At 45.9% G+C, this 71,459-nt stretch overlaps 2 long non-coding RNA genes across 3 annotated transcripts; both read left to right on the top strand.

Annotated features, from left to right (window-relative positions):
* The first annotated feature begins 20,438 nt into the window (after positions 1–20,438).
* LOC128081130 (uncharacterized) lies at positions 20,439–43,554 on the top strand. Its single transcript, XR_008207010.1, has 7 exons — positions 20,439–21,244; positions 25,854–25,987; positions 30,532–32,051; positions 32,126–32,279; positions 33,519–33,699; positions 38,028–38,129; positions 42,875–43,554. It is a non-coding gene; the product is annotated as an uncharacterized LOC128081130 (long non-coding RNA).
* Positions 43,555–44,340: 786 nt separating this feature from the next.
* Positions 44,341–56,495, top strand: LOC128081131 (uncharacterized). Of its 2 annotated transcripts, none has more exons than XR_008207012.1 (3): positions 44,341–44,453; positions 52,194–52,293; positions 54,850–56,495. It is a non-coding gene; the product is annotated as an uncharacterized LOC128081131 (long non-coding RNA). The 2 variants fall into 2 exon arrangements; XR_008207011.1 differs by lacking the exon at positions 44,341–44,453 and adding an exon at positions 47,779–47,981.
* Positions 56,496–71,459: the final 14,964 nt, after the last annotated feature.

Raw genomic sequence — 71,459 nt, 5'->3', positions numbered from 1 at the left:
GGGGCTGCTGTCTGTGTGCTGCGGGCACACCTCACCTGCTCTGACTTCAGTATGGCACTCCATGGTGCCATTTAAGCCCTCTGCCCCCCTGGTGTGTGCTGCCACGCAGTCACAGAGCTGGGGCTCTCAGGGTTCTGGAAGTCAACGGCTGGTTTCTCCAGCCGACCTCTTCCTGGTTCCCCATCCCTGTTTTGCACTGGGATTCCAGGCTTACGGTTTAGCTTCCCGAAAGAACTGGACGCAACAACTGCTCATTTGAGGGTGTGTGGATGTTTATTGGAATGTTTATGCCCAGATCCCCCCGCGTCCTCTCTGTGGCCTCCAGGAGGGCCATCGCAGCGCCGTCCTCGTAGCGGAGATGTGTTCTTCCACCACCGGGCCGCCGTTGGCTGGGCTCCGTGCAGTGCCTGGGTGGCTGGTAGCGGCAGCCCCAGCCCGGGCACTGTGGGCTGATGGAGGCCGATCAGCGGGGGATGGAAGGATGAGCTGGATCAGCCGGTGGTCGTCTCCAGCTGGGCAGGGAAGTGATGGTCAGAAGTGTTGGTCCGTCCCCGTGCCGTTCCGTGCGGCTGAGGTTGGGCCGCCCGCTCACAAGGGGGGCCCGTCGGGGTGCCGCGCGGGCTCTCCGGCGCCCATTGCCGCTCCCGTGCCGCCCGCCGCAGCCACTCGCGGTCCTGGTTCTGCGGCGGCAGCTCCTCGAAGCGACTGCGCTGGTTGAGCTCCCCGTGCCAGGAGGAGCTGCGCGCCAGCCGGCGGGGGGACCTGGAGCGGCTGCGCGGCGGCTGCGCGGTGGGGCGCTGCGGGAGCGCCGGGCAGATCTTGCCTCCCGCCGCTCCCTGGTGCGCTGCAGCTTCCCCTGCGGTGAGCAGGTCGGGGGCCGAGCCGAGGGGCGCCAGTCCAGGCGCTGCTGGGCGAGGATCCTCTGGCGGCACAGGGGGCAGCTGGGGCTGTTGGCCGTCCACTGCTCAGTGCACTCCCTGCAGAAGATGTGCCTGCAGGGCAGAGCGCGGACGGTGTCGCTGACCCGGTCCAGGCAGATGGGGCACCGGTCCTCGCGGGCCTCCACCGGCCAGGCCCACGGCTTGCGCCTGCGGTTGGGAGCCGCCTCCTGGCTCATGGCTGCGGCTGCCCTGGCGCTGTGGGGCTCCAAGGATGGATTTGGAGCCCCAAGGATGGATTCGCTGGAGGCTGCCTCTTGCGGAGCAGTCGGCAGCCTCTGCGCCTCCACTGGCAATCCACTCGCAAGACTCCTGTCTCACACACTGGCCAAGTCTCAGTGTCTCGTGCTCCCAGAGGAAGACGCTCAGGCCTCGAGAGTCGCCAGCAGGACTCAAGGCGGGCTGGGCCCGCTGGGTATTTAGAGGCACCCGGCCCGTTGTGAGCGCATGGGCTGACTGTGACTCTGCGATGCCGTCGCCAAGGGCGCGCATAGGGGGAGCTTTGCTGTGCGCTTGTTGTGGCGTTGCTGTTGTTGGCATTTGCCTGCCCGAGTCCAGCCAAGGACTTTCTGTGGGACATTTTCCCAAGCGGTGAGAAATAAACGATTGGTTGGAATGGATTTGGTGTTGCCATTGACCAGTGCCGTAGCTGTGAACCGTGCTGGTGTTTGATAGCGGTGCTAGCAAAGCAAATGCTATCCTGGGTATTGTTCACCAAGAAGGGAAGGGAAGGGAAGGGGCAGAGCTTAGCAAGAAGGGCTCCCTGTCTTGGTGGGGAAGGAGCAGCGCGGCTTCCCTGTTTTTCTTGTCTCCTTAGAATCATAGAATCCTAGAATTACTCAGGTTGGAAGGGACCTCAAGGATCATCAGGTCCAACCGCAGCCTAACTATAGTAACCTAACTCTAGTAACCCTCTGCTAAATCATATCACATGTCATATCATATCTACCACATTGAAACGGCTCTTAAACGCATCCAGGGACGGTGACTCAACCACCTCCCTGGAGAGCCTATTGCAGTGCTTAACCACCCTTTCTGCAAAGAAGTGTTTCCTAACGTCCAACCTAAACTTACCTTGGCGCAACTTGAGGCCATTTCCCCTCGTCTTGTCACCTGTCAGCAGTGAGAAGAGACCTACCCCGCTCTCACTGTAAGCAGCTTTCAGGTACTTCATCTCTCTTCCTGCTATTGCTCTGCACCCTCCAGGACTTTCCCTCACATCCTAGCCTAATCTGTTTCCCTTTGGGGTGACTCTTAACATGTCTTTGGTGGAGAGTCATGAACATCATTGTATGTTCTTACTGGAGTGTGTAACCCTCCTTAGGGCTATGAATTTTAATATTAACTTCAGCCTCCTCCACGTCAGTTGTTAGTCATTAGCTCTTCCTGTCTTATTTATTGGTTGGTTGGGGCCATACGTTGTCTTTCCCTTTTCTGGCCAATGCACTTGCGGAAGGAAGCCTTTGTTAGTCTTCATGTCCCTTGCCAAAGCCGCCTCCAAGCGTGCTTTGCAGAGCGTTGGCGGCCAAGGGGCTTTTCTGCAGGGCTGCTTTCCATCTGGTCAGTCCTCACGTGCCCTGGTGCCCCGGGTTGTTCCTCGCCGAGGGCAGGACTTTGCACTTGCCCTTGTGCAGTCCTTGGGATTCCCCTCAAGCCGTTTCTCCAGCCCGCCCGGATCCCTGTGGATGGCTGCACGGCCTTCTGCTGCATCAGCCGCTCCTCCAGTTTGGGATCCTGCGCGGCCCTGTGCGGGTACGCTGCGTTCCGTCACTCCAGATCGTCCTGGAGGCTCTTCTGTGGGACTGGAACCGCTTTTGGCCCCTGCCAAGAGCCTGCAAATTCTTCCAAATTCAGGCAGGGCAGCAGATCTGTAGAGGTGCCAAGGGGCACAGGTATCTCAGCTTGGCATTGATTGCAGACGGCTCCGAGTCATTTTCCAGGGGCAGGTGAAGTTGTTTCATGGCACAGTTACAACTGTATCCCGAAGGCTTCACTTGCTGATGGCCCTGCTAGCACGTAAGCATCTCATGCTGCCATCTGCATGTGGTCATTCAGCTTGCAGCCCTGACTCTTAGCTTCATTTCCCTACCTCAGGTCCCTCCCTCATGTCACAAACTTGCATTTCACTCCTGTAGCCTGATCTCTGCAGTGAATCACTGCACATTAACGGTCTGAAACTTTCAGATTTCCCTCCCCGGCAGACTTCCCTGGGAGCGATTCTAAGCACCGCTGCATCTCTCTGTATGCTTAGACTCACGTAATGGCTTCGGTTGGGAAGGGCCTTCAGGCCCGCTCAGTTCCAGCCCTTTGCCATGGCCAGGGTTTCCACGCGGCAGCTCAGGCATCGCAGGCTCCATCCCACGTGGCCGTGAATGCCTGTGGGGATGGGGCAGCCACACTTCTCTGGGCAGCAGCGCCAGGGCCTCAGCGCCCTCTGAGTGAAGAGATTTCTCTTTGCGTGGAACCTCAATCTCCCTCTGTTTTGCTTAAAACTGTCCCCCCTGGTCCTGTCTCTGTCTGACAGTGTGAGCAGTTGCTCTCCGTCCTGTTAAGCTCCCTTTAAGTGCTGGAAGACTTGGAATCCAGGCGCAAGAGGCACGAGATTTGCTTGTCAGCGTAGCTGGGCACAGACTGAATGCCTGCACGGGCAGGTGAGCCCCACAAGCAGTAATGAGCCGCTTGGTGGGGCAGAGTCAGCGCCATGATGGCAGGGGATGGCTGCAGGATGGGCTGGGCTGTGTGCCGGCGGGCTGGAATGCCAAGGCTCAGCTGCTTACAGCCGTGATGGGAATTAGTGTCACTGAACGTAGCGTGAGAGGTTGGTCGAGAGGAGAGGTTGGTGTTTCTTGTTGGAATAAAACCCAGGGAGGCTTGCTTAGTCTAAAGAGTGTGTAGGGTGGCCCTCACGTTGTGCATCTTGCAAGTGCTGTAGCAACAGCAGATCAGATTTAGGCAAGGGAAGGGAACTTTTCTTACTTTCTGGAGGCAGAAATTGAGGGGAGGTGTTTGGAAATGCTGTGACACATGGATGATTCAAAAGTGTTTCCTAATGTCGAAGTGCCGCTTTCTTGAAAGTGCCTCACTTATTAAGTGCCGTGTGACAGTCTTTATAGTCAGCCTTTTATACAGTGGAAGCTAATGGGTCGTTTCTCTTTGCATATTTCTTTTTAATAAAATACGATTGTTGGCTCTGCTGCCCTCTAAAGATGTTAGGATCTTACTGAATAAGATCGCAAATCTTTAAATATCTTTGTGTAAATTCTTTAAATTTTTGTTGGCAAAGAGTAGCAATGTTTCAGGACTTGCCTTATCTCTAGAACTGGTATCTCATTCTGGGTTATGAAAATGCTCTCAGGAGTTACCAGAAAATACCTTTTTTTTTCAGTTTACCATAGAGATTGTTTTTCGTAGGAACTTATTTTACAAGTCTGTGCATTTTATCAGCAGTTTTGGAGATTTCAGATTTGGTTTGGCTCATAGCTCTATTAGGTACTACATGAAGCTTTTTCTAGAATGAGGATTGCATTCCGTTATTTATGTATGGTCATGATCGAAAACTATTTAATCTTCAGTAGTGGTAAATTCTTTTTTATGATTGTATGGGAACTGCTGAGTCACAGCCTGAACCTCTGATTGATCGCCTGAGGTGAGCCTTGAGTCAGCCAGAGGAGCAGAGCTGAAGGCAATTCAGCTGTGCTGCTGGAAGGGGTGGAGCCAGGCTGCACCCCTCTTGGACCCATTGAAGAGCTGGCTGCCAGAGGGGAAGGATCTCTTCTGGAGATCTCCTCTCTTGGTATCTTCTGGTGAGCTCAACTCAAGGGTAAGCTCTTCCACTTATTCTCTTTTTGTGATCATTGTCTACTTTGCCTTACTCTCTTGATTATATTGCAATTATAACATCTTGATATCTATTGATTATACACAATTATATTGTGACTATAACATCTTGGTTATACACTTGGCGAGCCAGGCAGGCTGAATATACTGAAATTAACATCATGTCTTTTCTGTGGAATTTCTATAAATGGGTCAAGGGGGAGAACAAGACTCCTCTAGAGAAAACGATTCCAGGGCAGATCCCAGGATTTGAGGGATCGCCCTATTACGAGTTAGCTGCTATCATTGAAAAATGGGGTCCCTTGCGCGTTATGGGCAATATCTCCCCATATCGCATGGCGGACTATTTTCAAGGACTTGGCAAGGATGTCCTCACTACCAAAGGAAGACAGCTGGCTGCCTCCATGGTGGCATGGCCATTATTAAGTGCCTTAAATCTTGCGGACTTAAGAAATAATACTTTAGAAACTGAAAATCAGCTTTTGAAAGACCGCATTGAAAAGCTGGAGCATGAACTTGGCGTTTTAACAGGGAAGAAGCCAATTCTACATCTTCCCATAGGGCAAATTTGTAACATTTCAATAAATGATGACCAGACTCCTGAATCAACCGACTTCTTTGGTCAGGAGAACAAGAAATCCAAATCAGACCTTGAATGTCCAATTCTGACGGATCCACTGGAAGTCCGTCCTGTCGTAACCCAAAAAACAAAAAAAGTACAGGACAGACCGGCAGGGGTGCCGCCTGATCAATGGCCCCCTGCCCAGACTCATTGACATGTTACATCTCGGCCATACACGGCAACAGAATTGATGGACTCCGTACAGCGATTTCGGCAGAAGCCTAGAGAAAGTGTGCCAGCTTGGTTATTGAGATTGTGGGATTCTGGGGCAGAAAGTGTCTTGGTGAATGGCCCAGAAATAGATAAGTTGGCCACCATGACTGTCCATCCTGCCCTCAGACAGAGGTTATACGTGGGTAATCAATATCGTGATGAAAACCATTCTATACTAGAGTGGTTAATGGCAGCCTGCCGTATGGTATGGCCGAATAAATCAGACATACCGTTACATACAGGTATGTGGTCCTCCATGGAGGACCTTCAAAACTATATCCGTGAACTGGGTGTAAGAGAGGCCATCTGTGAAGATACATTTGATGGCCCTGATATGGTTGAATTTTCAGCAGGGATGAGAGATTTAATTCCACAGCAAGCTCCCTCCCATCTGTACGGCACCTTAGTTTCCATATTAAATCCCCTTATAGCATCAGAAGCCGTAGTCCAGCAGGCTGCCCAGTTAGTTGCCGACCTGGGAGAAACAGAACGCCTGTGGACTAGGCGCAATATTCGGTTTTGGGGGGAAGCAGAGGTCCTGCTGGTAAATAAAACCAACATGCCGGCTACTCGAGCTCCTCCATCGGGACCCATAAGGGTATCCCGGAAACAAATGTTTAATGATTTAATTTGGGCTGGGGTCCAATTTGCTAAGATTGATGGGCAGCCCAACCATGTCCTTCTCCAGCTCTGGAGACAACTAAAAGACAATCAAAAATTCCAGAGCTACCCTAAGAAATCAAAGGTAAGAGCTATAGAGAGGGTTCCAGCAACAACATGGAACCTAGAAGATTTTATTATTCCAAATAGAAAAAAGAAGCCACCTCAGGTGTCTCGGGCCACAATGCCTGAGCCGTCAGAAGCAAAAGAATTGGCCCTAGCACAATTCATGGAGTGACAAGGGATGTCAGTCCCCATAGGGCCTCCAGACGGGACCGGAGGCCCTGTGTAGAATCAACGATTTATTGGTCCCGAAAAAATATTCAGAGAGTGATGGCATTGGTAGACACAGGAGCAGAAACATCAATTATCTATGGAGATCCGGGAAAATTTGATGGCGACAGAGTGATGATTGGTGGTTTTGGGGGACAGACTATTCCTGTCACCCAAACACGGTTAAAATTGGGAGTTGGGCGTCTCCCACCCCGGGAGTACAAGGTGTCTATTGCCCCAGTCCAAGAATACATCCTGGGCATAGATATTCTATGGGGTCTGGCTCTCCAAACAACTGTGGGAGAGTTCAGACTTCAACTGAGATGTATCAGTATCCGGGCAGTGCAGGCAATATTAAGAGGCCATGCGAAACATGAGCCTGTTTGCCTGCTGAAACCGCGCTGGATTACTAACGTTAGACAGTATGGACTCCTGGGTGGGCAAGATGAAATATCGAGAACGGTGCAGGAATTAGAAAAAGTGGGCATTATAAGATCTGCACACAGCCCATATAACTCCCCCATATGGCCATTGTGAAAGTCGGATGGCACATGGAGGATGACAGTAGATTACAGAGAATTAAATAAGGTCACGCCGCCTATTCATGCGTCTGTACCCAATATTGCCTCCCTAATGGACACATTGAGTAGGGAGATAAAAACTTATCACTGTGTCCTAGATCTAGCAAATGCATTCTTCAGTATCCCAATTGCTGAGGAATCGCAAGATCAGTTTGCGTTTACGTGGGGAGGCAGGCAGTGGACCTTTCAGGTCCTGCCACAGGGGTGCGTGCATTCACCAACGTATTGTCACAATCTAGTGGCGCGTGACCTGGCTGACTGGAGAAAACCTGATGATGTTAACCTATATCATTATATTGATGATCTCCTGTTGACATCCGACTCACTGGAGGCAGTAGGACAGGCAGCAGATTCATTAACCGCCTATTTACAACAGAGGGGATGGGCTATAAATCCCCAAAAGGTGCAAGGTCCAGGCCTGTCCATAAAATTCCTGGGGGTGGTTTGGTCAGGAAAGACCAAAGTGCTTCCCAGTGCTGTCATAGATAAGGTTCAGGCGTTCCCAGTCCCTACAACATCAAAGCAGCTGCAAGAGTTTCTAGGTATATTGGGTTACTGGCGTTCCTTTATACCTCACCTAGCACAGCTGCTAAGGCCACTGTACAGACTCACAAAAAAGGGGCAGCTACGGGACTGGGGGAAAACCGAACAGGATGCCTTCCAACAAGCAAAACTGGCAGTTAAACAAGCCCAGGCATTGGGTGTATTCGATCCTACCCTCACAGCCGAGTTGGACGTTCATGTTACTCAAGACGGCTTCGGTTGGGGCCTGTGGCAACGCCAGAGCTCTGTTCGGACCCCCATTGGTTTCTGGTCTCAGGTTTGGCACGGAGCAGAAGAAAGATACAGTATGATTGAAGAACAGTTATTGGCTGCCTATTCGGCATTACAGGCAGTAGAGCCAGTAACTCAAACAGCTGCAGTTATAGTCAAGACCACTCTGCCAATTCAGGGGTGGGTGAAAGATCTGACCCACCTTCCTAAGACAGGGGTGGCCCAAGCACAAACAGTGGCACGATGGGTCGCCTATCTCAGCCAAAGGAGCAGTCTGTCTTCATCATCCTTGAAAGAAGAACTCCGGAAGATCCTAGGCCCAGTTACGTATCACAGTGATGCACCAAAAGAAATACTGGTTGCTCCACCAGAGAAGAGTTTCGTTCAGGAGGGAAAATATCCTATCCCTGAAGATGCCTGGTGCACAGATGGGTCCAGCAAGGGCAACCCGAGCAAGTGGAGAGCAATAGCATACCATCCTTCCACCGAGACAGTCTGGTTCGATGAGGGGGATGGTCAGAGCAGCCAATGGGCAGAACTGCGAGCCGTGTGGATGGTTATAACCAAGGAACCCAGTGATGGTATCCTGAACATCTGCACAGATAGCTGGGCTGTGTACCGGGGGCTCACTCTTTGGATTGCACAGTGGGCCACCCAGGAATGGACTATCCACGCCCGACCGATCTGGGGCAAAGATGTGTGGTTAGATATATGGAATACGGTCAAACACAGGACTGTATGTGTGTACCATGTTTCTGGTCATCAGCCCCTACAGTCACTGGGAAACGATGAAGCCGACACACTGGCCTGAGTTCGATGGATTGAGAATTCACCATCTGAGAACATCACCCGCTGGTTACATCAGAAGCTATGGCATGCTGGACAAAAGACAATGTGGACAGCTGCTAAAGCATGGGGACTGCCCATACAACTATTTGATATCATCCAGGCATGCCAGAATTGCGACGCTTGCTCCAAGATGAGACCGAGATCGTTGCCTGAAACAACAGCCCATCTTGCTAGGGGACACAATCCTCTCCAGCGATGGCAGGTCGATTACATCGGGCTCGTTGCAAAGGGGCAAGATACACCCTGACCTGTGTCGACACTGCAAGTGGGCTACTGCAGGCCTATCCAGTACCGAAAGCAAACCAGGCATATACCATCAAGGCACTCACTAAACTGATGTCTGCCTACGGGACACCTCAAGTCATGGAGAGCGACCAAGGGACTCATTTTACTGGTGCAACGATACAGCGCTGGGCAGAAGAAAATAACATCGAATGGCGATTCCACCTGCCATATAATCCAACGGGGGCAGGCCTCATCAAACGTTATAATGGTATTCTTAAGGCTGCCCTGAAGACAGACTCCCAGTCCTTGCAGGGGTGGACGAAAAGACTGTATGAAACCCTGCGGGACCTCGAAAGACCTCGAGACGGCAGACCCAGTGCCCTGAGAATGTTGCAGACGACATGGGCCACCCCGCTCAGGATCCAAATTACGGGCACTGATCATCAGGGAAGACCCCAGATTGGTAACGAAAATAATCTTCTGCTCCCTGCCCCTGAAAATTTAGAGCCGGGTACCCATAAAATAAAATGGCCCTGGAAGGTGCAGGTAGGTCCCAAGTGGTGTGGCCTACTTGCACCTTGGGGGAGACTATTGGAGGTGGGAGGCTCAGTAGTCCCTCCAGTAACAGGTACATGGCCTACTGATATTGTGGTCAACACTCTGATCTTTATAGCTAAAGAGATCCCCATCGTGTCCCTGTGGCAGATCAGGACACCTCCTTTGGTGCCTGATATCGTAATGCAGCCGCAGATATCCGGCCAGAAGGTGTGGTACAGGCGGCCAGGATGTGCCCCAGTACGGGCGGAAGTGTTGACCCAGGATAGAAATAGGGCCTGTATCTTGCCCTGGAGAGCAGACCTTCCCCTCCTGGTACCTGTAAAACATCTGTATTGCTCCCCGTGAGTCTGTGAGCCTTCAGGACCACCGGAAGGAACAAAACGCCATCAAGTGTTCCAGTGTTGCTGCCAGATCGCGTACAACACCCGGTGATGGTCTGCATGGGACTGATGGAACATAGAACGGACCTGCGCCTCAGGACCTCATGCCTCCAGTCACATCATCGAGCACTGGCCCATAGAAGAATATGGACATCCACTAATCATCACTCGTCTTGAACTGTACCAACATACGTCGCGATAAAATTGTATAAGCGTCGCGATATAGCGGATCTCTGTATTAGGGAAAGCTTACCCTTTTGTTAACCTGATCATTGGTTCACGCCGTGAAGGGGTGGAGTGTATGGGAACTGCGGAGTCACAGCCTGAACCTCTGATTGATCACCTGAGGCGAGCCGTGAGTCAGCCAGAGGAGCAGAGCTGAAGGCAATTCAGCTGTGCTGCTGGAAGGGGTGGAGCCAGGCTGCACCCCTCCTGGACCCATTGAAGAGCTGGCTGCCAGAGGGGAAGGATCTCTTCTGGAGATCACCTCTCTTGGTGTCTTCTGGTGAGCTCAGCCGAAGGGTAAGCTCTTCCACCTATTCTCTTTTTGTGATCGTTGTCTACTTTGCCTAACTCTCTTGATTATATTGTGATTATAACATCTTGATATCTATTGATTATACACAATTATATTGTGACTATAACATCTTGGTTATACAATGATATATAAAAATATGTCCTTTGTCTTGGGTCTGAATAAGTTCATGTGGTGAATTACTGTTAGGATTGAAATGAAATCAATTTATTTTCAATTTAAAGTGAAGTTAATATTTCAGTCATAGTTTTTAGGTGTAGTGGACATTGTTGTTATAACCTGTGCAAACCTTGTATAGCACAAGTCACAGTCTTTCACCCAGTGAGGTATCTGTCCCTGGTTGGCCAAGGACAAAAATACGTGTGTATCTATAGAAAATTCAGTCTTCACTGAAAGAAATGAAGTGATGGGAAATCTACTGCATCCCTTGGCAGTCTGTTCCAGAAAATAAAATAAATTCTCCTAATTCTTTAGACTTTCATTCAAATAATGTTGGAGTCATTTGAACCACTCATCACTCCTTTGCCTTGAAATGTTTTGCAGTTGCCAGCGTTTCCAGCTGCTGCTCAGGTTGCTCTTATCCTTGATTTTAAAAGTTCATTGGAATGTCTACAGCCCCTGGGGTTTTGTTGAATTTGAAAAATCAGTGTATTTGATTGGATTCACTAACAAAAAGCACGTAAGAAAAGCCGCAGAAGAAAACAGACTGCTTCTCAGCAACTATCTGAAGGTAGAAAAATGACAGCTAACCCTAAATGCTGCTGTGCAAATAAATCTTGCTAGAAGTCTTGCTTGTGAATTTGATTTTTCATATGAAAATAACACAGTGACTTCGGAATCCACAACTGTGGCCCCTGCACTGCTGCCTAGAGAATTTGGGTGTCCCATTCCTGGAGATGCCCAAGGCCAGGCTGGATGGGGCCCTGGGTAGCCTGAGCTGGTTGGGAGCACCCAGCCCACAGCAGGTAGTTGGATTTGGGTGATCTTGAAGGTTGCTTCCAACCCAAGCCATTCAGTGATTCTATGATCAGTCCCAGGATCCCAGGCTGTACCTCATAGATTTAGATCCCTGTGTGGATGAGCAAGGAGCTCATGGGCAAACTCAAAGAAGAAGGCCCGTGAAATGTGAAAAAAGGGTCTGACTACTTGGGAAGAATATAGGAATGTTGTCAGGGCCTGCAGGAAAGCCTGAAGGACGAGGAAGGCTAAAGCCCACCTGGAATTAAATCTGGCAAAGGGGATAAAGGATAATAAGAAAGGCTTTTTTAAGTACATTAGCAGTAAAAGGAAGACTAGGGAGAATGTGGCTCCCCTGCTAAGTGACAGGGGTGTTCTGGTAACGGGGGATGCTGAGAAGGCGGAGATACTGAATGCCTTCTTTGCTTCTGTCTTCAGTGAAAAAGCTCCCCCTTGGGAATCCGAGACCCTGGAAGTTAGTGAGAGGATCTGGGGAATGGAAGACCTCCCTTCTGTCAGGGAAGAGGTGGTTCAGGAGTGCCTAGGCAGCACCAGTGTTCACAGATCCATGGGACCTGATGGGATGCATCCACGGGAGCTGAGGGAGCTGGCAGAGGTGATTGCTGAGCCGCTGTCTGTCATCTTTGAAAGGTTTTGGAGGACGGGGGAGGTGCCTGAAGACTGGAGGATAGCCAATGACACTCCGGTCTTCAAAAAGGGCAAGAAGGAAGACCCAGGCAATTATAGGCCAGTCAGCCTCACCTCTGTCCCTGGAAAGGTGATGGAACAGCTTGTACTGGATGTCATCTCCAGACAACTGGAAGAAGAGGAGGTTATCAGGAGTAGTCAGCACGGGTTCACCAGGGGGAGGTTGTGCTTGACCAACCTGGTAGCCTTCTATGATGTTGTCTCTGGCTGGGTGGATGGGGGGAGAGCAGTTGATGTAGTCTACCTTGATTTCAGCAAGGCATTTGATACTGTCCCCCATGACATCCTTATAACAAAGCTGAGGAAGCGTGGGATAGATGAGTGAACAGTGAGGTGGGTTAAGAACTGGCTGACTGGCAGAGCACAGAGGGTCGTTGTTGGTGGTGCAGAGTCCGGTTGGAGGCCTGTAACTAGTTGTTTTCCTCAGGGGTCGGTGCTGGGTCCGGTCTTGTTCAGTATCTTCATCAGTGACCTTGATGAGGGGATGGTGGCCACCCTCAGCAAGTTTGCTGATGATACGAAGTTGGGAGGATTGGCTGACACGCCTGAAGGCCGTGCTGCCATTCAGCGAGATCTGGACAGGCTGGAGAGCTGGGCAGAAAAAAAACAGATGAGGTTTAACAAAAGCAAGTGCAGAGTCTTGCATCTGGGGAGGAATAATTGCATGCACCAGTACAGGTTGGGGGATGAGCTGCTGGAGGGGAGCTCTGCGGAAAGGGACCTGGGTGTCCTGGTGGATGACAGGTTGCCATGAGCCAGCAGTGTGCCCTTGTGGCCAAGAGGGCCAATGGCTTACTGGGGTGCATTGAAAAGAGCTTGGCCAGCAGGTCAAGGGAGGTGATCCTCCCCCTCTACTCTGCCCTGGTAAGGCCCCATCTGGAGCACTGTGTCCAGTTCTGGGCTCCCCAGTACAAAAAAGACAGGGATCTCTTGGAAAGAGTCCAGCGCAGGGCCACCAAGATGGTGAGGGGCCTGGAGCATCTCTGCTATGGGGAAAGGCTGAGTGAACTGGGTCTGTTCAGCCTTGAGAAAAGGAGACTGAGAGGGGACCTGATCCAGGTCTATAAATATCTAAGGTGTGGGGGGCAGAATGGCGAGGCCAGACTGTTTTCAGTGGTGAATGGAGACAGGACAAGGGGAAACGGCTGGAAACTGCAGCATAGGAAGTTCTGCACAAATGTGCGCAAGAACTTCTTTACAGTGAGGTGACGGAGCACTGGAACAGGCTGCCCAGGGAGGTGGTGGAGTCTTCTTCTCTGGAGATGTTCAAGACCTGCCTGGATGCCGACCTGTGCGACCTGCTGTAGGGAACCTGCTTTGGCAGGGGGGTTGGACTCGATGATCTCTGGAGGTCCCTTCCAACCCCTACAATTCTGTGATTCTGTGATTCTGTGATTTGCTGCTTGGTGGCTCCACCAAGGAGGCTGACCTGATTCCTGACTGCTTGCAGCTTGCCCTTTGCATCAATCTACTCCCTGGAGTCAGTAAGGGAAACAGTCGGGATTTAGCTGCTGATATTCCTTGAGTTGCATTGCACTGACCTAGATGGCACACATCCAAAGGTTCTGGTGCTACCTTCAAACATATCCTGAAACTGATCCCACCAACGTTAGTTCCATGCATTCAAAGTGCAGTGGTGTCAGCATGCCTGCCTTTAGTTTACTTTTAGGTAACTTCATTTTATCGTGCATTTCATTTTGCACTTTTCACTTCCTTCTCCCAGTTTTTCATCTTAGCTTTGCTTCCAGGCCCTCCCCCTCCAGCCCTACACTTCCACTTGGCCTCTTGCTCATGCCAGCTGTCCTCTGCCTTATTTTTTTTCTCACAGTTCAGTGCTTTTTTGTGAATCTGAATCAGGTGGTCTGTGCCTGCCTTATGCCTCCAGGCATTTCTGCCAGTGCAGTTTCTGAAAATGTTGTTGATGCTTCCATCGAGTTACACAGCTGATCTGCAAGCTCACTACGTGAATTTCCTCTGCCTTTTCTTAGCTGGTCACATCACTTCCCAAAACATGGAGGGGAAGCAAATGACTGCTCCATGGCACAAGGGTCAGTCTATTTAGTTAGTCCTCTTGTACCCAGCATTATCAGTCTCACATTGTTGGTCAGTGGACATGGCAACAACATCTGCCTCATTCTAAAGCTGAGCAAATTATGACCTGAAAGTCTGGATATATTGTTTAATAGCTACGTTTTAAAATGCTATTTTTGTGTGTGTGAAGCAAAATGTTATTTCTTTTCCTTGAGCACTACAATTCTAGAGCTAGAATAACCCATCAGTAAGGTATTTAAACCCATATATTATATTGTGACCAAAATTGGTAGCCACTGCCACCGCACCCAGATGAATTGCAGAACAGGAATGCTTACATTAGCAGATGCAAGACCTGCCCAGTACCACATCTGCCAAAACATTAACAAGGTTTTTATTTAACAATTTGGTACAAAGGATGCTCTGATGAAATGTGCAGGCCACTGTGTGGGCTCTGCATAATGTGGCTCTGGTCTGATGCACTCTCAAAGTGCCAGATGTGCTGCAGAGGCTCCACAGCCCTCAGCTGACAATTGCTGGGGGGGGTGCTACCTTCGTTTGCAGTGTCCTGATGCCCACAAGATCCACGTGCCTAAATGCAGTTCTGGAGAGGAGCCGGGTGTTGGTTTTCAGCCTTCACTGCTGAAGCTGATGGCATCCCTTACTCTTCAGTATTTAAATGTTTTCTTTTTAGTGTACTTCTCTGTATTTCAGTAAAATAGACCTGAGATTCTGGCTTTCTTGAAGATCTCTGCTTTTTGCTATGCAGCCCTGGAGTGCTCTCCTGCTGATGGGAATCAACAACAATAATGTTAGAGAATTCAGCGGGGACGCAGTTGCTGTAAATGTGTAAGGGAGGCCAGTGTGGGATAAAGATTTAAGGAGAACTTGCTCATTTCCGTGCAAATGATAGACTGCAGCATCTCTGGGATCATGCCATGCCAGGGTACAGGGTACAGTAATGACTGATTCTGCAGAAGAACCCATGATAGATGATAATGAATGCTTCTTTGCATAAGATTTTCATTTTCTGGAGAGAAACATTTATTATTGGTGAGTAATTGTGCAGTCTTCGATTTTTCATCTGTTATTTCCTAATCCACTGACAGATCTTAAAGATGTGAATTCCAGCTTTTCATAATCAACTAAAAGATCCTTTTCAAAGATGACTGGCATTTGGACAGGCTGGACATTCTGAGCTTCCAGGTTTGCTGCAAGTCTGGTTCAAACAGAAAAGCAAAAGCAAAAAGAGAGGAGAGCAGGACCCGGTGCAACCTGACAGCTCTTGGAAGGAACTCCAGCTTGTAAGTGACTTGGAGAGTTGCTTTCTTTGGGCCTTGATGCCAATGCATGATACCTCTGCTTCTGTTGTTCCAGTCACCTGAGGCTGGCTGGTCCTGCGGAGTTCAGCACAGTTCCTGCAAGACCAGAGTTAAGCCAAGGCAGATTCTTGCTGCTTGACTGAGGGAATTGGGCTTTACCTTTGTCTAAACCCATCTGTTTTTCAAAGAGACTTTGGTTGCTGCTTTAAAGCTACAGTGCTGCAGGTCAGGAATTGATAGCATAGACCTAAATGGGGAAAAAAACCCAACAGCCCGCCACCACTGAATCATAATCTTTGAATCAAACAAACAAAATGTGATGAAGAATTTTTACGCTGTCTTTTGACTTTTAATCTTCTTACTCTCATGTGGAGATTATTCCTCCATCTGAAATTAACCTTAACCGCACGCTCTTCTAATGCAGAGATAATCCTTTCTGAGGGAAGTTACTGTGCATTAATTGCTTGACTCTTTTTCTTCCTTTTTTTTTCTCCACTTCCACCCCTCTTGTCTGTGGTGCAAAGACCTGCGCTGGAGCTGCAAACTGTGTCTGCAGAAATGCCAGAAAAACAGAATATTACTACTTCCCACCACATGTTTTCTGATTAGTATTCAATAAAAAATTATCTAAGCTGCAAAGATCTTATGCAAGAGTGCAATTACATCATCAACCACTTTCTAATTGCTAGAAAAAAAACCATCAGCCAAAACAGAGCGTTTTGCAACTGTGTGCTACAATTAGACTTAGAATCTTTCAATACATGTTAGAAAATATTTCTCACTTTCGAAGGATTTAAAATAATTATAAGTCATTCTAATTTGTCTATACAGTTTCTATCAACTGCGTGGTGATTTAAGTAATCCATTAATTACAATAAATATGAATTTAATACACATATATATGTCATTGTAATTATCCAAATCACTAGAGGTAATATATTTTTTTGCTTTAATTCTCGTTTGGTTTCATGGCTTTAAGAGCTGCTCTTTGCTTTAGACCTTACATCCACCCCATAGCTTATCCCTATCAGTAGGCAGTACTTAATTTATACACTCTTAATTAACACTGTGAGGAGTTTCCTCTCTGGTTGTGATAGGAGCTTGGCTCCTTCACATGCACAGTCAGCCAGTTTTGCTTGAATTGGGCTGCTGCTGGCAGATCTGCAGCCCTTAAATCCAGGTGTCTTCACTGTGGACAAGACCCACTGGGTATGATGCATTCCTTCCCCACCAGTGCTGGGTTCTTGGGCTTTGTCTAAAGATGGGCGTTGTTAAAAAGAGAGAGTGAAAGGAGAAAGCACTCAATTTCTGGCCTGGATGCAGGCAACCCAGGAGTTCCTGTGAATGGGAAAAACTGGAGAGCTGATGGCAAAAAACAGTAAGATGAAGGCCTCCATCAGGGAACCCAAAAAAGGGCAATGAGACAACATTGCACAAGGAAATTGGTTTCTCCATCCCTTTACTGGTTTGGGCTGCAGCATGCAGCACATCTGAGATGGGCCGTATCTGCATCAACTTCACTTGGTCTGTCACATCCATAAAGCTTAGAGTATTTTTATTTTTAACCTTGGAGTGGGTATGCTCACACCTCTTCCTCCCAGCATCTCCTACGTCTAAATAGAGATTGGGAATCAGAATGCTGATATGCTCTTTGGTTTAAATGCCTTTAAACTAGGAGGGACAATAACTGAACGGGGGCAAGACTAACCACTCTGTTCTTGCTGTCAGCAAAGGTCAGCTGGCACCTGCTTGAGCAAAATGCCTCGGGAGCTTTGTGGTGCATGAGGAATATCTTAGCCCAAAGCTGTTCATGCTCCACTTCAGTGCCAGTGCCCAAGCAGTCTGGGCTGTCTGTGAGAAGGAACAAAGCAGGAGCTGGAGAGATTCAGGATCTGGGAGAGCAGAGGGTTGATGCTGGAACAGCATGAGTTCAAAACACAAAGCAAAGCAGTAACGATATATCAGAAGAACAATGGCATTTTTAAATCCATCCAAAGCTGCTGGTATATATGTATTTTTTAGTTAGATGGAAAGGGGAAGGAGAGGGGGCTCCTGATACTTTTATTCAGGTGACTAAAGAGCTCATGTTAACATTCACTTTTTAAAACACAGCGACGGCCTGCGTGTAAAATGAGCTTTGAAGTGCAGAGCTGACAAACCCCAGGGGAAAGCATGTCTTTTATTAACAACTGCTGGTACACTTCAGGAACCTTATTTTAATGTTTAGTGAAAACGTTTGCTGTGAGAGAAAAAAGAATCGCTGGGCTGAGGAATTCCTTGGAAGGGGCAGCAGGGTCTGGTGACAATTTGCCCTCATGCTTCCTTCTTCATCAGGGCTTGGAGTGGGAGGAGGACCAGCCCATGAGGGCAGTTGTTGAGTTGCCATCAATGAGTCATGGTGTGATGCAGCTCCTTGTGTTGTAGGCTGGTGACGTGGCAGATGTTCAGGGGAGTATTTTCTTAATGTTTTTAGTTGCAGAGCTGACTTAAGGCCCAAGGCTGCTTTTGGATTTCAGTGGCGTGCTTGGTTCTGGTTCTTCAAAAGAGACTTGGTTGCTTCTGGAAAATGTTTTAGCAAAGAAGCAATGTTATTTATGCATATCTGTGGCTTTATTTTTAACGTATTTTGATAATGCAGCAAGTAGACCCAAATAGGAGATGCAGACCTTCTTGTCTTCTAAGATGATCTCTTGAATAAACCATAGTTTCAGCTGTTGGAGTCCTCGGATCAAATGCTGAGGTTTCCACCCCACACCCTGCACCTCCCACTAGCTAACCGCTCACCTTGCAGGCGTCTCATCTCCAAAAATTATGCAGGACCTCACAAGGGTTTATTAGAGAGATTCTTGTATTAAGGTCACGACAGAGTAAATGACTTGTCTAAGGCTGCAGAATGAGGTAGGTATCAATGATGTGATTAGACATCTGCAGTTCTTGGCTTTGAGATTTGGGGAGCAGAGAGTGGCTGATAGAGACTGAAATACGAGCGTTGTGAATTTTTTATGTTCGGTTCAAGTATATTTGGGCTATGATTCATCAAAGGAATAACCGGGAGAGATATTTTTCCTTTGTAGAATCTTAATGAATACATGACACTCGTTATTCATTATTTATCTGCTTTCAGATGTTAATTAATAGTTCTGCTGGTCATTTATGATTTTTCCTATATTTATAGAAAGCCGTCACTTCAAAAGTATTTAATTGTGCTGCTGTTTGTTACCTTTTGTAAAACTGCCTCAATATTAGGGAGGACTCAATATTGCTATAGCTTTTAAGCACATAACCAAAGGAAGAAAATTTCGTATTTTTCTGTTCCTTTGAGTCATGTCATAAGTTTGTGGTTTTCCTTCCCCCAAATGCTTTTTACAGTGCAGCTGACATAAATTAGCCAAAGAAACTGTGTTTCCTGTATGGGTAGGAACCACTAGAGGACACCACCAGGAGACTCGTGAAGCAATCAGGCACTGCTATCAACAGAGAAACTGAAAAAAAAGGGTGGGAATGGGGAAGTGCTGTTCCTACCATCCCCTGGGAATGGATAGAGCTAATCCATCATCTTATTGCCAGCCAGCAGATATGGGCTGGAAATGCACAGCTCCTTGCAACACCTCATCATCCTTACATCTTGTGATGCCAGAGCAGATCTGCTTGGAGGAGCAATTTGCTGCTGAGAAGGAGAAGGTCACTGAGCCTTTTCTGGCCGCAGCACTTTCAGCTAGCTCAGAACCCGCAGTTGTAGGAGATTCACCTGGCTTTCTTTTGAGGTTTCCCAGAGCATTAGTAGGCTTAAATGAAGTAATTCAGAAGAGGATCATGATGGTGACATCTGACTTGGTCATAGGCTGAGTCTGCATTAGCCTGGGGTGAAGCTGCAAACGTATGTGAGAGCCTGCTGGAACACGTGACGGACTCAGAACGTGGGCAAATCGTGGCAAATGTAAAACCAACAACAAAATCTCTCCTTCATTGAGCTGTGGAGCCATGGGACAGGCTTCATGGGAAGGTGCAGAGCTTCTATCACACACTGAGAGAAGCTCTGGGAGGTTTATAGCCCTGCCTCCTCCCAAAGCTCTGTCCGCAGCCAGAGCGCCCAAATGGAGAGGCACGGACTGGTTTTGCTTGCTTAACAAATTACTTTTAAATTGTTTATGGCCCAGTGTTGAAACAACAGTCCCAATGGAGCAACTGGAATGGACCTTCATGCTGCACTTCAGCCCTTCTTCCCATCCAAACCAAAATCCTCCGCTTCCCCAAAGGAACAGCCGCCTCTGTAGCTTCTGTGACACCGCTGGAGGCCGCAGGGAGCTCAGCACCATCGCTGGGCTGCTCCTGCTGTCCTGGTGCAGCAGCTCACAGGACACCAGTCCCAGTCCTGCCCTTTTCTCAGGGCTCACGTGAGGCTGCATGGAGCTCAGGGCCATCCGCTGGACTTGTCTCCTATCAGCACAGCAGCTTATGGCACAGCAGTCCCAGTCCTTCCCGTTTCCTCAGAGCTTGGGAAAGAAGAGGTGAGAGCTCTTGGGGAAGGATGAGGATGGAGGACGGGGAAGAAAGGGCGGCAGGGAGCAGCAGCTGGCGCAGGGCTCTCTGGCAGATGGTGACATTTCAGGGCCAGGGTGGAAATCGAGAGCCCCTGGTGCGCTGCTGATGGATGTAGCAGCGTCTCCATGCAGACACGATGTTGGGGTGCCTGCCTGCCTCGATGGAGGTGGATGCACCTCCATGGGTTCCTCCTCTAGCAGAATGTCCATCTCCATGGGCTCGACGCTGCTCTCTGCTGGTTTACAGCTGTCGGCTCAGGTTTGCAGCTGCTCCCCTGAAGCCGTGGCTTCTTTGGTGGAGGAGGATCCATCTTCCTCCATAAGGGACAACACAAAAGGTGGGAAGGGACTTATCTTCAGCACTGTGTGCGGAATTGGGTGCTGCAACACAGGAAGGACATAAAACTGTGAGAGAGTCCAGAGGAGAGCTGCAGAGGTGAGCAAGGTGCGTGATGAATTTGCTTTCGAAAAGCTAACAGTACACACACAAAAGTACCTGCCTGCTAATGGCATGTTTTTAATGCCAGAGGCTTTTCCCATCACTGATAGGTCTGTGATGAGACTGAGGATATTTCTACAAGTAATTTTAATCAAATCCACCAATAAATGTTTCTCATTTTTTTCCACCAAGATGATTAAACCCTGCCCCCCACACACACATACGTTGTGGTTGTTTATTTTTGTTTGCAGTAACCAAGAAGATTATTTTTGCTGTTAAACTTCCAGAGGCTTTTAGGCCTAAGATTGAATGGACAATGGAGGATTTTAAAAGTGATTTCCAAAAGAGCTTTCCTGCTCTCTTTTAATTAACTTGTTGAACAGCTAGAAATTGGAAACATTTTTCCCTTATAAGAATGAAAATATTTTGGAGAACATTTAGGTGGATTTCTAATGAATTTATGGGAATTATGTGGTTTAAAAATGTCTGCATTCATTTTCCTCATTCTCAGTGAAAGGTGGATTTTTTTTTTTTCTTCTAGTTTCATCATAGACCAGGAACCCCCATGGTAAAAACTTTCTCCACCAAATGGTTACATATCCAGTGTGCTTTATGTAGATTAAAAATTGAGCTAGCAAAACAAACACATTTTTAAATGGAAAACTGTTTTTGCCTCTCAGGACAGTGTTGGCTTTCAGTGAGAACTATCCTGCCTTTCTTTACCTCAAACCAGAACTGGGGTAAAGCAAATCCTTCAGGCGTGCCTTCCAGGGCAGCAGCAATCACTTCCTCCAGATACTGGTAAGTGCCATCTTGCTCTTCAGAACCTTTCCAAATACACTCAGTGCATTTCTTGGAGAAGCAGAGCATTACTTGCTTGCTGTGGGTTTTTTCAGACCCAGAGCATTATCTCTGCTCATATTTCCACTGGGAAAGTGCAAAGCGAGCCTTGGCTCAATCTCTGCCCCGAGGAGGTAAGAATGCATCCAGCATTTTTTTTTTTAAACGAGGATTTCTTAATTGATCTTATCTTTACCATGTGTCTGTCACCCATGTGTAGTAGGTGACTGCAACACCCATGGTGCTGGAACAGCTGCTCAGAGAGGCTGTGATGCCCCGTCCATCCCTGGAGGTGTTCAAGGCCAGGTTGGATGGGGCCCTGGGCAGCCTGGGCTGGTATGAAATGGGGAGGTTGGTGGCCCTGCGTGTTGCAGAGGGGTTGGAGATTCACAATCCTTGTGTCCCTTCCAACCCTGGCCATTCTGTGATTCTGTGTTTGTTGCACAAACCTCAGCTTGCGTGCTTTTCTGAGGCTCCTCTGTCGTGTCCTTCCGTGAGCCGAGCACCAGGGGGGGACAGAGCCCCGCATACGGCCACCGAGGAGTGACACCCCCGAAAGCTCCTTCCAGGAGCAGCCGGGGGGAAGGAGAGGCGCTGGGGAACCTCGAATGCCAAATGCACCCCTGGGTATCCCAAAGGGATCCACTCCTCCTGCCTGTGTGCTGCCTTGCACCTCCACCACTTCATCCAGGAAAAGATGCTTGTGTTTAAAGAAAAGAAAAAAAAAAAAAAGAACTGGAAAGCAACAACCACCTGCCTTTGAAACAACTGAGAGAACTGTAGATTTGCTGGGGTAAAGGAGAAGATTGAGTCTGTGTTGCAAACAGTTTCAAAACTGATCTGTCTTCCCTTTCTTTCTCTGCAAACAAAATGCTGTTTAAAAATTGCTGTTTGTGTATAGGAAGATGGTTTTCTTGCCAGTTCTGATCAGTTTGACAAAAAACTAGAATGCAGCTGATGCCCAGGTATTTAAGTTAATACTACTTGTCCAGGAGAAAAAAAATACAACATTTGGCACTGAAAAGTAGAGGAAAGGCAAATTTGATGAGTATTTGGCTTTTTCAGTAGCTAGCTAAGCCTGACTGGAAGCTGAAGGGAAAACAAATATAATTATTTGTGTGAGATTGAATTTCATTTCCAACTGAAAATACAAAATCTGTCACCTGCACATTCACTGTAAGCCATGGCCATGGGGCGCAGGATGCTCCAGCAGCACACTGAACCAGTGTGTGTGTCCTCCTGTCCCACCACCACCTGTGTTCCCTAAAATGAAGGTCACTGATGTATCAGGACTTGGATCCCTCCCAAAAAGTGTGGGGATGGGAAAAGTGGGTCCCCAGGCATTTGTACCGCAGGCAGCAAGGCTGCATTTGGCTGCTTGGCTGGCCAAGCTGCTGGAGCAAAATCTCTAAGACCTCAAGATGTATGAATAACATCTGGCTTGAGTCCATTTCCTCAGTGCTGGACAGCTTGCTGCTGAATGAAGTTTTTTTTATTCAGGTCCTCAGAGTCAGACCCTTGCCCAGATCCAGCTGTCCCTGGTAATTAAATTTTAATGCCTCAAGCTGGGAGTTTGCAGTGGTGTTTTAAAAGAGGCTGGGAGCGGTCTGCTATGGTCACTTGCAGGCTTTGAAGCTCTTGTCTGCTAGCAAGGGGAAGGTCCCACCTCCTTGGTCCCAGCTGAGCTGGTGTGACAGTTCTCCAGCCCCAAAAGGAGAACTAAGGAGATTCCTCTTGTGCAGGCAGGAGGAGCTAGAAAGGCAACGAGAGTTTATTGTGTGAAAAGTGTGGGTCTGAGGAATGCAGTAATTTTTCTTGAGATGGCCATGGAGCAGTGAATGCCTGCCCTGGGTATGGGGGGCTGTTTGGGAGGATGAAGAGGAGATGCCCTCTATCCAAGCATAGCCTCTGAGCAGAGCTCTTGCATGTAAGCAGCTCGTGCAGCAAGCTCAGAGAGCACTATAAATAGGCATTCTGTCACATTGAGTCAAACAGTTCTTCCTCACGTGTTTTTCTGATGGATTTAATTAGAATTTAGAAAGGTAGTTGTTTTGGGCTCTGCTTGGGTTGTGTTTTGGGAGCCCCATGCTTCTGGTAACTCTGTCCATGGCACTGCTTGGCCACCTGAAGGCACCTGTGCTGCCTGCATTGTAGCAGCTGCTGTTGTGCCCCAGTATGTTTCAGGAGGGGGCTCAGGGCCACCACAGCCCATTCTGGCAGCACATGGAACTGAAGGAGGGCCAAGGGGAGCCATGGGGCTGATGGATCCCTTCTGCTGTACAGGAACAGAGGGAGCGTGAGAGGGAGGTGGCTAGAAACCAACCACACTGATGGGTGAGATTCTTCTCCTCCTCCTTAAACTGTAGCATTGTAATTACTGTGCAAACAGAAGGCTTGGGTAATTATTCTGTGATTTTGTGGGTGTAAATTTAACAAGTCATTCCCATACTACTTCTTGTACAAGTCATTCCAGTAGCACTTTTTCCTTTATGTTTTTCTCCTTAACTGAGTGCTCTCAGTTTCTGTATGGGTGAAGTATTGCTAGTTAACCTGAGTAAGAAACAGCTCTGAACACAGATGACTAGCAGGGGCTGGCACTGCTGCCATGCAAACTCTGTCTGCAGTAAGGATGTGAGAGCAACAGCACATGTTTTCACAGATGCAGGCTGTGACCCAGCTCAAAGCACAAGCTCAGGGATGCCAAGTAGGTCTTGCAAGACTTCTGAGAACCTTCTTGTCCCTGCCCAAACCATTGTGGCTAATGAGCTCCAAAGGGACGCTCTAACAATCAAACCCTGTATTTAAGTGCTGGGGTTCATACAAGGACCTGAGCGAGGACAGCACTGTGATTTGCCTCTCCGGGCTCTAGTGGCCACAGTTTATTGGCCTGGGGCACCCGGCTTTTTCTCATAAGCTGGCAGAGAATAGTTTATGGTTAAAGGATGTCTTTGGGATATTCTTTGGGATTATTATTTCTGACTTTAGCATATTGCACAAAAAATCATGAATCCCAACTCACAACTCCTGTATTGTTGGAGAAGTTTCCATGGAATTCAGTGAGGTTTCCCTCTTCGGTTTGTCATAATACTCTGAATTGTTTTGTTCAGCACTAAGCACAGCAACAAATCAGAGCAGATGTGGCTCGATGAAACCATCTCTCAGCTTAGGATGAGTGAGGTGGTTGCAAACAGCTTTGAATATGTGTATGCTTGTGTGTCTGTACAATGTAGCCGAACAAACCTCCACTGCTGTTTGTGCTGCAGAACAGATGACTTGGAAAAGGCTCTTGAGTAAGTTATAAATTGTTTCCTGTCACTGTGCTGTCATCTTGTTCTGCTGCTCCACTCCTTCCTATTGCATTTGTTTCCTTCCTTCTTCCCTTACCCTATATTAAAGCAAAGCTGAAAGTGCCTGTTCTGGAGGCATCTATTGCCTTGCTCGTGGTGTTATTATTAATCCCCCAGGTTCAGGCTGCCTGTTCTAACAAATAAACCAGAGCCCATTGCTGAGCAGCTGATTTTATGCTGGTTGAATGAAGATGCTGTCTGAAGCAGTTTCTTCTTTTCTGCTTGTCACTTGTTTCCCATATGTACATGTTTTGGCATAACATGTCCTGCTGAGTATGAAGGCTGCCATAGACCTGCCTCCACTGCCACAGTGCATGTTCTGTTCCAAACCCACGCTATCCAAAACCAGGCTGGCTTGCCATTCTGAGGTCCCTGTGGAAAGCAGGAGGTTGTGTCCACCAAATCCCAGGTGTCCCCTGGATTGTCTCAGTGTCCTTGATCAGCTTTTGATGTCTGCATAACAACAACACCATCAATCCATTTTGAAGGACTCGGCTGTAGAAATAAAGTTGAGTAGGTTGTGCTTTGGCTTAATGAAAAAGGTTATGCTTTTCTTTCTCTTGTTTTCCTTTGTAAAGTCCATTGAATCCATTTTGTTCTTTCAACAAAGAGTATATATGACACTCCAGGGGAAAACAAAAAGATTTTGAGAGGGAGTTGGGGAAGAAAACAAATCATTTACTTAAGAATTGGAGAAGTGTTCTCAAAAAGGGATTATGAAGTATGGTGACAGTATCTGAATTGGTAAAGTAGTATGAGAAACAATTTTCTTCTCCCAGGAAAGTGTGTAAGATTTTGAATCAGAAGGAATAACTTGAATTCAGACACTTTTGCTGATCAGTTAATTTATTTGCTTTATTTGAACAAAGTCATTGCTGTCCTGACTTCTTTTTAATAGTTCATCTAGCTTTAAGCATTTTTAATTTGAACTTTAAATACATTTTTCTGCCCTTGTGTAAATAAATAAATAAACACCCCCAGATATGGAAGTGACCCTTTCTTCTGATCAGCTTCCATTTAATAGATGTGCATTTTTCAAAGGGAGAATTACATTAAGCTTTTACTGATGAGCTTCATAGATTGTCGTGGCCAAGAAACATGCCTGGCTGAAGTCCTGCTTGTGTTGCTTGTCTTGCCTGTGAGCTGAGTGGAGAAATAGGGTGAGATGGTGAAGAGAACAAGACAGAAATGTTCCTCATACTGTTATATGCTGCTACTTTCAGAGTTCTGGGACCTTACCCTGACATGTTCTGGATTTGAACATCCCCAAGTCTGGAGGCTGCCCGCTGCCTGGTGTGGGCTTATCTCTGCAGGAGGCGAGCTGAAGTGCTCCGTGCCATTGCCATGCCTTTTAAATGTAAGTGCAGAGCTCTCTTGTTCAGTGCCTTGGAAAATAACTGATGACAAAAGAGATTGGGCGTTCGGATAAGATAAGAATTAAATTGAAAATTTGTCCTGAAACAACAATGCTCTTGAACTTTTCAGGAGATGCAAAAAGTTGCGCTTGTTTTCAAAACAGTTTTTCAGTTTTCTTCATCTCCTGAAATTGTCTGTGCTGGCACTGTACACAAGCACTAAAGCAATCAGCAGCTCCAAGCAGCGCGGGGTGACAGTAATTTTGCCTCAGTAAGACTCCATCGTGGCAAATTTCCCTGTCTCTGTTTTGTCACGGCAAAACACCGCAGGAGGTGTGAGCACCACATGTGGCTGAAAGCCTTTGGAGATACTGCTGTAATTTGTGAAGCAAAGCCTGACCCCCCCCAAGGCTGCTGATTTCCAAGAAGGACCCAAGCTGCAATGTTCGTACTGTCCCAGCTTCCAAAGGCACTGAAATGTGAGCTCAGCTTTAAGTACACGCTTCCATTTACCTGAACGAGCAGTCAGCATAATTAACCATGTGCAAGTGTATTCCTTGCAGGAATTGCATGCTTCAGTCCTAGATCTGTATCTTTGAGCCTCCTTGCTTGGATGAATTGCAATTTATTCCTCTTGGACTGCACCTTGTGCCTTCTTCCTTGGAGACAATTCCCATAGTTGCTGTATAATTAGATTAGCTCTGCCTAGGCCTACCTACAGCCGGCAGAATAAATTGTTTCTAACCTCCCCAGACCCTACTGAAAATGATACCTGTGGTCCCTCCACGTGGGAGCTTGTATTTAGAGAGATCACAGTAACAGCAAACAGCCTTTTTAAAATGAGGAGTTGTACAGTGGTAGCAGCAGGACCAGTGAAGCTCGAGAGAAAAGGACGCAGTGTGGGAACTGTTGATCACGGCCTGAAACTCTGATTGACCACCTGAGGCAAGCAATGGTTCAGCCACAGGAGCACAGGTGAGGGCAGTTCAGCTGTGCTATTGGAAGGGGTGGAGCCTGGCTGCTCCTCTCCTAGATCCCAATTAAGTGCTGACTGCCACTGAGGAAGGATCTCTTTCTGGAGATTGCTCCTTGTGGAGTTTGCTGTCAGCCTGTGACACAGGTGAGCGTTTCCATTTGTTTTGATTACCTTTCCACTGTGATAATCTGACTGCACCTAACCTCTGTACGCCTGTTGATTGTACAGCTATTGATTGTACAGATGCATTAAATGAAATGGGTCCCTGTGAGTTACCTGTATTGCCTGGGGCTCAAGCTGGTCTGCTTTGCATGGAGACAAGCTGCTGGGCTTCAGAGGATGCTTTGCACCCCAGCAGACACATTGCTCCAGCTCTCCTCATTTTGCAGTGAGCCTTTGAAATTCAAAGTTTTCTCATTTTGCATTCATTGTCTAAATTCACTGAACTAAAGTCCAGAAGACAGGAAGTTCATCAGGACATTGGGGTGGGTACTGAAATAGCTGGCTCTTTGTTGCATCTTGCTCTTTATTTAGAAGATGTAGGAAAGAATGATGCATTTTCTGCCAAACCTGCCAATAAATGTACCCAGTAGGCAGCACAGGGCCATTGCCAATGTGTGACAGTCCTAAATGTTGGTAAACAATTCAGAGTTACTGCATGATCAGAATGAGGTAAAAATTTAACCTACTACTGAATCAGAGACTAAAACCTATGGTATCAGTTGCAGTATGCTACCTAATAATCAGCTACAAGTAAAGGCATCTTGCTCAGGTTGTATATCTAGTTAGCACACGGTGTGAAAATTAAAGAATTAGCATATTTGTGGCAAATAAAACATTATGCTTTCACACAAGTGACTGTCCTTATTTAATGTCTTGCTTTTTATTTAGGGTAGCTGCAGCAACACATCCTATGCGTGTTCAGTGGAGCCAGTTGAATTATATGTTTAGAGTAATTCATCAGATAAATTCATGTCCATGAATTATCTGCATTCAGATCACGACCTTTACCAAGCTGTGCATTTTCCAGGGCTCCAAGCTTTCAGCTGATGCTGAGCATAGACAACAGGAGCACAGAGACATTTTTCATAATCTCCTCCACTCCAGGAACAGCCTCACTTTAGGAGCAAGGCAGGAAAGTCTCAGCCCCAGGGGATGTTCCGAAATGGAAAGAAAGATTTTTTTTTTTTTGAGGATGGGAGGCAGCTGCTCCCAGCCAGGGCGCTGCTGTTGCCTCTTGTCCCTAAGCCTGGGCTGCTGAGCAGCCACTGTCCAGATGATGGATAGCTCTAGAGTGGTTAAATTTTGTCTCTCCATTGCTGGACTCTAGGAAATGAAGCAGGGCGCTGCATCCAGCTGATGTAGATCCACATATGTTCATTCTCCAAAACAGCTGGCTGCTTACCCTGGCACTAACCTGACAGGAAAACACTACAGCAGCAGCTCACTGCTGATGGCAGCTCTTGCTGTGAGAGCTGAACTCGTTTTGCACACCTTAGCGCGTTAGAGAGAAGATACAATTAAAATAGTGTGTCAGGCACCATGGGCAGAGCTTAGAGGAATGCAGATGAGATCTACAAGCTGTTGTAAGCCTTGTAGCATCCTATATGTGTACAAGGAGTATGTCCTACTCCTTGTGCCAAAAAATGAATAGGAAATAAAATAGCTGGAAAGCAATGGGGCTGTGTTGTTTCAGGGACGAGTCAGAGATTTCCATGTAGTAAATATTGCTAAGAGCCCTTGGCCACAACAGGCAAGAGATTTGATTCACCTTTCAGATATGGATTTAAATAACTTTGTATCAGGAATGAAATAACTCAGCAGCTTGCACCGCGTTCCTCTAACAGCTGTGGAGAAGTTTGGACTTTGTCTCCTAATACTAGGTATATTTGGTGCTTGTCATTTTTAGAAGTTCATTTTTAGTATTTTGGAATCATTTGCTTTCAGTAGTTCCACAGAGCTTTGTACTGCTGTTGTGTAGAAATATCTTACCAATGCTGCAGCGTTCTTTGTTTGCGACTTGTTTTTAAGACTGCAGGTAAAGTTTTGTATATCCCACTGCTACTGCAGCAGCCTCCTGCTTCTCAGGTCCTCAGGCTCATGTAGGTGAAGGAGAACCAGTCCTGGAGCTGCTGAATTATTTGGCTGGGGTCACAGTGTGTTCAGCTCAGGGGGATTCAAAGCTGTGATAAACCAGGTCTTGGTGGAAGCGCTCATCCTATGGGGCTGGCAAGACAACTTAGTCTTGGGGTTGGATTAGATATAAGCTCTTGTTATGACTTTGCTGTTCCCCCTTGGGATGCAAGCAGTGCCTCAAGTTTCCCTGTCTGTAAAATGGGGTACTACTAATCACACTGCAACAATTTCCAGAGGGTAAGAAAAGCTCCAAGCAAAAGATGTTGTTCTGTAGGAAATGTGTGTGAAGGAAAATTGAAATAGATACAAAGCACACTGTATACAGTAAGGCTTATTTGCTGTTTCAGCTTGTTCTTTCATCAGACCATTGAACAATAGCCAAAGAATGGAGCAGATCATTTATTTTTTTTACAGGATATTAATGTCCCAGTGTCTTTGAAGCCAATTAACTAGCAGCAGGTTTGTGGCAAAGAACAGAACAGTGCTGGTTTCTTCCTGTTGGAGCTTTTATGACTGTTGCAGAAGCGTGACTGAATGAGGCTTTCATTACTTCGTTTATTTTTTTATTTATTTTAGGCTGCTGAAGAATTAATGTGAATAATTTTCCCATTTTACCATCTGCTTTAGACTCCATCTCAAAGGGTTCCCAATGAGCACGGCACGTAAAACCATTTAAAAATGATCCTCTCCACATTTCCTGCACTCAGCAGTCTGCTAATGTGGCCAATAGATCTAGGTGATGGGGCTGCATGATTTAGAGGGGATCATTAAGGTTATGATGAGCTGTGCAACTGTCTTGTTTATCCACAGTTAGCTGTTTCATTGCAGTGCCCCTTGTCACAAAAAATAATTTTGCATTTAACCATTTACAGAGCAGTGCCAGGAACATCCAGCTGGGTGACTTCCACCTCGAATTCAAGAGAATGAGTTGATCTACTAATTTCCATCTTATTTCCCTCATGGTTTGAGCTGGAAACGTTGAAGAGCTCTGATGAGCTCCATGTAACCGATATGAAGTTAAGTGGCATTTCCACTGGCTTTCAAAGGGTTACGTGCAAACAGTCTTGGCTATCCTGTCTCTGCACCTTTGACAGTCCTGTGGTCTCTTGGATCCAAGACTTTTGGCTTTCAATCTTTGCCTCACACTCTGCCAAAACCTCGAGTGAGTGTTTGTGCTTTGGTGACTCCCAGTGTGACGGACAAATGCTCACCCTCCCTTTTAGGAGGAGGAGAAAAGGAAAGCTGAAGTCTTCAATCTGCCTGGCGAACAAAAATTATTTGTGGCTGATGAATGGCTGAGTAGCAGTATGCAAATTCCCCTGAAAGTACATAGAATGGTCAGCTGTGGCACAGCAGCGTTATACTGGCGGTAGGATGATTCACGTATCTGAAAAGTAAAAGGTACAGATCTTAATTTCCTTTGTTCTCTGCAAGTTTCAGGAGTGGAGGATCCATGTGGCCACGCCAGCAGCAGTGTGTGCAGTGAGATGTATTGCTGTGGGTGCAGTGTGGTGCGGCGCTGGGACCTCGCCTAACTCATCTCCTGGCATTGTGGAAGTGGGAGAAGATGGATGTGCTGCTCCCTCGCCTCTTCCCTCCGCGTTTTGTTTGTTGTTCAGAAGACATATGGGCAGCCATGTACACAAACACACACAGATCTCTCCCTGAAGAATGATGTCATGACAGATTTTTTTGTATTCAGAGTAAAATATTATAATGGCACGATTTCCTTCCTTCAAGCAAGAAAATGGTTGAGCAGATCTTCTGTTCTTATGAAAAGCCTGTGAGTCTATTACTTTCCTGGGAATTGGATTTTTTTTTTTCTTGAAGTGGGCTGCTTTTCTTGCTTTAAAAAAAAATCACATTTTGGCTGGCGCACCATTTTTACCATGTTTTGTAATAGAATGCATAAAGAACTCTGAATATTTTTGCTTTTGATTTTTATATATAGAAAGCCTTAGATTGCATTTTGAAATACAGCTATCACTTAAATTAAAAACAAACAAGCACCCAAACAAATAAAAAAGCCCTTCAAGCTTTTTATTTCTATAAACTTTTCTATTTACTTGCCCTTTCTGTAGTGCACCTGCAGGGCATTCTCCTCACCCTGATGATCCGCACGGTAATAGAAGTGTTGTGCTTGAAAAACCACATCACCCAGCATTCAGACATGCACTCCCCTTGTGGTTTGCAAACTGTGTTCTGATGGCTGGTTTGTTAATGCTAACATAAGCCTGGCACAAAAACCTGATGCAATCCCTCTACGTCAAAGAGAGTCTGTCCATTGACTTATTGGACTTTGACTGGGACATTTCAAGTACAGAAACAAAGAGACCAAGACATGAGTCTGGTTGGAAGCCCAGGCAGCCTGTGGTGGGCAGCAGGAGCAGCAGTGGCCAGCCAGGTGTTGGCAGTTGGATTGGATGTGGCTGTAACATGTGGCCATGGGGGCACTGGAGTGAGGCCTTTCTTTTCACATTAGGATTCTTCTCCTATTTGTTAGACAGAACAATATTAACCTTTTGAATTTATTTAGAAACTCATTAGTGCTTTTTCTATAGTCCGTTCTTTTTCTGATTAGCTCTCCTCATTACAATTCAAATTTCTTTCTGCTACATTTACCACATTGTCCTGCTTTCCCTCATCTCTATTGTTGCTTGGCTTAATTTATTAAAGCAATGGAAAAGACGAGGAGGATCGGCTGACGTAGCACCATCCCTCAGCCCTGGTGCTCTGGGAGGAGGAGAAGAGATGAGACCCCCGTGAGCTTGCTGTGGCTGGGATGGGGGTCCCTTCACACAGACGGGATGCAGTCTGGTCCCATGTCCTCGTTTCATTCACTCCCCAGTTTAAGAGTTTCTAAATGGAATTCACTCTGGAAGTTGATTTTCTGCATTGCAGCCCAGAGCCATGCGCAGCGAATGCCCCAGCACGTCTGGCAACCTGTTTTTAAGGTCAGTTTGAAAATCAGCTGCATATCTTCAGTAACTTTTTTTTTTTTGAGTGTTTTTTTTTTCTCATTATCAAGATGCAAGTGTGGAAGCTTCTGTAATTGCTCCTGTGTTGGTACAACTCCAGTGGAATATGAATTGACATTTTTGGTCAATTATAAGAGACCTAAGCTGATCCCTGTGCTGAGGACAAGGTGATGGACGGATGTTATGCTTCACATCTACATTTAGGTATTTGCTGTACTGCTTTGCAAAATATTTTCTGTTAGGAATAGGTATGTTTAGTCTTTCTTTTCCTTTAGCTTTAGCTTTCCTTTAGTTCCTTTAACTTTGTTTCTCAAGAGTGATGCTGCTGCGTGCCATGTGCTTATGATCAGAGATGCAATATGCTTTTGACAGAAGGTGATTAAATGTAGTCAGATGACTGAAACCAGCCCAATTCTTGTGGTTTTCTGATTGTTGGTGTATTTGAACATCTCGCAGAGGTGAATGAATGTGTTTTCACAGCAGTTACCATAAAACAAGAAAGTTGCAAAGTGCTTTCTTTGAGGCACAAGGGAGTGAACTCACTCAGCAAAGGTTAGAGAGAAAGATTTTGGCAGAGCTACAAAGAGAAGCTGAATTTCTGAATTTCTAATTCAGTGCCTTAATCATAAAATCATCTTTTCTCTGGATTCTTTTCTGCCTGTAATAATTATAGTTTTGGCTGGTTTTATGTCCTTTATAAAAACCTGTCTTTCACACATCTTGTGAAGCTGAAAAAAAAAAAAAGAAAAAGAAGAAAAAGAAGAAAGAAGATAAAACAATCGTAATTTTCCAAGTGTATAATTTTGGACTCCAGCAGAGGCCTAAAACAAGTCAGGTAATTATTTCACTCAGCTCAGCGCCGTTGGGAGAATTAGACTATTTTGTGAATTATAATTTTAAAGTAAGACCCATGAACTAGAAAAAGTTCAGCGAGCTGCTTGTGGAATAAATGCTTGTAAGTATCAGCTGCAAGAGAAGAGGTGCTGGCTGTAAGTGTTTGGCGTGAGGAAGATGAAAAGATGGTTCGTATTAAGGAGAGGAAGGAGAAAAAGAAAGATGTGATGATTTAGGTTACGGGGAGGTTGCCAAGGCAGACTTACTGGGCTGCGATCATTCCTGGTGCAAGCTAAAGAAATAGGCTTTCCCCAAGGATGAATTTGGCTTCCAGGCAATTGCAGGAGGTTGGGCAGGGGAAGCTGCCAAGAGGCGGTGGGGCCAGCGTCAGCGGAGTTGTTAAAGTCTAGACTAGACGTGCGTTTGTTAGTGATGGTTAATTAACTTGTTCCTGGCAATCAGCCACCAGGGCAGGAGGTGGACTTGATTTGCAAGTTTTGATTGCCAGGAAAGTCACCCATAATTGCCTGAGAACTTCTGGCTTCCTGCTTTTCGCCTCAGTCCTGTGTTCCCTGTAAATCTTTGTATAATTTTCTCCTCTCTCCACAGGCGCTTCACCTCAGATAATGCCATTTTTGTGCTTATTGTTATCCGTGTGATTAAACCTCTGCCACTGTCTGATTTTGGAGACTGATGAACATCAGCCATTCTTAGAGCCAGCAGAGCCAGAGTTACCTGTGGCTGCAGAGGGGATTTGGGACAACGCAGCTAAGGAGAGCACAGCGAGCTTGTAAGTGGGCTACAGAACATCATTAATTCTGGGTAGTTCCCAGGTGCTAACAGCACTGTTCCCAGGCAGTCCTTCACTTTGGAAGTTTGTTTCTTTTATTCTTCTTTGTGTTCCTAGAGGCAGGAATGGAAGTTGCCACAAGTTTCCGCTTGGCCAGCATTGGGCTGTCGTTTACTTTTAACTGAAGCAAATCAGGAAGGAGGAAAAAAAAGCTATAACCTTAATTGGATTTTTCTACTTCCCATATACAGAAATGAAAGGCAAGGCTGAGAAAACTTGAATGCCTAATTGCATCCTTCTAGCATGATTTTTACTGTAGGAGAAAAGTCTCAGATTATGGTCAGGGCTGTGGCACAGACGTGGAGAAGTCCTGGAGGGGCTCAATGCTGTGGTACCGCAGGGAGAGAAGATTGCCGGACCCATGGTGAAGTTGTTGGGCTTGGGGTGTTTGAGGGGAGGATGATGTGTTTTCCTGGGGGACAGTCCCTTGTCAAAAGAGAGAGAGGTGACAAATCTGTGAGACAGGAGCAGTTGCAGATGTAGGAAGAGACTTGGGAGAGTGGTTTGCTGCTGAACCAGAGAGGAATAAAAGCAGGAGAATGACATTAGCATGTAATTTCTGGCAGTTGTTTCAGCACATAATAACTTCAATTTAAAAGCTTCTAATTTCCCTCACTTTGTGCCTTATTAAGTCTCCAACCTATATTTAATGGTGGAAATATCACTTTTTGCTTCCCTAATTGTATGCGTGCAATTGATCTATGTAACCTGCTATATCTATACGGGGATTTCTGAAGCATATGAGGACAGCCTGTGCCCTGAGATGTGCAAAATTAGCTCAAGCCCTCTCTTGCTTATGTTATTTTATTCCTTTTCTTCCTTTGGTTGAGAGCACAGTAACAAAAGAGTAAGCAACACTGTTTTTCTTGCATCTTATATGTATGCAAGGATTCCAGAGGTGTTTCCAGCATTATGGTTTTCTAACTGTGTGTAGCTATGTGTCTCACATTAAGAAGAAGTAAAAGCACATATTTCATATTTTTAAGAAAAAAATTGTTGTAGCAATGACAAAGCTTGGGAAAATGCATCCTTTGGCAAGTTTTATTTGACTCCAGAGACTAGTCATGTTTTGCATAGGTTGGGCATTTCTACCCTCCCTGATCAACTTAGTGCCAACTTCTGCATTCATTTTCCTGTCTGTAGTTGTGCTGTTGATCTTTCCCAAGATACATATTTCTTTTCTGATTTGACTCACCCAGCTTCCTGAGAGAAAGCTCAGCTTATTCAAAGTACTCTAAATCTATTTATCCAGGCAAATATTTGGACACGTAAAGCGGTGTTAAAATGCTAAGAAGTCTATCAGGGCAGGAGAGCAAACAAAATCTATGGGATTTAAAGCTGCTTCTCAGTGTGCTTTGTGTGAAAGTATTAATTGGCAAAGAGCAGTGTAGAAATTTGATGCATACAGGCACATGCAGTGATTGAAAGCTTTGTTTCTGCCTGAGCTCCATTCTCCTAGCACTAAACTTATGCTTACTGTGCTATCAGATGCTTCACCACGAAGGGGATTTGAGCTTAGGTAACTGTGTGTAGATCTCTCCTCTGTGCCACTGCTTCAGTCTTTAAAAGCCAAGAGTTGTCACAAGCTGATGGCTGTGTAATGGATTCCTCAAAATCAGCTTGTATCACAGTCAAACTCGTCAAGTTCTGATGTTTTATCCTGAATAGATCTGGTGTCTGGAACATTCCCAAAGAGAATTTTTCATGCTGCTGCTGCTCAGCCCCGCTCTGTAGTGTGATGGGAGTGCCTGTGGAGCAGGGCTTGGTGCTATGTTTGAGCAGGACAGGCCCTGAACCTGGAAGAGAAACGTTTGGGAGGAAGCACTGAGCACTTTGGACTGGTCATAAACTCCAGTTTACGTTTTGGTCAAGTTCAGTTCAACAGGTGCTTCAATAGAGGCCTTCCAATATGTAAAGAGGGGCTGTAAGAAAGAAAAGGAGACTCTTTAGCAGAGTCTGCTGTCGTAGGACAAGGGGAAGTGATTTCAGACTAAACGAGGGGAGATTTTTGTTCGATATAAGGAAATGAGGGTGATGAGGCACTGGCATGGGTTGCCCAGAGAGGTGGTTGGTGCCCCATCCCTGCAGACACCCAAGGACAGGCTGGATGGGGCTCTGAGCACTGATGGAGCTGTGGGTGTCCCTGTGCACTGCAGGGGGATTGGACCAGATGGCCTTTGAAGGTCCCTTCCAATTCAAAATAATTCTATGATTCTAGGTCTTGACAATTATATGCTGTCATCATGGAAGAGACTTCAGGAGAGGATCCTCTTGTCTCCCAAACAAGGCTAACTTCTAATTTCTGGATGCTTCTCTAAGCTGTTATCTGAGGCTGCTTGAGCCCACGTGGAGTGATGGGGGGTATAAATGGCCATGTAAGTGATAAGGAATTTGGCAACATTTCCTTGCTGCCAGGGCTACAGATGTGAAAAACTGGAGTTTATTCTCCTGTTTTGGTTTTAAACTTTTGGACTGCCTGAACTGAAGTATTTCGTATTGATTCTGTAACGAAGGCAGAGGCCTGAATTCATATGTTGTGGTTTTTATTTGCATTTTTACTACAGTTAGTCTCATTTCCTTGTTGCTAAAGGCCGTTAGAGAGGAGTTGGATGACTTGTCTAGGTTCCTGCTTTTTGTAATTTTCCAAAGCTCTATACATAATAAATCAGGCACACATTTTCACTTCTGCAATTAACTAATCCACAATGCAACAGAAGCAGTAGAATTGATTGAATATGTCAAGTTTTAAGCCTCAAGAAAAAAAAAAACCACAACAAAATAAGCCTATTTGTGCTGATGCTTCCCAGAATGGTCCTCATTCTTACACAAATCTAGCCATGTAATTTAGAACAAGTGAAGGTTCTGCTATTGTACCACCCTTCAGTCAGTCCTACCTTATGCTTGCAATGGATTTTTGATGTGAAACATTCAAATGCAATCCAGCAGAAAAACTATCAGAGACATTGTGTAGTGGACATCTCGACGTGCTAATTCTAACTCTTCCATGGCAAGGCCCTGTCTGTTTTCCTTTATGAAAACATCTCGATCTCATTGCTTTTCTATCTTTCCTTAACTAAGAAAGCCCTAAGCAAAGGAAACATAGCAGGAGCACCTCTGAAGCTGCTGACTGGCATTGAGCAGGGTATTTAGTCAAACTCGTACTAAGCTGCATTTCACAAAGAAGCTGATTTCAGTATCGCCTCTTTTCTTAAATAGAATTTGAGAGTCCTCACTTGCAAAATCTCTGTTAGCACAACCTGTAAGGTTGCATACTTGGTTCTCTCTGTATCACTAAGTACTCCTAGCTCACAAGCTGCTAAACTAGAAACAAGTTACATAGACTATTTTTGTAATTTCTATGATTTAAGTAGTATGCCTGCTTGTGACATTTTACCCCACTAGTTTATCCCCCTTTTTCTTTGCATGGAAAGTTCTGAGTTGTTTCTCATGTAGGTAATGCTCTGAGGTACCTCTGCCCCTTGCTGGTGTGCTCAAACCTGAATTCCTTCTGCAGATTAGACTCAGCTAGATTTTGCAGTCCTGCTTTGGAAAACAATGCCACAGAGGCACTGCTTACACCCAAATGTGTAAAACTCTGTGAAATCGGCCTTGAAGATGGGTGAAACATAGAGGCAAAGTTTCAGGCTCACACTGGCCAGTGTGAACTGGTGGAACATGGGATTTTGGCTTTCTCTACAAGTTCCTAACAAAATTCTTAAGGACAAAACTTACGATACAATATAACTCACTAACTTCAGTTATCTTCCTGCAGCATCCTTCCTTCTGAGGAAGACAAGTTACTGCAGATGGAGTGCTGGAATCCTCCTTTCTTGCAGAGAAAGAGCATTGGCAGTCCCAGCTCTCTGTAGTTGTTTCCCAACTCCCTTGTACACCTGCAAAACATTGCCTGCAGCAGAACTTCAGAGATCATTAAAAGAACATTTTTTGTGAAGATGGGAGATTTTATGCCTATTTAGTGAATGTAAGAATATTAATGGAATAAGGTATTAATTGTCAGTGAGAGAACAAATGTAACTTTAACAGCATGTGAAGATACTGGAACGTACAAAATAGCTGGTGAGGTTGGAAGCATAAAGCTCTAAAAATACATAATTAAAACATACATTTGCGGAGGAGAAAAAAATTGAAGTATTCTTCATTTAAATAGATATTTCCTTGGCTTCATAGAGTCTTCTTGCTTTGAGTTGCAAATATCTCACATGTACTGTGTTTTCCATGATCTGTTTGTACTTATTTGCTACCTTCAGAACCTGCTTTCTGGGCTGACACACAGAATGGCTTCCACTGAAGTGTGTATAGAATCAGAGGGTTATTCCATACCTGTGGAATCTAATTGGACAACCATCATGGTAAGTGCTACATGGTTTTGTGTCTAAAGTAGTAGATGACTGCAGAGGGAAAATCGAGGTAAGTTTTGCCTGGTCATGATGATGAAAATCAACCAATGACTTCAGCATTTAACACCGACAAAGGTTAGGACATGAGACACAGTAAATTTTCCTTTGGACTGTGCTTGGTTCAGTCCCTTTAGTGCACTGCCGTAGGTCTCTGATGCATCCAAGGCCTTGGCAAACTGCACTTGCACTGCTGGCCTTGTGGATGTCACACAGTTATCTGATGAACAAAGTACTTGTTTTTACCAGCTTGTGCAACTGTCACGGGTCAGGTCAGGGGAGCAGGAGACTGTTTCCCTGGGAGGTGGTTTGTCTGCTCTTGGTATCATCCAGGCATGACTCACAGCTTTGCTGGGTCCTCTCTTTGCCCCCTCCACGCAATCCTTGGAAGAAGAGAACAGGGCAGGGCAAGGTGCTTAGGGAGGGCTGAGGCACCCTCTGGTTGGTGCTGCTCTTGTGTGAGTGATGCACTGGGCTGGGAGAAGCAGCAGGTTGGGCTGTCTCACTCCAGTGTGGGGCTGATGGGTGAGGGGCTCCACACTGATGGACAGTGTGGCCCCCCACAGGGGCTGATGGACAGGGGCCCCCCACAGATGAGACCTGCACCCCGGACACCACAGCAGCTCATGCAGATGTGGAGAGCAGGGAAGATGAGCTCTTGTGTGTGGGGTAGAGAGAATCATTCTACCCGTCCCACCTCATCAGTTTGGATGCATTTATTAAAAAATGTGATGTTGGTGAGACAGGGCTTTTTTACAGTGCTCTCTTCATCCTGAAAGAAATGTCAGAAATCCCACGTAAGCAGGAGATGAGGCGAGAAAGCCCTTCACCTGATCTTGTAGTCAGTAGAGAAGGTCAGAAGGCCACAACCTCTTCCCTGTCAGAGCAGAGCTGCTGGCAGGACCTGTGCCCTTACCTGACCTCTTACTGTGGTGATGGAACTGTAGGCAGAATGATGGACAGCATGAGCATAATCCATCCTGATAAGGTTTTCTGAGCCTGTCTGGATGTTTGAGTAGTGATAAGAGAATCTGTGTGAGCCTATGGAAACCAGCAGGATTTTTTTTCTATGGACTTAGGCCCAGATTTCACCCTATGATGTTTCAATTTTTTTGGTTCCTTTTTTGCTTAGAGAACTGCAGTGGAGGCTCCCATGGACAGCCTGTCTCCCAGCTGGCCCCACATCTCTAAAATATGCAAGGAAGATGTGCTGGAAAGAAATATCACAGTAACATCCTCCTAGTGAGCTGCCATAAACCTATGTGTCTTTTGGAGCTTAAAGCAATGGTACACGTGAAAAAATATCAGCAAATGCTTTTCCAAAGGCAGTCAGACACTGTTGTTCTTTATTGGCTCAGATCTTTGTTGCCTGGGGCTGACTGAGTCATTCCTCTTGCTAAAGTGCAAGGATGATTTCCTCTCTTTTAGTGTGAGAAGTTTGTGCTGAGGAGATGCATTTATGAAGGACTGAAAGGCGCTTAGTTTGGCTGCATGGCAAATGGCAGCTTGGCGTTACCACTGCTTCATTACCTTAAGGTGGTTCTTACAAGGCAGTTCCATCACAGCTCTTGCTGCTGCTAGAAATCTGAGCCCAGATCTTTGCACGTTGATGTGCTGCACAATGTCCATCTTGCACCCTCTGCTGCTGTGCTGGTAACAAACACCTTGTGAAGAAGTGCTTTTTCCCCCCCAATTAGTCTTACTAGATTTCACTTGTGTGGGTGTTTGCCCTTACATTTCCTATTTTAGTGACTCCAAAAAGATCTAATAGGGCAACAAGGAGTATCAGGGATGTGATAAGGGAGGACAAGATGCTTGGGCAGCACGGTTTGAGGCACAGCAGAATAAATGTGGGGTTGGAGTGGGGCTGAGCGAGGGGTCCGGGCTGTCAGCCTCTTTTCCTGCTAATGAAAATCAGTTTTGTGCACAGTCCCTCTGAGAGATGTTCCTCTGCAAGCCTGGGTGCATCACTTTTGTGCTTCAGACCTCTGCTGTACTCCAAAATTGGCAAGGCTATTTTGGATGTCAGTAGCTAGTGAGGGATGTCAGAGCAAGGCAAGGCTTGTAGGGAGAGGCAAAACCTTTTATTAATTGAAGAGATATGACTGGGGAAAGAAAAAAAAAAGAAGCATTTTTGACAGAGAAGTCTGTCCCTGCTAGACACAGCAGGCTGTCTCTTAGGACAGGGTTGTCCTTCAAGTGGGACTCTGGGAGATGGGCAGGTAGCAACAGCAGCAGATTGGGGAAAGTTTCTGCAGCTTTGCTGTCAATAGCATCCAGCTTGATTTTCCTCAGAATGTTTTTTCCTTAAATCTCTTTTCCACTTCAGCCTTAAAAATGGTTGGAAAATTAGATTTTATTGATGAAAGAATTGCACATGAGGCTTTGCTTTCACCCACGTCTTCTATGAAAATAAGTCTGCTGCAACCTGACTTCTTTTTCTGGTGGTGCTAATCCTTTTTGGGTTGGTTACTCAATGCTAACTGAAAAATAATAACTCTGTGCAAAGTGGGGCTGTCCCTGAGCATGCTGTTTTGTAGAAAACTCTTTTTTTAGTGGTGGTTGTGGGGGGGAATATTTCACTGGAAAACTTTCATCCAGTCTTGATTTGATTTTTGCCTTTCCTCAGTTTGGCTCCATCTCAGATTATTTGCTGTGCCCCCTTCCTCTCCATCTGCCACTCTCTAATGGGAAATAAATCTCCAAGCTCTTCTATTCCTTACCTTCCTGTACATCTCCTGCTCTTGCTGACTTACTGCTGGAAATCATACAGCTTCTTTCACAAAAAAGTAAACGTACCATTTATATTTTTTCCCCAGAATCCCTTTTGATCGTGTCAGACACAGAAATGCTAATAAAAAAAAATAATAATCAAGGGTTTAAGGTGGCAAAAATCCTTCAGTTCCTAACTACAGTAAGGATAGGATATTTTTTTTCAACAGAGGTGATGCCTTGGCATCTCTCGTCCTTACGACCCAAACTGTCCTTTTTGAGAGCATATGTTCCTCACTGTTGAAATACTGCAGGTTGCTGCCCATACCTGAGTGGAGTGTCTGGCCATGAAATCCCCCTCTCCCCTCTTGGCACACTTGGTGGAAGCAGTGCCAGATTGCAGCATGATGGGACAGGCTCACAGATCCATGTGTTCTTGCTTGCAGGCAGCAGAATGATGGGACACAGTCAGGAGCGCCTGTAAGGAGTAGAAAGAAAGGTGTTGTTCCACGTTAACCCCTTGTCAGTGCAGAACTGCACTTGAAGTCATCTTGCTTGCATCTCCCACGGGAGGATGAGGTCCAAGCAGCACGGTGTGACTTCAGCTGGGGCAGTGCCATGAACCCACAGCTCCTGAGAGCACTGTGGCTGTATCAACCAAATACAACTGCGGTGCTAATCGTGGCTTTGGGAGCTGAGATACTGTCAGGGTCCAAAGGCTGATGGAACACACTGCAACCTTTCGGGCTGCTTTAACCCTCCTGGCTCTCCAGTGGCTCAGGAGGGATTTTCATTCCTCCTGAACATCTTCATCTGCTATCAGAGACACTGAGACGTGCTGCAAGCGTGGAATGAAATGCAAGGGGAGAAGGGAAAAAGCATTTGATTCCTGTCAGGTAGATGAAAACTCGGTTCTTCTCTTTTTCTTCCGTGCCTCCTGGAGAACGCACTGTATGTAGAAGGTGACCTTTTGTCTCTTTCCTCCCCACCCGAGCTGAAAGAGATTCGGCTGACACATCCGATGACAGATAGATAGCAGCATGAGCAAATTGTGCTTGAACTTGCTCCAGAGAAAATTGTTAGCAGGCACGGGCTGGGCTGTGTTAGGGAGAGCACAGATCATAGTCAAATGTTTGTGTCATTTGCAAACGCTGCTGTGAGGGGATGGGAGGGAGTGAGCAGATGAGCGTTTTGAACTCTAAAGGTTACTGTGGAAAATGTGAAAAAAGGCTCCATGCTTGACTTCTGAGGGAGATTCTCCATTTGGGGAAGGTTCAGGTGAAATCAGGCTAATTCCAGCCATTTGGATTTTTTCTTTTTCTTTCATCTTCTGTTTTATTGGTTTTATTTATATTTTTCCTTTTAAAATTGATTTCTTGTTCATTTTTCTGCCCTCCTTGCAAAAAGGTCCTGAAATCTCAATTTTCAGAAAAGCTTTGTTTCTTTTTTTTTGTTGTGCTTTCTGTTTTGCTGGTAAGAATAGAAGCAAAGAGGAACAGACTAAAAAACAAACAAAAACATTTTGAAGCTGTAGAATCTAATGATGAGAACAGATCTCTGATCACAAATCCCAGATGTGAAAAAGAAATTTAAATGCAAGCATTTTGAAAGCATACCCAAATAGCATTTCTGGGCTGATCGATATGAAAGGCCCCGATAACTCATTAATTCACTGGGTTTTAATGAAGAATTGTTCTGGCCACCTCCGTCATTCTGTCACTTGTGCCTTCCTGCATCCTGCCTATGTACAAGTCTGAACCCTGCCAAGCTTTGCCCATTGGGCAGCATGGACTCCCTTCCCAGCTCTTATTTTAAGAGATGAAGAATATTTTGGGATTGAGTACACGGCACATCAACATCTCTCTTTCCTCTCTCTGTGGCCGTGCCTGCCGTGGTGATCTCATGCCCCTCCATCCCTTGACTTGAGAAAGATCGGCATTTACAGGCAGTGTTCACTCATCCTTCATCAGCATCCCTCTCTCTGCCAGGTGCCTATGGGATCTGTTCAGGCCACATCTATTAGGAACCTGGCCTGTGCATCCCAGAAGACAGCAAGAGATGGATGGTGCTGGCATGCGGCCACTTCGGAGAACAGAGCTGGATCAGCCTGCTGAGGACAGGTGCAGACAAATGGAACCTGCAGGACAAGCATGCCATTACCTTCTTTGCCAAATTCATTACAGAGAAGTTGCAAAGTTCCAGTATGCTGTCCCTGATCTTTGAGACAAAGCTGTCAGCTGGTTCGTGAATAATTCCAGGACACGTTCAGGTAGGGCTGGAGGAAGTGAAGCTTTTGATGAGGCTGGTACTCTTGGTGCAGCTGATACCAGGACTGTGTTCTCTTGTGTGGTGGCTTGATCGACAGGACAGCCTCTAGCTGTGCTAGATGGGAGCACAAGGCACCCTGGCCATCCTGCCCTGAACCTTGCATGTCCTGCAGCCGCATCCTCAGCCCTTGTGCTCTGATCCCTGCTGATTCTTGAAAAACACCAAGTACAAGTGTGTGAGACTCAGCCAAATCTGATCTTAAGCTGTTATTAAAAGCCAGAAAAATCCATAGTGTTATAAAACCTTTTCTCTCAACAGAGAAATAGAGCAGTCTTTGGATTACTTGGTGAAATGCCTGCGTTCAAGATACAGGAAGCTATTTTGGCCTTGGCAAATTGGTTAAAGTCCAATTACAATTTCTGAGGGAGGTACATGACCACAGCTTAAGAGTGAATCCAGGTAAAATTCCTTTATAAGACATAAAAAGCTTCAACAACAACCAAAAAAAGGAACAGCTGGTAGTGCCAAACCATAGAGTTCCAAGCTCCAGAGCTGCTGCTTCATATTCCTAAGAGCAATCTCTTGGCATTGACCTACTATAGCTTTTTGGGCCACAGGGCTTTGTCTTCTGGTATCCCCAGCCTGCTGTGCTTTGATGTCTGAGAGGAAGGATTACATGGGCAGGCAGCTCTTGGGGCAGTGTGTGCAGACTCATTCCATTAGCAGCAACCATGGGATTGCCATTGCTGAGGTGGTCCCAGCACTTGCAGCCAGCAGCCTGCAGCCGGAGCCAGCAGCCTAGGGAGCTGCTTTGGGAATGGAGAAATGCACTGAGACACTGATAACAGCCATGAAGGCTTGTTTGGACAACTCACCCCTGTTGATGGGCTGTTTTCAGAAATGACACATTGATATTGAAAGCCTTAAATGTTCCTCGGGCAGGCTGACAAAAACCGCACACTTGTCCTCGGGCTGCTGAGGGCTCCTCTCAACTAATAAAAAATGATTTTATTTGGTTCTTTTGCTGCTGCTGCTGCTGTGGAAAAACAACCCATATTCACAGTGCACCAGAGGGCTGCAGACATGTTTCCCATCCTCTGGGGCTTTCCTGGGTGCACCCTTGCTATGGTGCTAAGCCTGGTGCCACGTGCTGACTGTCCTTTCTCCATCAGGCAGCTTGTTGTCGGCTGGCACCCAGCATGCTGCAGGTGAAGATGGAAGCTCCAGCCCCAGGGAGGAATAATGCTAACCCCACATCAGCGTCAGCTCCTCACACCAGGAGGGATCACGTGCTTTGGGGTAAGCTCCTGACCAATGTTTTATTTTCCCCACTTCATTCCATGCCTGTCTAACAGACAGGGTGTAAGTATAATTTGGCCCAGCCGCTTACGTGTGTGCCTGGTGGCAGCAAGCAAGCTTTTCTGGTGTTTTGCTTGTGGGCCAAATTTCTTCTGGGTCCTTCATAGACACTGTGTGGGATTCAGATTCCTAACTGCTCCCTAACTGTGCTCCTCTGTGGTGCCTGAGCTTTGTGGTTGTGATTTTATTTTATTTAAGAATGCCCCAGAAGCATCATACATCCTCTTGTTTTCCAGTCGGAGAACTGAGGCACAGAAGAGCTGTGAAAAATTTCCACTGAGATTTCTTTTTCTGAACTTGAAAATTGATGAGGCTGATTATTTATTTGTTTACAGCACTCATCTCTCTAGCTGATTTTCACGGCTTTTGCTACATTTGCATCTACAGATCTGGCCCTGGATATCTCAAATTGTGAAACAGTTTACCATGGAAAAGTTAAGTCCTTGTTTGTCTCAAGGTTTCATGACAAATGACATCAGGGTCTTATGCACTAGGGTCATCTTCCCTTTAGAGTCCTGATCCAAGGCCAGAACACCCCACTGCTCCGTGATGAAGAAAGGACCCAGGGCCATGCTGTGAAATGCTTCTGACAATTAGCAGTGATTTTGAAGGTGTTATTTTGTTATTGCCCTCCTGCATTTGGCTCAATGTCTGTTCCCCAAAACCCAGTTAAGTGCAAGGGATTTGGTGACAATATTGTAGGGGACTACAGTTCCATTTTGAGACATTCAAGCAGAACTTCACTGCCTAAGCCCAGGGATGATAAATGGGAACTTTGTCAAAATCTTGTTACTGAAACTGCTGGCTTAAGCTTATAATGTTTCCTGTCTGATTATGTACATGGTTGGAGAGTTAATTTACTCTGTAATTAACTGCTTGACTGTTTGCCCTTGCCAATCTTCCTTCCCTATGTTGTCTTTTATGACAAGAAGCTTAGTTTTCCAACGTGCTTTTATCTTTCATTTGTGCTCCTGCTCCGAGACACCACATAGCTTGTTGATGTTTCAGAAGGTGGCTGATACAGCCTGCCTTGGTTGCAGTGATCTGTGCCATACTGTGAGTGTTGGGTCACTGAGGCAAAGACTTTGCTGGTCGCTGTTTTTATTTCTCTCAAGCAGGTTCTTGCTTGAATTTTGTGCATTCGGTGCCCTGTGGAGTCTGGGTAGAACCAGAACAGGGATTTCAAATGTCCTGGGACTTCTGTGATGGTTGGGAATAGCCCATGGAATATGATGGCAGGAACCCTGTAGCTCAGTACTCTTCTCCCTTCTTAAACTTCAACATATGTGTTATAAAACCAGTCAGCTTAACCCAACAGCTTTGAAGCCTGTGCACCCTCTTGCCTTTGTTCCTTTCTAGCTTCTCTCCTCTCTGAGCCTGATGGAATCACTACATCCTTCCTCAGCTGCTTCTCCAGCTTTCAGCTGCTCCAGGCTATGATGAGCCACTACTCAGGCCTGCCAGCAATTTCAAAGGATTTTTAGAATGTCAGTATCATTTGGGATGCTTTTATCTAAAGATGTGCTGTCTACAGAAGGACTCCTGTGAGTTGGAATGTCCCAGGTGGCATTTTCAAAATGGTCTGTGTAGCATAGGATCTCAGGTCCCAGTGAACACCAGTAAAGAAGGGTGTCTTGATCACTGACGTGCTACTTGAAATCATTGCCTGTTATCTCAAGGAAATTGAGGCAAATGATAAAACATCAGTATGTAAGGATTTGCATTTCTGTTCTGTTGTCCAAACCAGACAATTATCTGTTTATGTAGACAGCAAAGTTGTTGTGTGTTGTAGTTGCTGAATGAGTTTGCTGTTGGATAGGAAGTGTGGTTTAGGTGTGGATAGGAAGTGAGAAATATTTGGGGAATGGAGGCTTGGGATGGAGTGAAAGTTTGGTTATCCATTGGTCAGATGAGAAGGCTGGAATCATGGAATCATTAAGGTTGGAAAAGACCTCTAAGATCCCCAAATTCATCTCATCCCACTGTGCCCACTAATCATGTCCCTCAGTGCCACATCTCCATGTTTCTTGAATATCTCCAGGGATGGTGACTCTACCACCTCCCTGGGCAGCATGTGCCAGTGCAGCATCACTTCTTCTGAGAAGAACTTTTCCTTAATATGTTATCTGAACCTCCTCTGGCAAAACTTAAAGCCATTACCTCTTACCCTATCACTGAATGATGGCTTTCAGGACATACCCTTCCTCTCCAGAAGAAACAAACCTCTAAAAGCTATGGTTTCTCTCCAGGACTGCCAGGGACTAACCTTCAGACCTTGGGTTATGTGAACGTGAAGCTGCTCTAGAACTGCTTCATGAAAGACTAAAATAGCTAAAAGCCTCCCCCTGCCCCGACAGCAGTCACGCTTCACTGATGAAGTGCAGAATTGCAGGTTGTGAGCCAGCGAGAGGGCTGCTTCAACATCTGAGCAGGTGGAGCAGAGGACGGCTAGAAACCTTCCAGCTATGGGAAATCTGAGTCATGGAAGCCATTGGATAAATTTAAATACATTATTCTAGCTTGGAGGAGGAAACCATCTGGGTGAGTAGAGGGACGTGTGTCTAACTAAGGGGAGAGCCCTTTCAAATGGCAGAAGAACTGTCCTGAGCCTGAAAATCTGGCAGACCCAGGATAAAAAGACCAGTTTGTATGTTACTGACGTAATGTCTGCATTTCAAGAATCCAGCTATGGGATTATAATATTATATTCAAACATTTAAAAAAATGATAAGAATTTTGCTGGTGTTTGCCAGCTGTACCAAACAAAAAGGCCTGGAAATTTCATCAGAACATCACATTATAAAATCTCTTTTAAAGGCTTTTGAAGAGATCTTGTGTTTGAACTCCAAATTCCGTGACAGCTCTACTTTAAACAAAAAGCTGGGAAAATAATGGGAAAATCTCTCTGTGGTTGGATTGCAGTGGGCTGAGGCTGGTAAGGCAGTCTGGCTTTTAACTTGGCTTAGAGTCAACGCTCTGCTCTGCAACCTGGCTCATCCCTGTGGGTCGAGGGTAATGGCCAGGGGACTGAGTGGTCTCCTCGTGTCTGCAGCCTCTGCCACAAGGTGCAGAGCAACCAGCCTGGAGCTCTGTCTCTCTCTCTTGTCACTGGCTTCAAGTGATGTGCAAGTGGGAATGCGAGACTTGAAAAAAATCCATGAAGGTGCTGCTGCAAACTATGCAAAGACCCATGGGGCTTCCTCCCCACCTCGGCTTTAAACAGTAACGGTAATCTGAAGTTTTATTATATTGTTTTACAGGCACAGATCTCCAAGTCCTGTGGTATGGGCTCATCATTGCCATCTTACAGATGGGGTTGCTGAAGCATAAAGAATTGAAATGACTTCCCTGGAATCATTAGGTGGGCAAATGGCAGGACTAAAAATAGAGTCTCAATATCCAGCTATTCAAGCAACCCATTGCCATTCCTGACTTGGAAGAAGGTGCCAATGATGTTAGTTAAAGCAGGTAACAATTACTCAACTGCATGCAGTACTCAGTCCTCTTGGTAAGATGCCTTCCCATGTACTCCACCTAAATCGTTCCGATAACCCAACACTGATTTGGAGAAATATATTGACAGAAAAAACAGTGAGCCACATATGGCTGTTCTGTCCGTCAGTCATAAGAACCCTAATACGTTCAGAAGTTCCAAATGCCTTTTAAAGCTAATGGTCTGTGCACTAATAGCTCCTGGCCCTGGCATCCAGGCTAGCAGCTGGTGCCACTAATTGTTAGCCCTGAGGATGAGCACGTGTGCGGTAGGCAGGCAACTAGATTTCAGGAGCAGCAAAAGGATTGGGATGCCTGCCTTGCTAATCCTGCCGTTTGGCGTGCTCTTTAATCAAGATGAAAAGTCAAGAGACCGCGAGGGGCTAACAAACAACAGCTTTGGCTGATTACAGGAGCCCAGCTCACGCAGACCTGACAGCCATCGCCTGGAACGGGCAGCCCAGTAACAGCTTGTAAACCTGCCCCAGCTGCAGCTGCTCTTCTTCCCCAGTGGTGTCTGCCGGACAAGCTGGAAATAGAATCAGAAGATAATATGTCTGTCTGGCCTTTTTGGGGATGCAGGGTCTGTTATTTGAGGGGTGGATGTCAAGTCGTATAAAAGCATCCAAACATCTCCAGCTAAGCCCAGCAGAAGTAAACAGGCTGCCTGACACGGGTCTGAGAAATCTCTGAGCATCACTCTTCCTCTTCTCTCTGGTCTCTGCCTTGTGGAGTGCTTGGGGGGAAACCTTGCAAGGCAGCAAGAGCACGAGCACTAAAATGGGTGAAGGATGTTATCAGAGGGCTGGAGCCATTCAGGGAAGTGTCATGCACTGGTGATGCCAGCAGAGAGTGTCCCAGCCTGTATCCAACAGGCAATGTGGAAAGATGGTGTGATGTCTAAGCAATGCAAAGGGATGGGTGCTACCTGTTCTCTTGGTGGCAGGAGGTTGCAAGGCATCCTCTGATGTTCCTTTTGAATCCTGATAATCAAGGTTTTGATGCTCCCTGTGAAGCCTAACAGGTAATCTGGAGTGAACCCATCTGAGCACCATCTGACTTTGTCCCTTGAGGGTGAGCAGACCCAGAGCTGGGAGCTGCAGAGTCCCTGCAGTGGCTGAGAGTCTTCTTCTGATGCTCTGCAGGTGGTGCAGATCACTGTAGGTCTCCTGGATAAATCAGGGTAACTCCAAACTGAAAATCAGCTGGGGCGAATCTTCCTGCTGTGATGACTAAGGATTTGTAGACCCCAGTACCAATCAGATCTCAAAGCTCTTTCTGTCTTTCCACATACTCGGTCTTGATGGGTCCAGATCATACGCGTCACAGTGAGATACTGAAAGAGATCAACATCTTTAAGCATTCACAAGATTAACCTTCCCACCACTCCCCAGAAATATCCTTTCCCATTACGCTCGTGTCTGAGACCAAACCTTGCTCCAGATGGCAGTGGGCTGAGATGAAATTTTACCGCAGTCAGAGCTCACAGATACACAAAAGAGGAAAAATGTGCAAAATTGCAATGACAAGGTTGTTTGGGTATCTTGTGATGTTCCAGCTTTAGAGAAATCCATGCTTAATGTGCCTGCATGGCAAGGTAAACTAAAGACCATATAATTCTATTAAAGCCTAACATAGCAAAAGGAGAAAACTCGTCTCCTGGCCTCCTTGTATCTGTGAGCATTAGGGAATGCTTTTACATGTGTTTCTTAGTCACTGGATGCTGAAGAGTTTAGGATAAAGTCTCCCTGAGATTTGGTTACTGCAGAACTTGGGGCACTGCCTCTGCATTACTCGTACTTTCATTGGGCTGTGCCATGATCCAGTGCAGTGTGGTTATGTGGGGGTACATGGAGGAGGAAGATCTCTCTGTTCTTTCTTCTGCTGCTGTGTTGCTGTAGAGGAATCTCACTGTTTGTTTTCCTAGTCATGAGACTGAGCGTGAGATGGAGGATGAAAGCCCCTTCCAGAAGGCAAACTGGAGCTATGTATAGACCTTGTTTCATGCAATGACAGGATGAGAATCTGGCATTTGGAGTGCTGGGGTGAGCTGCTCATCTTGGGCAAGGCAGGCGCCAGTGGGTGGTGTCTTGTGAGCTCAAAGGAGAGTAAGGAAGCACTTCCCACTTGTGAGATGTGCAGCAGTGCTTTTGCTTATGTGATGGTAAGGGTGTCTCATGGGGGCTGAAGCCCTAACTGGGAGAACTGGGCGCTGGTAGAGCTCCCAAATCCACCTCTTCCTCTCCCCAAATCCACCTTTTTTTTTTTCTTTTTTTTCCCCAACCTGTTCTTAATATCCTATTTCCAATCCTGGAGTATGTTGGAATGTTTGAACTTTGGAAACATACCCTGTTCTATTCATTGTGGGACTTCTCAATAGGTTAGCATTTCAATACAGCATCATCTGCAGCAGTGCGTTGAGGTTTAGAGCCTTGTATATTCAACAAGCCAGCAGATACTTCTCACAATAGCTGCCTCCTCTTTCTCTGTGTATGAATAATGCAGGGGAGTTCCAGATCATCTGTCCTTGTCATTGCTACTGCATATTGATACAGTCACAAGAACTAACTGTTAGAGAGCAGAACGTGTGAGGACGTTCCCTGACCTTTCCCTTCTCCCCGCCAGTAACTCCTGTGTTTTCTGTGGAGGCAACGAGCACTGTCTGCTGGCAGCAGTGTTTTGGTGATCTGGATGCAATCAAGCACAGGGCTGAACACTTCTCAGGTCACGTTAGTGTGAATCTCAGTGATCCACTGACATATTTCTGTGATCCTCTTTTGTGCCAAACAGCAAAATCAAATTCCCCTTCCTGTCTCTGATCTCTGTGTCACATCACTGCAGGGTACAAGTATCCTCCACCAGGCACAGCCCCACCTGCAGTGCTGTAGGAGGGCACAAAGGGGGCTGCAAGGGATCTGGGGGCTTTTAGTCCACCCTGTATAACTGAACCACAGGAGGCTCCCATAGGCTGACCTAGGTTTTCAAAGTCTGAGTTTGTGGAGAGGCAAAGAGGCGTATGCCTCCTATAACAGCTTTCCTTGTTGAAGAGGTAGCTGGGAGCTGTGAGACAACATTCTCTTACTTACTGAATATTCAGACTCATCTGGGGGCCTGCAGGTGACAGAAGTGAAGTGGATGGCACTGCACCCCTTTGCACTGCTGTCTGTGCCAACAGGGCTGGCCCTCCTGGTTGCTCACGGATGTGTTAGGAGGAGTGGATCCTGAGGTCCCTGATGCAGCTGGCAGGCACAGCCACCACCTGTCTGCATGGGCAAACGCTGGCAGTTGCTGTTGCAATGCTCCGCTTCCCCTCTTCCTGGAAGCCACAGTGCAGCACTGCCTCCTATTCCAAACACCATTTTATTACAGCTCCTCCTTCAGCCTGTTGTTTTCTCAGTGTGGATGGCAGCGACATGAGTTTGGCTCAGGGTGGGTTTTCCCTCTCTGTGCCTTGCTGTGGGTGAGCATGAGGAGATCCATGTCCTTGGGGGGCAGTTTGGCAGAAAAGGGACCTTGCTGGGGAATGCACACTGGCACCCACAGGCAGAACCATAGTGAAGGTGCTGGGAGCCAGAGCCCAGCTGGCAGCTGGGTGGAAGTGATGGTGGCTTCCTGCAAAGAGGCACTGCAGGACTTTCTGGAATGATGAGGACAAGGACTTAGTCTCCTGGAGCTCTTCCAGACACTGTACACTATAGCCCCCAGACAGATGTAATTAATGAGACATCCCGCTTTATGTAATAATGTGTGTTGTGTGACTCACCCTAATGAGAAAAAACAATGCCACATGCCTCCTCATGGGATTTCTGGTCTTCATGTCCCAGTGTTTGCTATGAATTATGTAAGGCATCAGGAGGGATCTGTGAGTAATGTCATCTCTACTGATTCTGTCTCTCCTCAGATGACTCCAGGAGTCTGGTTAGCAGTTCAGGTCTGTTTTGGTCCTTCACCTGTGGCTCTGCTAGCTTGCAAATTTCTCCAAGCTTTTGTTTTCTGCTTTCCTTTAGCCCTTGATTACACTTGTCAGAAAAGGAAGAAAAGCAAGTTAGCTTTTAAATCTGAAGTCAGTAGCAATATTCATGGCAGGATCTTACTCAGGCAAGCATGTGGAAAGTGTACAAGGTGTGCACAAGAGCCTTCTGTAATTCATGCTCCTGGACCTCACAGGACCTCTCCTTTTTGTTGTAGGCAGAAAGCCTTGATTCATGGCATTCTAAGCTTCAGACAAAGATGGTTGGAGCACCGTGGTCATAAACTCCATCACAGATTGGCTATCAGCAGGATGGGGGTAGGTGAAATGGATGGGAAGTGCCAGCTGCCATGCAGTGCATGACTTGCTGCAGACCCAGCAGCTCAATGAGTCCAAGGCTGATGCTTCTGTTGCAGTAAGAGTTCATTGAGGAAAGGAAGACTGATGAAGGGAGGAAGAACAGGACTTTGGCTTCGGTGTTCAGAGGAATGAGTAGAACAAATGGCTCAGTGGGTGGGGATTTTGGTAACCACTTCGATTTTGTGGTAGATTGCTTTTTTTATTTTCTGACTATTATTACATTTGTTGTGTTCACTTTTTCACTCAGTGCCTTGAGGTTGCACTGTGCTCTGGGTTTTGTGTAAAGCCATTCTTCTAGCTGCAGCCTTGGAACAGAGAGCCTGAAGGGGTCTTTGGGAAGATTAAAGATTGCTTCAAGAGAATGAATGAGAGCAGACAGCCGCTATTTCCCAGAGCTAAGAGCTGGTGCGGAGCCTTAGCGCTTCGTCGTAGCTCTGAATCTGCCATTGCCAGTGGCCAAAGGGGATAAAACTGAACATCTGCCATCTGTGACTTTTGACCAGAGAGGGACGATCCTCCTTATTCTGAGGAATGAAGCTCTGATTTAAAGCACTTCATGCCCTGTTTTCGCTGATATTAGAAGGGCTAACAGATGCTAGGGTCAGTCCAGTTTTAAGGAGCCCACTTTTGATTACAAGCCTACAATAGAGCTGTGGAAAGGAAAACATATTCCCTTGAAGGAAATGAGTTAGGAGGCTGTTGTGGAAGCATAACCAAAGGGATGAATGTTGTAGGGGCAAGCTGCACTTCCACTGTACACAAGTGCCTCCGGCTCAAAGGCCTTTTCTTTGTTTTGGTGCACATTGCCTAAATCCCCAAACCTCCGACCTGTGCAACGTCAGGACAAAGCAGTTAAGGAGGCAGCATCTTGAAGGAGCTCTTCTCAGGAGGCAGTGGCTGTTGGAAATGGCTGAGGTAACCAGGTGCAGTGGGATATTTTTATCCTCTCCCAAGTAGGAGGATTTAAGAGGACTTCAAAACAGAGCCAACATTATTTTTAAGCACAACAGTTTAAATAGTTCAGGATTTTTCTACTGCCATAATAGACCAAATGTTTCAAAGATCTGTCCCCTTTATCTCAGTCTTAAGGTCCCAAAGGGACATCAAAGCAGAATTCAGTGAGGTCGGTGTGTCAAAGTGGGTGGTAAGGACACATCTTGGATAGCAGTGTGACATCTGGCTGTGGTCAGCTATTGCTAGCAGTCAGGCCTGGAAGTGGTGTAAGGTTATAGCAGGAGAGGAATGAGGAAGGTGGTAGAATTTGCTCATGCACCTCCATTTCCCCAGCAGCACTGAACCCGTGCTAGCAAACTGTGAAGGAGTGGCTCCATGGAGCCATTGAGCCTTGGCAGATATATTCAGACATCCTTCTGTTCTTGCTTACTCATTCCTTCTTACTTTAAAATTAAAAAAACAAGCAAGCAAACAAACAAAAAAACCGTAAGAAAATAACATGTTTGCATGTATAGTTTAGAAGAATAAAACAACCACATTAGCAAGACTTGTGTTTATTCCTGGCATCATTCTCTCCATTAGCAAAAGGTATGTCATAACTTCTATAACAGACTGCAACTGCTTTGGCCAATGGATTGATGTGCTCTGTGATTTAACAGGTATTTGTTAGAGGTGACTTGACTGTGTTCCCCTGAAAACAATCAGAACATATGGGATATTGCATGAAGAAAATCTCCCAAAAACTCAGAGACATTAAGAACAGAGATCTGCTAAAACATGATTGCTAATTCTTCCCAGGATGCAAAGTTTAAAAACAATTAGATGGAGGCACAAACTGTGCAAGCAAATCCATTTCCACGTGCAAAATTTTCTGTTAGCAATTGCAAATTGGACAGCGAGTTGAATTCTCCCCAGTGGAGAAGAGGAAAGCACAAAGGCTTCTGCCCCTCTCAAATCTTGTTTGTCTCTGTGGTACTTACAGAGCCCTCATTAATGAAGTATTTAAGCTTGTTACAACCTTATTGCAGCCCCTGAGAATAACATTCATTTCACAGCATAAAGCGAAGTGTGGGAGCTGTGTTAACACTTTCTGTGGCTCAGCTGCCCTAGGAGCAGCAGCCTGCAGCATCCCCAGCCTCAAACCTGCATATCCATCATGCCCTCCTGAGCAGGCTGTACTGCAGGTCCCATTTGCTGTGGTGAAAGGTAACGGGATTTAAGATCTTGGGGCCGTGTCATCTCCAGCAGCTTCAGCCCTCAGGTATGTGGGAATGCAGGCTCCCACCCTGTGCTCAATCTGGCTTCAAATCCTCGAAAGCCCAGGTAAGAGTGGGTTATGTCTGAGGTCCTTGGGTCCTTCTGCCCAATGAGGGCTGTCTGACATGGGCTCTGAGTAGAGGCAATGTTCGGGACACAGCATGCTGGTAAAGATGACCCAAGGGAGTTTTTTCCTATTCCCTATTGCTATCCACCCTCCTTTCAGAAAAATCTGAGCTCATCCCTGAAGTCAGCTGTCTGTTCACCCTGCTGATGATTGCCTTCTTGCTTCTGATAATGCAGGTGGCTGCATGCTTTGCAGATGAATCAATATGGAGGAAGAAAACCCTAATTTGCTGCATCCTTTGCCTCTTCTAGTCGTGACCAATGGAGACGTTTCAAAATCATGGCTCAGAGGTATCTGGCAAGTAAGTTTTGTAAATAAAGTGCTTTATTATTATTATTATTTTTTATCTGCTAGATGAAATGTTAGATAGTTTCAATGAAAACCTGAAAACAACAAAGCAAAGATGGAACACTAATGTTGGTGACCTCACTGGGAAGTCAGAAAGTTTTGCGTTCATCCCACATTTCTTCCCAGGGCTGCTTTAAAAGTTCAGAATTGAGTAACATCTTTAAATACCATTTCATTTTCATATCAGGCATCTATTTAACAGTAAATTGAACATGAATTTACAACTCTTGGAGTTCATAAAGGATTTCAATCCTGAGATTTTCCGCCCAGAGGGATAAGGATGGGAGTAGAACAGAAAGCAGAAGCTGGCATGGAAGGGCTGGATGTAGAAACACCTGAATGCTACGCAGACAGACCAAATTAAAATGCTTGTTAAGGAGCAGGAGAGATTGTCCTATATGGTGAGCTGGGAGCTGTTGTAGTAGGATGCTCCATGCTGGCAGTGTTTGGATGGCTTCGTGTCTCTAATAGGCACAATATGTTATCCACCCAAATCCCACTGCAGCCTTGGGCTATGGAATTAAGCAAGTCCGAAGAATGCAGTGGGGAGAGTAAATGAGGAGAGTCCTTGGAACTGTTTATTGCTGTAGAATATATGCTTTTTGGAATATGATTATGAAGAATGTAAAATGAATTATTAGCAGGCCAGAAATCAATTTCCTTCCATACACAGTTATTCTTGGCCATGGTAATCACTCCTCTCAATAATTTTAAAACTCAAAAATTGGTTCAAACTTTGTTCCTCACTGGGAATATATGTCACTACGAGGCATCGGAAATCTTCTTTACCACTTTCCCATAAAGACCAGTTGACAAATATACGAACCATCATGGGAGTGGGAAAGTTTATTTATATTTTTCAAGACATGCATAAGATCAGCTCCCCCCCTTCCTCCAACCTGGGCACATCTTTTTCTTCTGAACTTTCTGCTGATGTCTGGAAGGGAAATAAGGAAACAGGAGGAACACATGGGGTGCTGGCAGCAGAGCTGCATGTGGTTGTGGTTGGGGTACCAGGGTCAGATGTGAGCATCATTCATGTAAGGCTGTTCTTGTGCCTGTCCATCCCAGTTTGTAGGCAGCAGTGAGTGGGGGCTCTCAATGCTTCTCCCTAGTTGTGTTTTACACCATTTTATGGCTCTGGATTCCAGTGAGTAAGGGAATTGAAAATGACTTTACTGTAGTTCAGACTAGAGTTCACAAGAAGTTTGTTATCAAACTCACCAATGTGGTAATTAGTGCTGAGTGTTTCTAGATGGAGAAAATGCATATTCTGTAAAAAGATCATTTTTTTTCATGGAAAAAATTGATTTTAAAGGAATCACATAGACGTTTCTGTTTTGTCAAGAAGATTTGAACGAAACACATCATTCCTGCCTGGCGGATCCAGATCAAACTATCTCAGCGTATTAAGCCAAATCAAAACATGTCATTTTCAATTAATTCAGGGTTTCTCTGTACTGGCCAGAGCTGGCCCAGTGCCTCGGGAGCTGGGGTTCAATGCTGTGAGCCACCTTTCTGCTGCCCAGGTGCTGTGAGGGCTGTGATGCCCTCGAGGCACAGGCCAGGGCTCGGAGGCTGGCTGGGAGGGCAGAGGGATGGCAGCAGACCGTGGGCTGATGGTGTTTGGGCTGAGCCTGTGCAGGAGAGGTGAGCTGCTGTGCTGCCGCAACAGCTCAACAAGGCATAGCAGAACCTTTTGATTTATGCATGTCAAAATGTTCAGGTTGGACAAAGCACATTAAGGTAATCAGATCTTGTGAATGAATGGGAATTTGGGCCTGCAATGTTCTCTGACACTTGCGTATGACTCACGTTTAATTTCCTTTTGCTTTGCACAAAGCTCCTGCAGTGCTGCACCATGTTGTCTCCTGGGCTGGGCAGCACTGCATGGACTAGGAGAGTCCACCCAGCTTTTTTATTTGCAAAAACTGAATCCCTTTCAGCATAGCCAAACTCTTCTCTTTGAGATTCAACATAGCCAAACTCTCATTCTTTTTTTAATCTGTCCATCTGCAGAGCTTCCCAAATACTTCTGTAAGCATTAGTTTCTGGGAAAGATTGGGTTCCAGGCTTGATTAGTAGGCTTACACAGTTCATGGTGCTTGCAGCACCACCATCTGCACTGCTAGTGATTGATATCTGACAGAATAAATTCTCTGTATCTGTTGGCTGATAGAGTCAGATCTACCACTGTTAGCCTTCTGCAAGTGAGTGAGAGTGTCTGGATCTCCATGAACGCACACAAATATGAATCTGAAGCATCATCATCCCTGAATAGGAGTATGGACTCAATGATCCTTATAGGTTCCTTCCAACTTGGAATTTTCTATGATTCTGTGATTTTATGAGTTCAATTGAACAAGTCTTCGTAATTAAGCAAAAGCTTCTCCTTACAAACATCATTTTAAAATGCTGATCACATTCAACTGAGATGCAAACCATCTGTTGACTTTAACCCAAACTTTGGCCCAGGTGAGGAACAAAGCTCATAGAGCTGCTCATGGATTTTCCTCACATTGAAGTGTTAAAGCTGAGAAGGACTGGGGTGACTGCTGCCCACTGGGTTTGCCTGGTAAGAGTGGTGTTGCCTTCCCTTCCGGGGCCTGCTGAGTGCTGAGTGTGATTAAAGACAGGTCAGGAAGGGCTGCCTGCTAATAATTCTATAGAGGAAATCTCTTGCATTATTCATCAGACATATATGGCCTATTCTAAGAGGAGAGAAAATAGAGAAGCACCTTTGGATGTATTGTAACATCTGCGAGTACAGCTGGTTCTTTTTCTGTGTTCCACTTATTATGTGCAATTTGTATGTTTTCTTCTCCATCTTCAGTAAAAAAAAAAAAAAAAAGAAAAAGAAAAAAAAAAAAAGAAAATTCTCTAAAGAGAAGGAACTTGCAAAGCTTGTTATTACCAGGGCAAAACTCCCACTCCTCCTGTAGAGACAGGAACTGCCAAGCTCTTGTTCAGCCTTGGCTGTAATATCTACTATCATTTCTCAGCCTTCACGTAATCAGGTAATTTAATATAATTCCTCCACTTTCAATCAAGCCTGGTGAGCAGATGTCAGGATTCAACCCCTGGGTTTTGTCTGCTGCCACAGCCTGGTTTCAGCGCTCACGGCAGAGCCCAGCTCTGCTCACCCTGATGCTCTGGGTGGGATGGAGGCCCTGGGCTGCACAGCTCCACCTGGATCAGAATGGAGATAAGCACCTTCTTCCTTAAAGTGAAGGAACAAAACTTGGCAGTTCTCTCTGAGCAGTGCGTGAGCAGTTGCTGTTTCACAGCCGCAGTATTGCCATGCTGCATCTCAGCTGATGAGAAAGATAGGGATGAAGGAGAACAGATGCTGGGAACAGATAAATGGGGATGAAGGAGAACAGATGTTGGGATTTTGTATGAGATTTGTTCTGTCTTGATTCATAAGTTTGGCCAGCAAATGCAATGATCACATTTCTCCTGTCTCTGAGCAGCAACACTGACCCTACTGAAGATGTGATGCTTAACCCACAAATACCCAGATGATGAAAAATAGCAAGAAAATATTTAATGTTTATTTTTACTATTAGGCAAGCTTTTAGCATCCCTTCCCAGGCAGCTGCTCCAGAAATAACATTTTGTTTTTGAAATATAGAAAGCCTTGTGTGCACTGCCTGTATATGGCAGGAACAGCTTCTGGGAAGCTTAGTCCATCAGCATCCTTTAGGATCTGAGTCCAGCATCACTGCTGCTGCAGGACTGAGCCCTAAATAGCTGCATCTGCACAAAATACAAGTTCTGCTTTATGTTCAGGTAGGACAGGCAACAGCACACTTTTGAATGTTTTTGCCCACACTGCTGAAGGTTTGGGGTCTTCTGACTTAGAAGCAGCGTTGGGTTAGATGGACTCATGGCTTGTAACTGCTTTGTTAGGAGCTACCTAATGATGCGTAATCTTGTCACGCCTGCTCCTTGAGAAAGGCTGGATGTGGGTGCATGGCATGTTGCATTAGCATAACCTTTCTGATCTGGAGTTGCTAAGCATGCCAAGAAACAATGTGAGAGCTACCTGGAAGACAGAATCCTGGACACATTATGTAGCACAAGCACCAGTGGCAATCTGGGAGGCTCACAATGTGTGTGAGGTTAATGCATAGCATATGACAGTTGTCTGGCATGTGGGTTTTGTGAACAAACTTAACTAGACTGTTGGAAATGACAACAAGGAGCAGTAAGAGATGCACTTCATCTGGTGGGAAAAACAACAGCAACAGGGATGGAGATGAGCATGTTTTCTGAGTTGCTTTTGTTGTGTTTATGTCCCAAGGGATGATCTAGCTGCTCCCTGCTGCCCAATAGCGTGCTTAGAGAACTGGCTGTGACTGAGGATTTCTCTAACACTCCCTTCCCTTCCCTTCCCTTCCCTTCCCTTCCCTTCCCTTCCCTTCCCTTCCCTTCCCTTCCCTTCCCTTCCCTTCCCTTCCCTTCCCTTCCCTTCCCTTCCCTTCCCTTCCCTTCCCTTCCCTTCCCTTCCCTTCCCTTCCCTTCCCTTCCCTTCCCTTCCCTTCCCTTCCCTTCCCTTCCCTTCCCTTCCCTTCCCTTCCCTTCCCTTCCCTTCCCTTCCCTTCCCTTCCCTTCCCTTCCCTTCCCTTCCCTTCCCTTCCCTTCCCTTCCCTTCCCTTCCCTTCCCTTCCCTTCCCTTCCCTTCCCTCTCCTCAATGCAATGAGATGAGAGATTAATTCTCAGCTCTGATAGCCATTGTCTCCTTTTGCAGGTTCATCAGGTGCAACATGGGCTCAAGCTTGTCTGAACCTTGATGATAAGCTCTCCTTGTTAAAAGCTATTATATTTCTTACTAGCTGAGTATAATTCTGCCTGACTACCGCAGTTCTCCTCTGCATGTAATTGAATTCATATTCATCATAAAGCAATGAAAAATAAATTGTGTGTGTGTTTTTTCCCCCTCATAAAGCAAGGCATGCCGCTGGCTCTGCCTTCTCTGTAATCTTCCCTTTTGCAATGTATTGTAATAGAATTCATGGGAACAGAACAGTTGAAATAGATTGTGCGTTTTTGACCCACCTAGCAGAAAGAGAGCTTTATTTCAATGCCGAGGAGGAATTGATTAATTCAGTTTTCTTCGGGGGAAAGCTAAAACCTTAGTTTAAGATGCTTCAGTGCCGAAGAAGAGAGCTTGCTCAGCTGGAAGCTAAGGTGGTATTGCAGAGGTCACTAATCGCTTGTTTTGAGTCTTAGGTCTTAAAGGCCTTATGCAAAGTTTCGGAGTTCAAGCCTCATGTGTTTCCAGCAGATGAAGATTTTCAATAGACCTAAAGACCTCTAAAATCATAGAATCATTAAGATCGGAAAAGACTACTGAGATCATCAAGTCCAAGCCCAAGCCGTACACACTGTGCTCACTGCCCATGTCCTTCAGTGCCACATCTCAACGGTTCTGGGACACTGTGACTCCCCACCTTCCTGGGCAGCTGTGTCACTCCATCGACACTCTTTCAGAGAGTAAGTTTTTCCTAATATCCAACTTTAACCCTGTGCACAGTGCTGGTGGGATCAGCTCAAGGAACCCATAGGCAATGTTGCTGGCTATCACCAGGGCAATGACACCAGATGGATATGAAAGAAATGTGCCCTGGGGATCATACTTCAAAGTTGAGGACACAGGTCGTTGCTGTGCAGGGTGTTCATGTCCTGAGGCCTTGTTCCTGTCCTGGGACTGATGGCTTCCCTAGTCTTTCTTTGCCAAGTAGACACCATCCTCTGAAGAAGACATCAAAATATTGATGCCTAAATTCTTTTAAAAATGCTCTTGCTTGCACATCCCACACATGACAGCAGGTTGGTGGGCAGCTGGCCAGCTGGAACCCTTGCACCACTCATCTTTGTATAACCTTTTCTTTTGTTTTCCTGTATTTGAAAGGATCCAGAAGCCAGGATCATACGGTGCCTGCGAGTGGGGCTGCTACTGTGCTGCAGTGGCCTGTCAGAAAGGCTCTGACAGGAAGAAAATATGTTTTCTGCAGCTCCTGGCTTCCTGCCAGCAGCACAATAGTGCTGCTAGAGACAGACTAGCCCAGACGGTCCTAATACATCATAATATTAGTGAGTTTTGTTCAACAAAGGGTTCAAATGTCTTTCCAGTTAATTATTAATTTCATTACAGTGAAATCATTAATTACGTTTTAATGCTGAAAGACGTGGCTTCTGCAATTTATGAAACGTACATTGGGAAAAGGAGGAAGGAGGAATTCGGTGGTAATGAGCCCTGAGAGCTGTGTGAGTGTGCTTGGTGAGCTGCAGAGGCCGTGGTTCTCCGTGGGCTCCCACTTCTCAGGCTGCCCTTTCTCCTCTGCTTTCTCCCAGCTCATACTGACAAGCAGTATAGAATCATAGAATCATGAAATCATTAAGGTTGGAAAGACTTCTAAGGTCATCTAGTCCAACCATCAACTCATGCTTGTTGCCCATGCATCAACTCCACACCATGTCACTCAGTATGACATCTTTGAACACTTCTGGGGACAGTGACTCCACCATCTCCCTGGGCAGCCTATGCCTGACCAATGGGATGTGGATGACAAGCACAGGAGGCATGTGAGCAGCACCATGATACAGCTGCCCTTTGTAGGATGAAGTTTTCGTGCTAAGTCAACAGCAGTTGCACATCAGGAATTCCATATCCTTCCTTATCTCTGCTCAGGTTTGATGTCCTCCAGGAAAGCCCTTCTTCATTGCAGTGAAACCTCCCTGAAGCAAAGCTAAGAAATGTAGGGCCAGGCTGGTCTGTGAGCTCCTGAGGAAGACCTCTGCCACAGAAGATGTCTGCATCTGTGGTTCTGGGGAGGAACATCTTTCTCTGCCACCACTACCAGAATGATGGTACTCAGCCATATGATGGGATGAGGAGGGTTAAGACTTGGCTGTGCTGCAAGGTGATAAAAACAGCACCTCCTCTGGGGACCAGGACTGGAGCACCTTTGCTCTGGGCAGTTTGCTGTGGTGGCTGTGTCATACCCAAGGGAAGAGCTGAGGCTGCAATGATATAATTACAGTCAGCAACTGTTAAAATAATTCATCTGCTTTCTGCTTTATGAGAGAAGTCGCAAATTAAAACCTGCAAAAAGGAAATTTGATGCATGACACAGTAACCCTACGGGGCATTTGACAGTCTTCTCTAAATTAGAAGTGTGTTTTGAAGGCTGTTCCTTGGAGTATTGTATTCTGCGTAAATACTCTCTCTGTTTTCACCCTTATACTTTTGGTATTTCTATAGCTCAGTATAGGAATTGCCACGCAGGATCAGAAAAGCAGTTTCCTCAGGTCAGAATCCCATTTCTTCTGGGGCCACTGCAGCAGCCTTGAAATGGGGCATGAGAAAGGCAACACCGATATGCAGATGTTAAATAACAAGTAGGTACTGTCACCTTAGAGGATTTCTTACACAGTTCTTTCAGAGCATGTCTTTTAAATGTCATTTATTCCTCATTTTACTGAAGGGGAAACTGAGGAGTTAGGAGGCAAAATAACTCGTCTGAGGTTATTGTCTGTGAAAGACGATGGGGAAGGGAGCTCAGATCCCCCATGCCCCTCTCCAGCAATTCATCCTATTAGATGTTGCCAACTCCTGGTTCCTGTGCTTTCTGTTCACATGAAGGTTCTTCTAAAACCATTACTTCTGTTTTTTCCTCACAGATACTGCTATTTTTGTCTGTACAGATTTTGAGATAGAATCATCAAAACTGAACACAGTGCTCAAGTGAGATCATGTCATTGGCTTTTACAACAGTGCTTTGGTATGGGCATCCAGATGCCCTTCTTGTTTTGATTCCTTTGTTCTGTCTCACTGTGCTGGTGCAGTATTTTTTTCCAATGGCTTGCAATTAGCGTAGACCCCATCAGTAGATCTTGATTGTTTTCAAGAAATGCTGAGATAAAAAAAATAACAGAAAATGTATTCAAGCAGTGACTGTTCCCTGTTCTAACTGACGATGGCAATCTCGCCCTCCTCTGAATAACAGAAAAAAGGACAGATATTTGAACTTCTGATAGCTTTAAAAAGGGTAATCAAGAATGTATACAGATGCATACAGGTATGTACATCTTTGCATATAATGTGATTTTTAAAAATAATTCCTCCTACAGTTTTTTATCTTATTTGCCTCCCTTGCCAATGGGAGTTCCATCTGTGCCCGTCTGTAGGCTTCAAGCTAACCAACAGATTTGCCTTTGTCCATGGAAGTCCTTGAAAGACTCTCCAGACCCAACTGAAATTGAAATGTCTGGTTTGAATTCTGTTGGGTTGCTTTGGAATCTGGTGGGTAGAGATGCAGAAGGCAGGATCCACAGAGTCCTTGTCACAGCTGCTGGCACAGGGGAATGAAGATTTCCAGAATGGGATGTTTTAAGCAGCCACTAGACATGGAGGACTGAGGTCTTCAGCACATTGAAGGCTGCAAGGGAGAAGGCAGTCTGGCCTTCCTCCATTAACTACTGTGGGATTTCTGTGGCCTCAGGGCACTAAGTGCTTCCCCTACCAGTGTATGAATGCTGGCTCATGCTGAGGACATCGAGGTGTTTGTGGATGCTGCCTGGGAAAGGGAGACTGGGAAATTATTTAGGGTGCAGCCAGCTCTGAGATGTGGCAGTTTCTGCAGGTCTCCTCCCAGCCCTCTTTTCTTCCCAGCAATTTGGCACTTCCAGCACTGCCATGTACCTGAGAACACCTATGAAGAAAAACCAGAATGTGAGATGGAAAAAAGCAGCAGGAGCCCTGAGGCCCATCTCCGGCACACTGTGGCAATAGAGGGAATTACCACAAAGTCAGCATTGGAAGCATCTGGCTGTCCAAGGTTGGTTGAGTTTGAAGTTTAGGAGGTAGAGACTGACCACCTGGGTTTTCCCATGATGTCACCAGATGGATTAACTTAGAAACGTGGGAAAAAAGCCAGCCTGATCCTCCTACCCTAACCTCACCAGGCGTAGACACCTGGCTTCCACAGCAGCACCAAGAAACCAGCACTTATCCTCAGATGCTTAAACTGATTGCATCTCTGATCCGTTTGGTCAGCCTCTGAATGCCACTTCCCCTTGCTGGAGTCATTTAATCACTGCTGCCAATCAGCACTATTGAGCAGAGCAACAATACGTCTCAAAGCTCAATCACCTTCACAATCGTCTCACGCTCAGCCCGTGTGTCTCCCTGCAGGGTGGAATTACTGTAGAGGAGATGCGGGGTGGTTTTGTAATTGAAATGTTAGTTCACATGTGCGTGTGTCTCACGAGGACGCGTGACTATGTGTATATAAATGGGTATGTGTGCCGTGCTTTGAAATGCAGACTAATTGTTGGGGGCAGCATGCATTCAGAAAGGAAATTGTGCATTGAAACTGAATTTGCATCTTCTTAACTATTCAGTCAGCTGAGAAATACACTGAGAAGCAGCAGCACAGTGCAAGGCTTGCAATGGCACTGGGCTGCACTCGTGTGCTCAGCAGAGCGGGCTCATGTGGGCATGAGTCACAGAATCATAGAATCATTGAGGTTGGAAAAGATCACTAAGATCATCTGTACACCCTGTGCAGGGAGATCAGCAACTTTCTCTGGAAATTGCCCTGTGAAGAGAGGGGCCTTGGGGAACCTGCCCAGCTTTGTGGAGACGGTCGGTCCCAGCTCAGTGCCAGGAACCCATGGCCCAGGGAGGCCGGGAAGTGTCCCTGCCCACCTTCCTGTCTCTTGCCCTTTCCTTCCTAGAAAAATCTTCTCTGAAGTCTGCATCTCCACCTTCAATCCAGATCAAATTTCAAACTTCGATTTTCAAATTTCAGCTCCAGAAATGGTGATTTTCCTGCAAATAACCTGAAATTTTCCTAGTGCTCATAGCTATCCATTCCTCTTTCCTTTTCAGCTTTCTCCCCTGCTTTCTCTCTGCTTCACCCCTGCTGATACTGAGCAGCCATAGTTAAACCTTTTTTGCTCTGTGCTCTGGAGCAGCCTTCATCAACACTGTTTTAGCTTCCTGGGAAAGTCCAAGCAGCAGGGACACCTGCTAGCTCTGAGTCATGCCAAGGGGCACCCAGTCCTGCAACCCTTATGCTCAAGGGCATTGCTCGGATCATTGGCGTTTGGCCCTCTACATGGTGTAAGGCTAATAGTATGTAATGCTCTGTTGTGATTCATCACTCATGCATCTAGATACTAATTATAATCCACCTCTTATGTATGCCACTAGCCTATAATTTTAATCCCAAACATTTGTGTGTGTAATGAGGCGGTGCTTTTGTGCCTTACATCCTGGTGTAAGCCTGTGATTTGCGCCATGCTGGAAATACAAATTCAAATAAGAGGGAATAAAAATAAAACAGCGGAAAACTTTTGCCCTTTGAATTTGACATATAAAAAGTGTTGCAATGACTTCAAAATTTGCAAAGCAAACAACTGAATGTACATGTGTCTGTAGCTGTGTAAATCAAGGTAACTTTCAAAGCCCAGGCTTTCTTCACAGATGCTCAGCAAAGCAGATCTTGGTATCTGTTGACCCATGGGGAATGCCACGAGCAGGATCAAATTGGAGTTGTTTCTGCCTTTTATTTACCAGAACAGAATGTGAGTATGGCTGCATGCACGTGGAGCTGCTTCCCACTGGCTGGGCATCAGTCCTGGGAACTCTCAGCAAAAACCTTGCTGCCTTCATTGAAAACTTCTGGGCTGCCACACAGTCGGTGCTGGGATCTGAGGGGTGTGGGGTGGTTTGCTGCACACATCATGTTCAGGGTACAGGTTCTGTGTCATTGCCAGCTCCAACAAGGTGATTCCTGCAGCAGCCAAACTGGGGCCTGATGGCTGTATGAGCTGGTGGACTGTGGGACATATGAGATGGAGATGGCTGAAGAAGTGGGAGCTGTCAGGAAACATGCTCTTATACCCAATCAGGAAAATGCTCCACAAGGTGAGAGATTGTCCTGAAGAGCCCGGGGGTTCTGGGCACTTTCCCAGTATGGAATGGTAGGAAATGAATTATAGGAAATGAATGGAATAGAGGAGTCTTTCTGGGAGCTGGATAACAAGACAAGAAAGGGAGACCAAATAAGCAAGGCCAGTGAGCACAAGGGCACGCACACACAGCCCTGTGTGCTGCACCCTGTAATGTCAATGCAACAAGAGCTCTGGGTCAAGTGTTGAGGCTGCAGTGAAGAATGAAGGGCTCCAAGAGCTTGGCTGTGCTCTTCTCATGGCTTCTGTGTGTCTTAGGGAAAGAAAATCCATGTTTGTGCTGAACAACTCAGTTTAACAGACAAGTAAACTAAACAAGGACGTGGGGAGAGAGAGGCGTATGCTTTGTCAGTGTATGCTTTTCCTGAAGAACATATTTGTCTGGCACTGGGCTGTCTCTGTCATGAAAACCATGACAGAGAATGAGCAGGCACAAAAAAAAAAAAAACAACAAAAAACCAATCCAAATAATGGAATTGCAGTGCTGAAAGAAGAAACCATCTTTCCTTGGAGAATGATACTGTGGAAGAAAAGAGAAGGTGCTGAGCAGGAAACAATTATATGTTTTAAAATAGCTACAGAAGGAGGAAACTATTCCTTTTGGCTGCTTCTTCAAGTACGGTACCTTGGATGGATGGTAAAGACCCTGTAAAGAAAATTATATGATTTCCTCTTGCAGATTGGAGCAGTGCAGTATTCATGTAGGGAGTGTTTTGATGTCTTGCATGGGTCATTGAAAAACTGGCTGGAAAATCGGATCATGAGCTACAGGGAACATTCCTGCTGCAGCAGGAAAATGCTCTGGATATAGCAAGTGACCAAAGGGTTCTGAAATATCCTATTGTATGCAGTAATTGTTTCTACTTACAACCACAGAAATATATATTTTATTTTCCCTCCGTGATTTTTTCTTGCTTTTTAATAATAGCCTTTCCTTCACATTCAATAGCCCTTCTTATACTTTCATTTTCCCTCAGTATTAAGACCTGATGATCCATTAAGGCAAATCCTATATTTCGAATTGCATTTAAATTGATACTGCAGCGTTGTCCGCCTGCCTCAAAACCACTTCCATTCTCTTCTGCTGGAGATCAGATGGATTTTTTCCTTCTGAAAACAAATGAGAATTTTGATTATATGTGTCATTCAAACTGCAATTCCATCTTATTAAACAGTTCCAGGCAGTTGATGCTGGGAACATTGTAATAAGGACTCCAACATCTGAGACTGTTCAGCCGAATTTGTTGGCCAATTCCATGTATTTAGTCAGGAAATGCTGGCTGTGGCTAAGTGTACAAACTGAAAGGCATATGAAAATCAGTGTTTTATTATGTCACTAATATTTGAAGTGCTTTAAGATGGCAGCTGTTCATTTCTGCACGTTCCAAGGCCTTAAGAAAAGTTATTCTCTGGACTTCTTTTGTCAGTGCACACCTTGGCATTGCGAGCTTGTTTGGCCTCATAGTAACAGGAAAAGGAGGAATGGCTTTAGGCTACAGGAGGGGAGATTTAGGTTAGATGTGAGGAGGAAATTACTCAGAGGGTGGTGAGGCCCTGGCACTGCTGCCCAGAACTGTGGCTGCCCATCCCTGGAGGTGCCTGAGGCCATGGCTGGGCCCTGGGCAGCCTGAGCTGCTGGGGAGCAACTGGACGATCTTTGAGATCCCTTCCAACCTAAGGCATTCTCCAATTCTGTGATTACAATTCCAGTATGCATTAATCTTTTATTCTCAAGCAGGCGCTGATTCATCAGCCCTGATCCAAAGAAGGATTCTGTATTCTTCACTTCTAGGCATCGGATGTTCTTGAAGGACAAGCTTGCTGGTAACATGCCTGACTCTGTATGGCAGCTGAGAGGACGAGTTCCATCTACACAGGACTTGCATTTGTCCATGGGAGGTCCTCAGTCTGGAATACTTTCCTGAGGAAGATGCTTCCAAATCTTTTTTAAAAATAGAGCTAATTGACTTTTAAATTCACACATAGACACACATCTCTAGCCACTCCCTAGATCCCCAAGGAACAGACTGAGCTGTGGGGTAAGGTGAATCCCTGGTAAATCCAGGTTACTGAGCAGGGAGGAGTGAATTTAATGGAGGTGGGTGGAGAATGCAAGTGATGACGTAGAATAACAAGACTGTGGGAGTGCAGAGGTCAGATTTAAAAACCTCAGGTCTTTGCTCAGGTTTCACCCAAATGAGGGTTACCTATGCACATGTGCTGTGCAGATAAGACAAATTCCCCTGCCTTCAGTTAATTGATCCAGCCAGCTGGGAGACAGATTCCTGCCCTAAGGCATGGGATTTTTTTAGGTTTTTGTTTTATTCTTTCGGTGTTTTTTTTTCAAATTCACTATTGAATGTGAAATGCAGCCTCTGCTGCTGGAGACCACAGCTCGAAGGGGATGTGCATTGCAGCTGTGCACTCCATCCTGGTTCAGAGGTTGGCTGAGTTGAGGAGCCTTCAGTCACCAGAGGAACAAACCAGTGGTGTCACAGCACATCTGTAGCCTGGAACCTCCACAACAACTTCTAGATCACACCTGATTTTCCCCCCCTCCTATTTGCTCTGCTTCTCCTAAGGCCTCTTACAGAAATACTTCCCTTCCAGCAGTGTCGGTGCAGACCGGGAAGCATCGACTGGTGTTTAAGCCAAGGTTCCCCTGTGCAGAAAGGAGCCAGAGGAACCTGCTCTGCACATCGCTGCAGCTGCCTCCACCAAGGCAAAGAACAACTCGTAGCTTTTCCCACGGATTGAGTAAAATCCCATTAAAAGGCCACCAGAGGGGGCAGCTTCCTCTGCTGCAGCGAAGACGCAGAGAGCGGGTGCCAGCATGGCACACATTGCTGCTATTATTTATAGTGCTCTACCTATACTTATGCAAGTGGGGCTAATTAGTAGATGGAATTAGCCAACTGCTCTCGGCAGCATAATTGTAAATAATTTCCTAACGTTTCACTCACTGAGTAATGAGTTTCTCCTGGAAACACAAAAGATGAACTACTGATAATCTGGCAGTTTCCAGCAAGATGACAGACATTAATTATATGAGATTAGGATGTGATCCTCCACTTTAAGTCAGGTTGGGATTTCCAGGCAGAGTTGAATCTTAAGACTTAATGGACTCTCGTCTATAGCATTTTATGGTTGTTTGTTTGTTTGTTTGTTTTTGTGATTTTAAGCCACCTTCTAGCTTTGCTTTTTCCCTACACATCAAGCCACCAGCAACTACTTTGCAGACGGAACTGCTGGGCCTGATTTTCTGGCAAGGTAGTCCTATAATTATGCCTGAAAAGCATGTACAGAGTCAAGATAACTTCTGTTTACAAATGACTGTGCCATCAGAGAAGTCCATTGCATGTTCAGGGGTGGAACTGGAGTCTGGATTCCATTAGGATCAGGCAGATATCAACTGAAACATGGGATGTAAGCAGCAGAATAGTGGTGCCAATAACACCAGGATGCAAAATATTCGCTGTCTGAGGCCATGTCAGCAAACTGGATCTTATCTCTGATGTTTTTGAAGGGGCTCTGCTGACTGCTGGTGGTCCTTGAGAACTTCCTTTGAGCTAAGGGGTGAACACTGGAGCTGAGACGGGATCCCAACTGCATGGAGAAGCTCCATCTGCTGATGCAGCTGTGTTTCTTCTTGATTCAACAAAGATTTTCTCTGGTTCCTCTTAACCAAGTGCTGACAAAATCCCTCCTTCAGGAAGGTCGCAGTGGTCACTCATATGAAATCAGGCGTGAAACCAGGAGCAAGGATGTGGACTTGAGCTAAAGAAGTCCATTTTTATACTTCTAGCTGAGGCCCAATCATTCTTATGTATTCTGAGTCAGACATTGGGTAGTTTCCATGTTTGTATGAAAATGGAATTTAGTGTATGGTAATCTTGCTGTTTTCTCCATATTCACCAGTTTTCTATAAATAATACAAATGCATGATAATCACCACTGGAACTGTTCACTAAAATGAGAAAGGAGACATTATTCATTAAAATAAAAAGGTATTCATAGACATTTGCTGGGATGAAATCCCCAAGCACCAGGATATGCAGAAGCAGTGTTTGCTTTCTGAGCTTTTGCAAACAGCCTGTTTCTATTCCTGCTGCTGTTTGCTGCTGTGCCATCGTGGGCGTGGAACGTTGCCTTTTAATTTCCCCATCTGTGCCCTGGGGATGATGACCCTGTGCCATGTACACGGTGCTCCCCTCCCATGGTGTGCAGGGAGGTGTGACCAGTGGCAACTGCTGTGTTGATGCTGCTGGCCCTCCAGCTCCTGACACAGTGCAGCTTAACCACTTGCACTCAGGTCCTACCAGGGCACTCTGGTGCAGACAGCACACGGGACCTTTCTTCCCACACCCCTTCCATTGCTGTGCTGGCTTACTCTGGTTTGGCAGTATTCGGCTAAGTGCTGGAGGTCAGTGCTCAAACTATCCTGAATATTCTGGTGCTCCAGTCCTGTTGATTTGAAATGGAGTTAATGGTTTAAATGCCTTTGAAAATCTGCGCCTCGGAGTTTGAAGTGCACAGGCTCAGCCTGAATTACCAAATTCAGCCATCAGTATTTAAAGCAGAGCACAGCTGGGTGTGGAAGAAGAATATCCTACTCAAGTCTCTGGAGCTGAGGTTCAGCAATCATCACCATTTCTGTTGCCTGAAAGCAAGAACCTTTACATTTCCCTCTGCAGCAGGTGGAGCCCAGCAGCACTGATGCTCCCAGCTGCTGCCAGATGTGTGCCTTCACCCAGTGCTGCACTCCAGGGCTGCCCACACCTCCCACACGTTGTGCAGCCTCCATCTGCACTGGCAAATCATGGCATTATTTTCCCTCCCTGCAACTTTTCAATCAGCAGAAACATCTCTCACCTCAATTCACCTAATTAACTGTCAGGAGTTGATCTTTGGGCTGAAATTGGTATTTGAAGTAGAAATGTGTGAACAAGCTCTACTGATGGATTTTGTTATTTATTGGTAAGTGGAATACAAACTCACAAAGAGCTGGTTCAGCTGAAGGTTACTTAATCTATTTGTTTCTATTATTGTTGGTTTTTGTGTTTTTTTTTTTTTTTTTTTAATATAATGGCTTGATATTGAATTAATTTGTTTACCAGGCTAGCCTTAGTCACATCCCTCCTTTGAGGGCAATTTTATGGAACCCTTACAATTAATAATAAGAGCAGTCTTTACATGTACTCCCATCCTTCATTCTCCAGCCATCCTTCAGCCCCACGCAGGTCAGTGAGCCCCACACTGCATCTCACCGTCAGCTGCTCAGAATGCTGCCAGACTGTAAGGATTTGGGCTGAGGATGTCTGCAGAAAATTTCTGCAGCTGCTTTGGTCGGGAAAAAAAATCCAGAGAAGGAACACAAAGGGAAATTGTTTTACTCATCCTAGCAGAAAACAACCCAGCAATCTGTCCATTGCGAATGTCCATGAGGGTGGA

The sequence above is a fragment of the Tympanuchus pallidicinctus genome, unplaced genomic scaffold, assembly GCF_026119805.1.
Source record: "Tympanuchus pallidicinctus isolate F22 unplaced genomic scaffold, pur_lepc_1.0 scaffold20, whole genome shotgun sequence".
Taxonomy (NCBI): Eukaryota; Metazoa; Chordata; class Aves; order Galliformes; family Phasianidae; genus Tympanuchus; species Tympanuchus pallidicinctus.
The sequence above is the reverse complement of the archived record's forward strand: the minus strand, read 5'-3'. Positions and strand labels throughout refer to the sequence as shown.